Source organism: Haemorhous mexicanus, chromosome 15, assembly GCF_027477595.1.
Source record: "Haemorhous mexicanus isolate bHaeMex1 chromosome 15, bHaeMex1.pri, whole genome shotgun sequence".
NCBI classification, from domain to species: Eukaryota; Metazoa; Chordata; class Aves; order Passeriformes; family Fringillidae; genus Haemorhous; species Haemorhous mexicanus.
Window position 1 is genome coordinate 15,266,734 of NC_082355.1, and position 70,550 is coordinate 15,337,283.

The window sequence follows — 70,550 nt, forward strand, 5'->3', positions numbered from 1 at the left end:
CACCAAATGGATGGCAGAGAGACAGCAAAGGAAGGAGAGAGGTTGCTGTGTGCGTTTTTTTCCCATCAGGCAGGTTCTGAGCTCATGTCCCCTCCTGCAGCCACTACCATGGAGTTTCTCCAGGTCAAGGTCATAGCAGACCTCTTGGAGCAAAATTTGTCTAAGCTGGTGCAGGAGGAGGTTTGAAAAATTCAGCAGGAGCCATCAGGAGCCCACTGGGGTGGGTGACAGCAGATGTGGAGGTGGCACTGTCTCTCAGGGATTGTTGTAGGGTGCCCATGGAGTGAGGAAGCCCTGGGGATGGGTAAAACCCAGCCTGAGCCCTCAGCTGCAGGCTGGAGGCTGGTGCTGGACTGGGTAGGGAGCAGCCTCCTGGGTGGGTCAAGTGAGAATGTTGGCTTTTAGCAGGACCCCACCTGGGATCAGCATCCCTTGGAGAGCTCACACAACATTCAGGAGCTGCTGCTGCATCCCTGAGTGCTGCTGCCTGTCAGCTTTCTGTGCCACATCAAAGCCCAGCTGGGATGCTTGGTGCTCCCCAGGGCAGTTGGATCCTCACTGTGACCTCCCTGTCCCCCTGAGTCCCCTGCTGCAGCCAGCAGCACTGTGTGCATGAGCAGACCCATGGCCAGCATTGGGTCCTGTGGGGTGTCAGCTGCCCAGGGGCCCTGGGGCACAGGGGGTGTCGTGGGACCTGCTGCCCACCCCTGGCATCCTTGTGGTGTTGGCAGTGTGGGAGCTGTGTCCACTGCCACCCTGTGCCTGCTCTGCCTGGCACAGACCTCACACAGGATGTCAGGAGGCAATTCACCTTCCTCAGAGTCACCAGGAGCACTGGGCTGGAGGTGCCATGTCCTGAGAGCACCTCTGCCTCACAGAGAGCCACAGCACTGGCTGGATGGCAGTGATCCCCATTTCCCACACTGGGCAGGCTGCTGCCCTGGCACCCCACATGTGCTGCACTAACAGTGCTTGCATCAGTTCCTCTGCTCTGCACAGCCAGCTTGGGCCTTTGTGTGTGGAGCAAAGCTGCAGCCACCTCAGCAGGCTGCTGCTGCACCTGAGGGTGGTGGAGCTTGAGACAGGCAGGGCCAAAGATCCTCAATCCACTAAACTCAACCCGAACCAAACCATCCAGGCAGACCTTTTTTGCCTCCATGTGCTACTCTGTCAGCCAGAAGGTCAGTCCTGAGGGGACTGGGAATGGGGCAGCTGGCACTCTTGTCCCTGCATGATGCCTCCTGCAGACACCTCTGAGCTGTGAGTACCCAGGATTGCTCTTGGGGCTGGAGGTTTGGGCAAGGAGACCTTCCCACAGCCTGAGGGTGATTTTCCTGTGTTCCCAAACCCTCCAAAGCAGAGCTCACTTCCCTGTCTTGGCTGGATGGTGAATAAAGATCCAATATGACCTGGCTTGGCTGGGGCTGGAAAAGCTCTCCAGGCTGGTTTGGGGCTCAGTGGCAGCAGCAGGGGCTGCCAGCTGTGATACTCAGGAGTGGCAGAGCAGCTGTGGCTGCCCTGGGATGGGAGACACCAGCCAGGCTGGGGGAAGCACTGCTGTGATGCATGTCAGCCTTCTCATCCCACCGAGGGGAAACAGGCCAGGGGAGAAGAGTCTCTGGCAGGATGTTCAGCAATGGGGCAGCTGGAAATGCTCTCCATGGTTTCTGCCTGTCCTGCTACCCAGCTTTGCTACCCCAGAGGCCAGGTGACCCTCAGCTCCTCTGGACTGGAAGGAGTTTTCCATCCCAGCACCTAAGTGATGCTGCTGCTGGTGGTGGGGCTGGGGTGTGAGGGCTGGTGGCAGCACCCTGCACCCTCAGTGCCGTGGTACTGCCTGGCCTCGGTGCACCAGGAGCTGGAGAAGCAGCCCTCCCCTGGCACCAGCACCTGGCACATCTCTGGCTCCTGCAGCTCCTGATGTGGAGGAGCAGGAAGAGGTGGATCCACCGGGGAGGACAAAGCTCTTAGGTCCCCTCTGTTCCTTTCCCTCACAGCAGCAGCCACAGTGCTGGACCCTGAACAACACCCAGGCCACTTGCCAGCCCTGACTGGGGAGAGAAAACATCCTCACTGTCATGAGATGTTGGAGTGGGCCTCCTCTGACCCCCCTGCCCTCCTGGGAGCAAGGAGCCCTTTGCCCACCTGGGGGAAGAAGTAGCTGCTCCTGGTCCTGGCTGACACCTGTGCTGGACGCTGGCAGCAGACCCAGCCCCGTGCTGGGGAGGGGGATGGCTCTGGGACACCCTGCTGAGGGTTCAGGGACACATCCCACCCCCTGCCTGGCCCAGGGAGTGTCCCATGGCTCCGTTCAGGTCCCACGTGGGTGCCTGCTCTGCCCGTGAGGTGCCCAGCAGGGCTGGGCTCCGGGGGATGGGAAGGAGCCTCCCTTATCTCCTTCCCTTTGTGCAAACACACGAGCCCGCCTGGAGCCGCCGTGTGATGCCGCCAGCCGGAAAGCCGCAAAGGCGGGGAGGTTGCCCAGCTTCTGTCTCCTTCCCAGCAGGTGTGGCTGGCCCTGCCAGGCAGATGGCTCCGCGCCTGGCAGAGACGAGCGGCGGCGCCAGGAGCAGCTGGCTCCACCCGCACCCGGGCCAAGAGCGGAGCTGCTGAGCAGCGCGGGGAGCTCCGGGAGGCGGGCGGGGCTGTGACCTCCCGTGCCAGGCTCGGGCTGTGCCGGGCACCCCTGGGCTCTGTGCTTACGTGGGGTGTGCTGCCAGCTCCTGCATCCCACGGGGACCCAGGGAGAGGTGTTGGCAGGGATCTGCAGTGTCCTGCAGTGGACAGGTGTCTCTTGGGGACAACGATGTAGGATGCAAACGATGTAGGATGCAAAGTATGTAGGATGCAAAGGTGCAGGAACCTCCAGGACACTTTTGCTCCGGTGAGATTTGCCAGTCAGACAGTGGGGCCTCTCCTGCACCCTGGAGCAGGAGCTGAAGAGCTGGGGCTTGATGCTGAAGAACCCCAGGGTGGCCCCTGCTCTGAGCCATCAGCCCCCAACCCAGTTTTGTTTCTCACTGCCTGGGCTAATGATCTGCTGGGCAATCAACAGACGAGTTGGAAACCCTGTTAGAGCCTGGCCAGGCACTACCTTGTTATTTCTATCCAGCCAAGTGGGGGAAACAGCCCTTTTTCATCCACTGACAGTCACTGTGCTGTTGTGCAGCTCCTGGCACAGCAGGACAGGCTGAACCAACCCTCAAAAATCAGAATGGAGACAGGAAAATGCCGCTCCCCCCTCCAGGCTGTTCTTTACTGCAGAAGGGGAGCAGCCCATGGATTTTTTCATGATGGCAGCAATAAGGGGACTGCAGAGGCTCTTGTGCTGTGCTGGCCAGCCGTGCCCATGAGGGATCAGCCCAGCGGCCACACGCTGCACAGCGCAGCCTCATTTTCTGTGCAGTTATTAATTCCTCTGTTTGCCTGGCTCTGAGTGGAGGCAGAGAGCAGAAGCAAATGGAACCCACCAGGACTGATGGCCCAGGAGCTCAGTGCAGGTCCTGAGCCTGGCATTGAGGGCTGGGAGAAGCTGTTCCTGGGACCTGGCTTCCCAAGAGGCAGAGGAGAGATGGAGGGGGGATGGTCCATGGGAGCAAAGCCTCTGGGCAGGCTGCTCCCATCATCCAGGCTGCTCCATCCTCATCTTGCAGCCGGCGCTGGAAGTGGAAGTTTTGAAGTCATGCACGGAGCTGTTTGCTTGGTATTTCCTGCCCCCGAGAACAGGAAGCAGCAGCGAAGCCCAGGAGGGAGCTGCTCTTGGGAGAATTCCAGCCTGACACATTTTGCTCCCTGCCTACAGGAAAGGGGGAAAGCTCCACGCTCTTTCCCTCATCCCTGTGCCCAGTGCTGGGAGCTGATGGACCCAGGCTGAGGCCAGCTTGGTTGTGGACTGCACAGAAACGTGGCAGTTTGTGTGATTTTCCATTTCCCTCTCCCTTGTACCACTCTGACCTGGACCTTGTTTTCTTAGGCTCTAGGATGAGCTCAGAGAGGCTGGCTCATGAGCTGTAGTGTGAGAAATGTCTGCAGTGGTGGGTGTGTGTCCACCCAGCTGTCCCACGGCTGTCCTGCTCTCCAGGGACTGTCCTCTTGGCCCCATGAGCTGCAGGTCCACTCTTATCTCCCCTTCCCTGCCAGATCTGGAGCAGCAACTCATCATCCTCCCAGAACCCCTCCTGTTCTTGAGGTCTGGGTCTATGCTGGGAACCACCAGCCCTGCTCAGAGGCTCCCTCAGCCCACCAGGGTTCCAGTGCAAAGCCTGAGGTTGTCCCCTGCCCTGTGTCACCTGGATCAGTGAGGTCCCTGCCACAGGACCGTGTTCCCCTCTCCAGTGCTGCTGGCCATGGCCAGGGAAGGGCAGGTTGGGCTGGTGCTGGTGCCAGGGAGGGCTCTGTCACGGCAGGAGTTACTGCCACCAGGACTGCCAGCGTCTGTTGCTGGCAGATCATGGCAGCAGTCTCCCAGGAACGTGAACAGCACATTATTAACAATCTTTTAAAGAGCTGCCAGTGTGTCCCAGGTCCCTGTTTATTTCTGCATATGGTCTGTCCCCTGCTGAATGCAGCATTCATGGGAGGTGTCACCTCAGCTTAAGGGGGGCTATTACTTACCCCAATCAAACTCCTGCAGTAGGTGATTCCTCCTCTGGCCAAGGACAAAATCCCACAGGAGAGAGTTTATCCTCCCTTTAAATCATCCCTGCTTTTGTTTTCTTCCTCCTGTGGGATGCATTTTTGCAGAGTGGATGTTGGATCAGGGGTGTCCAAGCTGGAACACGCTGGTCTCTGGATCTGCTCCCAAATCACGACCTGCATGGATGCTGGGGCTGCTTCTGTGGCACTGCCCTGGCTGTGCCCTGCTGTGGAGAAATCTGGGGATGCACTGCTGGAGAGGACATGGCTGGGGAGCAGGGACATGCCCAGAGAGATGCCATTCAGGGACAAGGTGGCTGGCACAGAGGGAAGGTGAAGCTAGAGAAGCCTAGAGGAGAGGAGACTGAGCTCAGACCTCACCAGAGGCTGCTCCCATCTCTGCTCCCTGGGACCAGGGACAGGACCTGAGGGAACAGCTGGAGCTGTGCCAGGGGGATTTAGTCTGGATATCAGGAAAGGGTTCTCCCCCAGAGGGTGGTGGGGCACTGACCAGGCTCCCCGGGGAATGCTCCCAGCCCCAGGACTGCCAGAGCTAAAGAAGCATTTGAACAATGCTCTCAGGCACAGGGTGGGATTGTTGGGGTGTCTGTGTAGCACCAGCAGTTTGACTCGATGATCCTGATGGGTTTCTTCCAGCTCAGGATATCCCATGATTCTAAGTTTCCATCCTCAGCTTAGCACAGGTCCACCCCAGCGGCTGTGCCCACCTGCAAGGGCACTCCAGACCCTGCCTGAAGGATGTTGAGCTTGCTGTGCAAGAAGCAGTGATTCCATTCTGTGGTCACAGAGGCACCAGCTGGGAGCCAGACCAAGAGCTCAGGGTCTCCTTTCTCACTTTGCAATGTCAACACCAGCCATGGGACAAACAAACCAGCACAGAGCAGCCTTGCCTCAGCCAGAGGAGGCTGCAGGGTGTGTTTGGCAGATCCTCCAGTCTGGGCTGGGTGGGTGTTGAGTGTGTCAGGGGAGCTGGAGTCCCCATCCCAGAGGTTCCCCTTCCATGGGTCCTGCCCACAGGACACCAGGCTGTTTGTCTGGGCAGACACTGCCCAGCTGCTCCGTGGGGCTGCCCTGTGTCTGAACACAGCCAGGTGACATGGGACACACCGGGCTGGGCTGCTGGGAGAGCCAGCCCCAGTGATGTGTGACACACTGGGCTGGGATGTTGGGAGAGCCAGCTCCGGGGACACCTCCTTGGAGGATGCTGGAATGGATTTTCACAGGACCCTGAATCCTTCTGCTGCTCCTCCAGGATGTCTGCCCAGGAGTTTTCCTGCTTCCCTGTTCCTGCTACAGGAACCTGTGGCCAAGCAGCTGAAAACCACAGACCATCCAGCTCAGGGTCCAGCTGGAAAAACATGTCCTGGGTGAAGGACAGACCAACACCAAAGCACTGAGGAGTCCCTGGCTGCTCTGGGCAGCATCACACAGTGCCTGGCACAGACCCACTGCAGTGGAGGCAGCAGCACACACTAACCCTGATCCATCCATGGGAAGGGGGGGTCAGTGTTGCCCTGATTTTTTAAGATTTTCTAAGCCTTCTGATGTTTACATTCTTGTAACAAACTTTCTAACACACTTTCTCTAAATGTAACTTATTATTTTGCATTTTTTTTATGGAGGAGGAGAAATTTGATGGACTGTTGGTTTGTCCAGTATCATTGGAGAGGTGGCACTGTCACCCTCCAATCCACTGTCACTTTTGGAAGTCTGTAAATGTTAGACTCAGAAAACAAACGACCCTTTTTTACCTTGGGAACAACAGTGTGTGCACGTCGTGTTATTTCGTGTCCTACAGTGACAGGTCAGGATTGGCCCTGACTTGTTTTGGAAGTGGCAGATCCGGATCTGGGTTCTGGGCACCTGCACAGGCCGAGAGCTGGGGCAGGCGCTGGGGTCACTCCTCGGGGTGTGAGCAGAGGGGTCCGTGTGCTGCAGGCGGGGCCGGCCCGCCCGGGAGCGCGCACGGGGCGCGGACCCGGGGCCAGCCCAGCCCCGGCCATGCGGCTCCTCCTGGAGCAGTCGCCTGGGCAACTGTGAGCGCGGAGCCAGACGAGCCGTCAGGACAGGAGCCATTGTGCTCGTTCAGGGAATGATTCCCAGCCCTTTTCCCGGCTCAGGGCCCTCCCTGGGTCACCCCATTTCGCCAGCCCAGAGGAGGGCAGTGCATGGCCTCTCTTGGGATGCCCTGAGTGTTCCAAATCACCCCTCCAGGGTGGGATGATGAGACCACAACCCCCCCCAGCAAGGAAAATCTGTCAAATGCCATATGAACCGAGAGTCAGGGTGACAGCCCAAACTAGCACCAAGCACGGGGAATGAACCCAATTGCCAAACCCTACACAGAGAGCAGGCCAGGTTTCCCTCTGCACTACTACTTGTAGTAACCACGGCTGTGCGTGTGCACACAGGTGTGCATGTGCATGCCCTGAGCACCAAACGCTGCCCACCTCTCCCCATCTCGCTGCATTTCTGCCTCCTTGTCTCTGTTTTGCTGCTGTTGCTGCCTGCCTGACACCTGTGTGCCCTGGACGAGCTGCTGCCTTGCTAATGAGCTGCAGCATCTTGCTCAGGGTCCTGCTCACCCTCGGAGCACAGGGCGTCTCCAGGCTCTTGTGTTTAGCTCAGCCCCACGGTTTCAATTCCTGCCAAGAGAAATGGAAGAATCTGGTGCAGCCAGGCCTGGAAAAAACAGCAAGGACAGTCTGTGGTTAACCCTTCCCATGCTGCTCCTCTCTCCTGCCTTCCCACGCACAGGGAGCCCTCAGGCTTCAGAGCCCTCCTTCCCACAGCCTAGTCCATCCGTGTTTCCCTACCTCTGGGGAAAAAGCAGCTTTTCTCGTGAGATTGCCCAGAATACTCGGGGAGGGAGTATTCCCACGGCACTCGAATGCGTGCCCCCTTTGATCGAGGGAGGGCAAAGGGCAGAGATCTGGGAAAAGAAAAGAAAATCATTAAAAAAAAAAAAAAAAAAAAAAAAAAAGAAGGGAGAGAGAAAACAGAGGAAAAAAAAAATTAAAGCAATTCAGGCAGGAGCTTTCCTCAACCTCTATAAAATACAGTTCACGTTTCCTGCGAGCCTGGGGCGCAGATCACATTCGACGTGAGGTGCTTTACCCAGCCCCGGTGTAAATTCCGGAGCCTCGCATCTGCATGGCGTGATGGGAAAAAGCTTAAGAGGGGCCCGGGGAGCTGCAGAGGAGGCGGCTGAGCCTATCTGGCTACCGCAGGGGCTGTCGATGCACAGACATTCCAAGGCTATTTGTGAAGGTGAAATGGTCTGTAAAGATTCCAGGACACCATGTGGCAGGATGGTTAGCAGGGCTTCTCCTCCGGTGTTTGCACAGCGCTGCCGGGCTGGAGGGAGGCTGTGTGCGCAGAATGCCTCGCGGTGATTAGAGCATCTGCAAATTTCAGCTTAATACGCGGCATAATGAGACACGGAATATTATTAGCCTGCAGCCATCCCCCCGCCCCAGCGGCGAGCAGCAGCTCGGGCTGGTTTCACCTTCTCGGCGGAGGATGCTCACCCCGAGCCCGCGGGCAGCTCCCCGGCCACGCGGGACCGAGCTCCCGCGGCAGGCACGCAGCATTTGCACTTTGGCTTATGCAAAATGAGGCTGTGCCGTCCTCCCCCCTGGCTGTGCACGCCAGCCCCTGCTCCACGGGCTTCTTCTGCAGCACCCTAGCCACAGCCAGCCCACAGGGGGCTGCTTGCAGGGAGCAGCTTCAGCTCCCCGTCCCAAAGCTTGGGTCACCTCCCCAGGCTGTGAGAGACCATCTGGTGTGTGCCACCCACCAGGGAAAGAGGTGCTGGGAGGGCTCAGGTAGGGCCCAGGCTGCAGCAGGAGCCCTGGCAGTGCTGGGAACCAAGAGCTCGGTTTTGTTTGACAGGGAGTGTGGCACACACACGGGGTGAGCCTTGGTAAGAAGGGGTGTGTGGGGATGCTGACAGTGGGTGTGCACACAGATCCATGCCAGCTCTGAGCTCTCCCTTCCACCCCAGTCACCCCAGCTCACAAAGGTCCTGCTGCACTGCCTAATGCCTCTTGTTTTCTGGCAGCCAGGAATGTCCCAAATATTGCCAGCCTGAGATGGGGAGAGCTGCTGGGCAGGGGCAGGAGGTGCCTAGTGCAGTGGGGGCTGACGTGAGGGGGTTGGTGGGGTCCTGTGCTTGGTGTGAAGCTCAGGGAAATCCCTGGTGTGGGTCTGCATTCAGACAGGGGCAGCCCAGTGACTGCCCAGGGTCCTGGGGCAGCACCAGCCCTGACCTGGGGGGATGGTGGGAGGACTGGGGCTGTGGGGGGTGTGGGGAGCACAGGGTGGGCAACCCACGTGCCTGGTGAGTGCATGTGTGTGTTCACATGTCCGGAGGTGCACTGGATGTGTGTGTGCATGTGGAAGTTGTGTGCAGGTACCTTGTACCCTGGAATGGACACCCTGTGTGTGTGTGTGGGTTCACAGGCTGTGTGAATGTGCCTGTGGCAGGGACAGTGCACACACCTGTGCAGGCTGCAGGCAGGTGGGACAGGATATCTGTGGGGTCTGTGGGTGCTGAGGCTCCTACCACATGCAGACAGACAGACACCAGGTCCAACCCTTGCTCCATGGACTTGCTGGCACCAGGGACACGGTGAGGCACAGGAGGTCATGTCCCTGGAGCTGCTTCCTTTTTCCTGGCAGTGACAGCTCAGGACAGCGATGGCTCTGCCCCCAGGGCTTCCCCCAGCAGCCTCTCCCTCTGCCCTGTGCTCTCCCTCAAGGCTGTGTGACCTTGTCACTGCCACCGAGTGGAACCTTCCCAAGTTTTGCCTGGGCTGTTTTTCAGCAACATCAGCTCCCCTGCCTGCTTCAAAGCTGGCATTTGCTGCCATAAGTGTGACAGTGACAGCTACAGCCAGGAGCTTCCCCCTCCCTGAGATGCTTGGAACCACCTGAATCCCTGTCCCTCCCACTCTGCTTTTACCCTGCTGTGGGTAGATTTTTATAAAGCAAAGTCCAGGGAAGGCATCCCCACAGCAAAGCTGTTCTGGACACTGTTAAACTAACACTAACTGCCACCATGGTTAATCTGTACCAAGGTTAAAGTCACAAATTGACAGGTTAGCTTCAGTTCCAGACTGAAATTACATCATCAATTAATTAAATCATCACTTTGATACAGAAAGAAAACTGGAGAGGACCCAGTCCTCGTAAATCCCGCCGAAGCTTCAGGGAAAGTGGCTCTGTATTTTATTTGGAAGAACTTGAGTGAAGAAATTCAGATCCATAGTGTGATAGTGAGAACAACTTATCACCCAGTGCCTGAGCCATAACCCCCGAGCTGAGCTGGGCACTGCCATGTCCATGGTGTCCCCAGCAGAAGTTACAGATCAGCATTAACCTCTGCTTCCACAACCAGGGCTTTGAGGCTTCCCATATACCAGAACTGACTGATGACTATTTCAAGTTTCTTAGGACTTTGAAACCCAAACCCCACTTTAATTTTATGAGTAATTTTATGGGACAATCTTTAGGGCTGTGAAAGCTGGAAACTTCTCCTTCAGGTGCCTTGACCTTATGGCTGCTCATCCACCCATGCAGGAGCCCCTCTCCACTTTCACCTGATCACCCTCAAATTCAGAGCTATAAAAAGGATGGGCTGTCTCCCAGCTAATAAAAATAGGAAGAAAGGGAGAGGCAAAGCCAAAGATAAAGGTGTTGTGAGCCCTCCCCTCCTGGAGTCCTTGGAACGTCCTGGAGCAGGGACTGGTGCCTGAATCAGCAAGCAGATGGTGAAGTCCTTCAGCCCTGCTGGCTGCCCAGGGGCTGGGCTGGCATAGCCTGCTCCTCCCTGGTGGGATGGGATGCAGGGCTTGCAGGACGGGTGGTGCAGGGCTCCTGAGTCGGGGGGCAGCTTAATAGGGTCTTTATGTGGGCTAAAGGAAGACTGCACTCCTGGCCTGAGAACTCCTGAATTCCCAAGCTCCAGGTCTGCTGGGGGCTTGGGGCCTTCTCCCATGCAGTTAAGAGTGTGTGTCCATGTGTTTCTCCATGTACCTACGAGGAGAGGACACTGAACTGGGAGGAAATGCATGTATGCTGCAAATGGAAGCAGGACAAGCCTTGGCTCCAGCCACAAGGGAGGTTTAATCTGTTTAATCTGTTCTTCATCTTCTAGAACTGATGTCCACACACCAGGGTGACTCAATTCAGTGCCAGCTGCAGCATAACAGAATGGGGGCTTGTCCCCCTCTGCCTGTCATCAGGACCTGGCACAGGCACCTCTGGGTCTTGCTTGCTCCCAGATAATCAATTTCAGCATCATTTCCCCATCTCTGGCATCTGTGAGCAGACACAGACTGCATTCCTCAGTCTTTGCTCACCCTTCTCAGTTGACTCTGGCATTACATCCACTGACAAGTCACATCCACTGGCAACTTCTCCTCCACCTGCCCAGGAAGTAACCTAAAAATGCAAATGCTCCCTTCTCCCCAAACCTGCTCTCCACCGAGGGGCCCAGCAACATCTCTGACAACAACCAGCAACGTGTCATTTGTTTTTATTACTCTAGGAGGGCAAGCTGCTGTGCGTGACCAAGGAAACCGAGAGCGGGCTGCCCTTGTGAACTTGCTGAGTGCCTGATGGAGATCAGGAGGAGAAGAGAGCTGGGGGAGTAGGAAAAACATTGCTTCTCTCCTGCTTGTTGGCCGAGGCAAGATTGATTGGCTGCACTGGCGAGAGCACAGCACGTGTCAAGGTAGGCACAGAATTGTGGCGAGCTCTAGAAACCCATCAGCCCTGGGGATGGACTTAATGTGAGCCACATATGGGCTGGGTGCAGGTTTTGTGTTGAGCTGGGAGTGGTGTGGCTCCCTGGGGCAGGGAGGGGAGAGGAGATGAGTCTGACATGGAGCACAGAGGCTGGTCACTTGATAGAGCAGGGCTGGCCTCATTCTGCCTCCCTTTTGATGTCTCCAGCAGTTACAGCCAGTGCTAGGATGCAATTCACCTCTTCAAATCAGTCAAGAGGTGTGTCCAGAGGTTACTTCACAGTGAGAGGCTTCCTCCCTTGCCAGCTGAAGCCCCTGCCCAGAAGATGAGATGCTCCCAGGCAAAGGGCAGGCCTAGGAATGGACCTGAAGAACGGGGGGGGGCTGGGAGGCACATTAGGGATGGTGATGGGAAATGGGGAAACACCACGGCCCTGGCTCAAAGCCTGGGCAAGTGGCTGGGGGTGGCTGTGGTCACATGGTGCCATGCACAGGCCAGCTGGAGGGATGGCAGAGGAAGAATCAAGGTGAAGAGAAGAGGAGCTGGAGGTGTTTTATGGTAACAGAATGTCGGTTTGGTACCAACAGCTCAGTTTTGCGTGACGGTGATGGCTCCAGTGCTCTTTCCCACTGACAGATACTCAAACCAGAGTCATTTCCATAAAGAACATGGAAACTATTTTTTGGATCATTTTTCTTCTTTAGAAAGCCTCAGAAACCTGCCTTGCAATTTACCCAAATTTGATGCTTTCAGCCTTCAATTTCCTAAACCGAGGGGGGAAAAACATTCAGTTTAAGGGGGAAGGTTAATACAGCAGCATTTCCCTGCTGCTGACCTCCACCATCTGAATTCCACCACATCCGAGAGCGAGCGCACAGTGAGGAAGGAGCCGGGGTGTTACGGAGGCCAGGGGAGTCTGGGTGGTGGAGGCCGGTCCGGGAGCTCCGTGCCGGGGCGGGGAGCGCCGTGAGCGGGGCCGGGACCCGCGCGGCACAGCCGGTCCCTCCGCCTGCCTGCGCGCTGCTGGCCCCGCAGCTTCCTCTGGCAACGCCTTGCGCAGGCTATTTTTATGCTGTGTGAAAAAGCGAGTCCTTCTGCGAGCTGAGGGAATGCGGCGTGGAGAGGGAAAGTGAATTAGTGAAGGTCACAGGCGGAATGTCGCTCTGCGAGCGGCTGGGGCAGAGCGCGGGGAGCTGGACGGGGATGGCGGGCTGGGCTGGGTGGAAAATGGTTGTGGAGCAGCTCCACGTTCCACCCCTGCCTTCCCGGGGAACATCCCGGCGCCGGGGCCCTGCCAGCACGGGGGAGAGAGCTGGCTGAGCGCTCCTGCTCCTGCTGCTCGCGGGTGTTGGTGGAGCATCAGCCGCTCCACGGGCTGGAACCGGGCTTTACACACGGCATAAAAAGTAATGATCGCACTCGCCCGCTAAATCACACACAGCCAGGCTGGAGGGGGAAGCCGCTCTTGTCCTCAGCAGCAAAAGGCCCGCACAAGGGAGAGCACCCACAGCTCCTGAAGGCGAAGAGCAGCCTTTTTCCCCTGCTGGAATCATGAGGGAATCACGAGGGGAGCAGTGCTCAGCACAACGGCCCCAGAACATGGCCAGAACCCACAGCCATTTCTGCGGCATCCCTCTGCCCACGCTCTCCCCGCTCCCTCCAGAGCAGCGGTTTTCCCGAGAGCAGCAGGGAAAGGTGAACGCGGAAGATGCCCTGCCTGCACATCCCTGCCGGCAAATGGGAATTCAGGATCTGGACCGCGCTTGGGCTTCCCTCGCTTGGTTCAGCCAAGTGTAAAGTTGGCCATGGTGCTCCTCCCCTTCGCGCGGGGCTTGGAGCAGGGATGGGAGCCCAGCGAAGGGGAAGTGCAGGGCTTGGAGCAGGGATGGGAGTCCAGCAAAGGGGAAGTGCAGAGGGATGGGAGCCCAAGGGAAGGGGAGGTGCGGATATCCCGCTGCTCCCGCTGCCGCGCCGCCAGCGGCTCCGTCCCGCAGCGCATCGCGTCAGGGTACCGCGGGGAGCCGGCCTGCTCCCGGCTGCCTCCCGCTTCTGGGGGACGCTGGAGGCACCGTTCCCATCACTTTCCCATCTCGGAGCAGATTTATGAGCCTCCCAAAAGCTCTCCTGCAGCCCTCCAGGAAGGCTGGGGCTGGGGGCTGGCGGGGGGGGCTGTTTGCGGGGAATTGTGAATCTACTTTCTTACACGGCTGCGTACCACTGTGCAACGGTAATCCCCTGAGCAGGGTGAAACGGAGGCCTAGCTACCATGACCTCCTCTGTAGGTTTCCATGGATACCATGTACTATAAATAAAAAAAGGAATTTCAAACCAGTTTTCAATCCTGCTTAGTGGGAATAGGAAACCTCTTTTGAATTTAGTTTCCTATCTCACCTTACGGGGGTTATTTTGCAGCCTGTTTGAAACAAATAATTACCCCTTCAGCCAGGAAATTACCACCAATCTTACCTATTTACTTCCAAACACTCGGCTAATTAGCACATTGGGGAGAGCTGCCTATTTGCACGCTGGAGATGGGAGGCTTAGTGTCTTTATTTTGGTGGTGCTGGGAGAAAGGACGCGGGGCCAAGGGTCAGCGAGGGGCGTCAGAGCCCTCCGAAAAAAAAAATAATAAAGAGAGCAGGAGAGCTGTAAAACTCGAACCGCCGAGATGCCGTGTGAATTAGCGTGCGAGAAGCCCCGGCAAAAAAGGGAATATTACATCTGCATCCTTTTGCAATGAATCAGAGTCATGCTGCAGATTTTGTCTGGCATACTGGGTCTCTGGAGGATAGAAAATAATTTGGTCGCAGCAGTGGGAGGTGTGTGTGCGTGGAGAAGGGAGTTGCTTTCCAACAGCCTGCTGTGGTGAGAACATGCCTGACACTTCATTCCTTTCCAGTTAATGCAGCGAGGCCGGGAGGAAACTTAACCCTCTAATTGCTAAAGTGTACCGGGGACTCGGGAAAGTCCTTGGAAAGCACCCGGGGCTCCCGGGGTTGGTGTCCCCTGGCAGACAGCTGAGGGATTTGCCCAAATGGCGGTGGTGGGGGCAGGGGAAATGCTAATTCGAACCAGGCGCTGGCGAGCGGGGCCGGAGGACACAGAGGTTGTGTTTGTCAGACCTCGGGGCTGGCAGTGGGCCGGCCACGTCCAGCCCATCACAATGCTGGGTCTGAGCCAGCTGGACACGTGGTGCCTCATGGAGGGGTCTCACGCTCTGCAGTTCCCAAATGGTTCCGTGCCCGAGCTCAGCGTTGTCGCTCCCTGATCCCAGCACTGAAAAACCCAATGGTTTCCATTTTCTTCCCATCACCACACCCATGTTATGTCCCCCCGGCTCCCCACAGGGCTCCTGCTGCTGTGGCCACTCAGCACAGCCCTCACGGCCTGGTCCTGGCCGGGGTGACCCACAGCTCCCACCAGACACGGGAGGGAGGGCAGGTGAAGGATCCCTGAGCACAGGCTGGGCAGCCCCATCTGCTGCAGCCCCGTCCATCTGAGCGTGCCGGGGCTCTGCTCCTCGCTGCTGTCCCCCCGTGCTCTCTGGGAGCCTGTTCCCAGCAGGGACAGCTACCAGCAGTGCCCTGTCCCTTCACCTCACTCACCCCTGCAAGGGCTTCCCACAAAGCACAGGACTGGGCCTGAGAGAGCATCAGCTCTCCACAGCTGGAAAGGAGGAGGCAGAGGAGGAAGAGGAAGAAGAGGAGGAGGGATGCACAAAGCACCTGGAGCTCAGCCAGAGCCTCGTGGGCAGTACGGGCAAGCTCTGCTCAAAGCTTGTCCCCAGTGTTTAATAGCACAGGGTGATCATGGGCATCTGACTTGGAGCCTGTTCTCTGCTGCCCTCCTAGAGCTCCTCATTAGCATTTCCAGGACATTGATGTTGTGCTGGGATATACGGGAAGGCGCTCATAACTTACAGAGCTGCAATACATCAACCTTAGAGAAGGGCCCATTTAAGCTTAGTATCAGAGGCTGGCTTTTCCTGGAGTCAGGTGTCTCGTTCCCATTGAAATTCAACAGGAGTTGGAGTCTGCTCCCAGGGCTTCTCTGAAAGTCCCAGACTTAATTAGTATTTATCTTAATTAGGGGGATGTTACCTGCTCTGGGAACCTCATGCTATCTGCTGCATTCATCCCCACAGCATCCTGGGAAAGGGCTCCCAGCCCTTTTTGCAGTGGGGGACTGAGACTCGTGGTGGCTCTGCTGCCAGCCTGCCACTCAGCAGGGAGCAGAGAACATCTTCTGGGGGGCTGAGAGGGTCACAGCACTGCCCCCCTCCCCTCCTGGGTCGTGTTCTCTGGGGACACCAGGTGAGAACACACAGGAGACCAGAGGGGTGGGGTGCAGCAGGAGGATGCTGAGCCCCCTTTGCCTGCCTGGGCCTCAGGGAGCATTTTCAGGGGACCTGGGTGGACACAGAGGTGGCCTGGCCCTGGCAGTGCTCTGGAGCACCGCTGCTCGTTCACCATCTTCAGGCCAGGCCACAAATCACAGGGTGGAGGATGGGAGGGTGGGGAAAGGAGAAAATCAGTGCTGTTTTTTTTTTTTTTTTAAAAAGGAAAAAAACCCCGAAGTTACCGGCTTGGGAAGAGCTTAGAAACCTGATCTGGTCCGAGCCATAAAGAGCCAAGAAGGACAAGCCATGGGGCTCTCTTGGCAAGCAGAATCTCACCCACACCCTCCTGCAGAGGCGGGGAGAGGCAAATGAGTCCAAACGGCTCCGAGGTCCTCTTGGCATGGCCTTTCCAAGGGCAGAGAAGCTGAAATCCGAGCCCCTGCTGCCGGCCCTCGGCCCCTGCTGCTCCGCCAAGGATGGGGTTCCCCACCACGGTATCCCTGTCCTCCCCTCCTGCCTGGCATGAGGGATGGGCTAGGATTCCCAGCTGGGCTGGCAGCTTCAGGGAAAGGCTTTGGAACAGGAACAAGCCAGCTGTCCCCTGGCAGAGCCATCAAACACAGTGACCTCCCCCGTGCTGCTGCAGCGGGTGGGATGCGAGGCCTCGGGGGCTGGCAGTGCTGTGCAATGGGGACCTCTGGGGCACCGTGGGGACCTCCAGGGGCGTCCTGGGGATGCCCAGGGGAGGCAGCTGCAGCATGACCCAGGGATTAGGGCAGTGGGTGCCGACATGAAGAAAGAAAGGATGAACATCTCCCTCCTCCCCCTGGGAGAGCTGCCTCCAGGCAGGCTGTGCTGGCAGATATCTCCAGGGGATCAGTCTAGCCCACAGGGCTTTGGGCCAAGGGCTCTGTGGAGGAGATGGGGAAAGGCAGCAGGAAGCTCAGGGCTGGCCCACAGAGCTGCTGGGCATGGCACAGGCAGTGCTGATGCCTGGACAGAGGCAGGAGAAAAGGGACAGGCTGGGATGAGCCATCTGCAAACATCCACCAACAGTGGCACAAGGAGCAGGGACAGCAGGAGGCTGAGCTGCCACATCTGCTGCCAAGTGCCAGGGGGGTCAGCCTGTAGCTGACCTGAGGGACAGGTTTGGTGGTCTGGTGACCAGTGACTCTTCCATGGCTCAGGGAAGATGTCTGAGCTGGGCCTGACTGCCATGGTGCTGAGCATCCAGCTGCTCACCAGGAGCTCGGGGAAGGGACAGGAGGGGACATCTGCTCCCCTAGTGGACCTGTGGCCAGGTCTTTCTCCAGCTCTCCTCCACTAACTGCACATCCTGGAGAGCAGGAATGGTTTTCCAGATTTGCTTGTGAGCTGTAGGGCTGGAGTTTGATAAGGGGTTGGGGTGGAAGGGTCTCTTGAAGGGAACAAATGTGGCTTCATGATGAAGAGAAAGGAGGCGTTGGTCACTGGGGGTGAATAGTACCAAAATGCAAAATATTGCAGAAATTCCTTCATTGACCAATTCGTTCAAGACTTTGAATGGTCATATCTCCCTTCTCCACTCTGTTTTTTTTTTTTTTCACTCACCCTGGGAGAAAAATGGCAAAAGTTTCACAAGGGAAGGGAAGGGAAGCTCTCAGAAGCTAAGGGCTGATGCTGAATGGCCTGATGAAAATTCCTGGAAATGTCAACATAGCAGAGCTGCAATTAGGAGCCATATCCTCACAAATAACATGGAAAGCTGTCTAAAGAGCATTCCCTCCAGGTCCTGGGGACACAGCAACACAACAGGTGGCACTGAATTTAATACTGCCATTAAACAAGCTCTTTTATTCAGCCAGGAGAAATGTGGTGGCTGGAAAGATGGACTCTGCATGATTTCATTCTGCTTCGTGCAGAGCTTCCATCACCTGGCTCGGTATTTCATGGAGGGCTGGCCAGGCTCAGCCTGTGGGCTTCGAAACCATCGACAGTGTGCTAATGTGAAGTTGCCTGAGCTTATGGAAGATTTTGAAGGCCTGGATTCCATGTGTTGAGACTGGCACCATATCAGAGGAACAGCTGAGTATATGGAGCAGGGAAGCTACGTGTAAGTTATCCAGCGAGGAGAGAATCCGCCTGGGGCTGCAATCCTGGGTGCTGGGATGGGGAGGGGAGGCAGCAGGCCCTTCCTCTCCCTGCAGACAGGCTGGGCTTTGCTCCACAAGAGCAAGATTTTCCCGTGGTGGGACACTGTCCTGGGCAGCTTTGTCCTGTTTATGTGCAGGCCAGGCCAAAGCTGGGGCTGTGTGAGGCTGGGGTGGGATGAGCTGTGGTGGGAGGCAGGATCGTGTGTCTTCCCTGTGCTGTGGGACTTTGCTCTGGCTGCCATCACAAGTGGCTCTGGGGCCACGGGGTGAGGGACAGGATATTTAGAAAATCTAATTTAAGCTTGGCAAGCACGTCCCTCTCAAGAAGGTCATCCCTTCTCTAGGGTGGCCAGGAGAGAGAAGCTCCTGCCTGGAGGAGCTGCCTGCCCTGCTCAGAGGGAAAGACACGGGGCCAATGCCTTCAGCCACCACCTGGAAACCCCTTGGAGGCTGGGCTAAAGGGATGAAATTTCCTTACATGGGCTGCTCTGACAAATATTCCAGGAATTACCGGGTCTGCAGAGAGGTCCTGCCCCACCACCAGAAATTTCATTCACCCATGTGGAGCAGAAATCATTGCCCTGGCTAGTGAGCTGAGCTACCCAGGCTCAATGCCTGCCCCATTGCAGGAGGCACTACAGCAGGAACAGCCAGGGCAGAGCCCAAAACAGCTGGATGGATCTTGGTGGTGTCTGGAAGGCTTGGAACAACCCAGGCTCCCATCACAGGTGGTGCTGGCTCACCTGGATAGGCAAGGAGCTCACTAGGGTAGGCAAGGAGCTCACCTGGATAGGCAAGGAGCTCACCTGGATAGGCAAGGAGCTCACCTGGATGGGCAAGGAGCTGACCAGGATGGGCAAGGAGCTGACCAGGATAGGCAAGGAGCTGACCAGGATGGGCAAGGAGCTCACCTGGATAGGCAAGGAGCTCACCAGGGTAGGCAAGGAGCTCACCTGGATAGGAAAAGGAGCTCACCTGGATAGGCAAGGAGCTCACCTGGATGGCAAGGAGCTGACCAGGATGGGCAAGGAGCTCACCAGGATAGGCAAGGAGCTCACCTGGATAGGAAAAGGAGCTCACCTGGATAGGAAAAGGAGCTCACCTGGATAGGCAAGGAGCTGACCAGCATGGGCAAGGAGCTCACCTGGATGGGCAAGGAGCTGACCAGCATGGGCAAGGAGCTCACCTGGATGGGCAAGGAGCTCACCAGGGTAGGCAAGGCACTGTTTCTGAAGCCACATATGAAGCATTGGTGGCTGGAGGGTGCCTGGGAAGGGAGGAGTGGGTCTGCAGGCAGAGGGACAAGCTTTTGTGACAATGAGTTTTGAATTCTTGCAAACACCACAAGCCTAGCTGAACTGGTTTTCCCAGGACCTCTGTAGGACTGCACAGCATCCTGGCACCATGACCAGCACGATGCTGCTGCTGGGGACAAACTGAAGCCTTTGTCCTTCCTGGGTGGGTGAACAAGCTGAAGACTTTAGGTACAGCCACCAGCATCCTTCCTTCTGGAGCAGGTCACCCCTGGCCACCAAGCCAGGCTGCTCCATCCCCAGAGCAGTTTGGGGAATGAATTTTCACACTGGCCCAACTCAATGGGGCTAAAAGAGCTGCCTCCCTCATCTGAGCTCTTTGGTAAGGCTCTAGGGCTGGGGCTTTTGCTGTCCTTAGAAGGGGCCACCAGGATGTGTGAGTGGAAGTGAGAAATGAGATTTCCCAGGAATAATCCTCCTACATGAAGCTCAGTGGCATCTGTGAAAAGGCTCGTGGGCACCCAGAGGATCCACGTGAGGGAGTGCAGGGAGGTGTCTGGAGTGAGACCATGCCCTGGTAATTGGCTCAGAACCTGTGAGGGTCAGGTTCAGTGGGGTGTCCAGGCTGATCAGAGAGGCACTGCGGGCCTGGATCACACAGCTGAGCTCAGCACAGGGCAGAGGTGTCACAAACAGAGGCAGAGCCCACCCCGAGCACTGAGAGCTCCCGAATTGGCTGACCCCTCCCAGGAATTGGGTTATTTTGTGACAAGCCAATGAGGACCTCTGCTAAAGAGCCCAGCAGTGACCAGAAAGGTGACTAAAAATAAGAGACTTGCAGGGAGAGGCTGCAGAGAAGGATGGCAGGAGCCTCGGGGAGGCGTTAGGCAGGCGGGGGCGTTACCGTGACCTCGCCTGGAGCGCTGTGGGCAGGGCTGCACATCCCACCTCCCGAATGACAGTCACAGGCACGGATCTGGAGGAGGCCTGGGAAAATAGCTCCAAGGCTGGCACACCCTGGGGCTTTTCTATGCACCAGCTTGGGCCCATTTGGCTTCCAAAGCTCTGGAAGTCCTAACTCCAGCTGGTTGTTTCTGGGGTGACTGGAGCCAAAGGCTTGCTCCAGGGGTTGGGGAAGTCAGCTGGACTTTGTTTGTCTGAATGTTCTGACCTGCAGAGACATGGGCTGGTTGAAACCTGACAAGAGATGCTCTGAAGTAGGAAACTCCTGCCTACATCAGGCCAGGAAGGTGTTTCCAGCTCCATGCTGTGGGTCAGCATTGTGCTGTCTGTATTTCCTGAGGCATCTGTTAACAAGCCACTGCTAAATGGTGATGATAATCCTCCTGCTGCAAAAGCCCAGCTCTGAGTGTTTGCTGCAGCAGGATGTCCCCAGCTAGAGAGTGTGCTTGGAGCCCATGCAATGGCTCACTTAAATCCATGTGAGACTCGAGGGGTCTTGGCAAAGGAGCAACCTAAATGAGATTAGGAAGGCAAGGGGGTGTTCCCAGTGGGGCCACTGCCTCGGAGGGAGCCCACAGGAGCTGAAACAATGGTGTCTCCTTTGCCATGGAACAGTAGAAACAGGTAATCCAGAGTAGTTGCTAAGTGCCTCCAGGAGGTAGGATGAGTGAAAGGAAGAGTCTGCAGCACTCAGAATCTCACCAGCAGAAGAGTATGGCCATGAAGGTGCTTTTGCAAGTGTCTGTCTGGTCTTTGAGGGCAAATCATGGGAATGGCCATGAGAAACTCTCCAAGGGCCACAGGAGCAATGCTCCAATGTGTACAGGAGATGTCTGTGAGTCTGCACCACCTTGGCTCTCACTCCAAGCACCATGATTAAAGCAGTGAGCTTACTAATTTTGGTGTTGTTTTGGCATAAAGCATTTGCTGCGTCAGTAGATGTTTGAGTTCACACAGACAACATGAGCAATACATCGGTATTTCCTATGTCACGTTTGTTTTTGCTTCAGAGAACTGGGCAGAAATGGAAATTTCTGTTTGAAGACGTTTGAATTCCCAGTTATTTGGGTTCTACATAAGTCAGAAATTCTGATGAGCTTTCAGAGGCAAAGCTTCTGCCCTTCATGGGAGCAGACTGGTTCTGCACAACAGCAGTGCTCAGCAGCTCAGGGCTCCTGTTTTGACTCCATCCTTGGTTTAAATTGGTATCTGACCATACCTTGTTCCTCTTCTCTCCCTGAGGCTTCTTTCCTGCCTGCTCATCTGGAGAGCTCATTGAGACTGGGTGGTGCCAGACCCAAAAGAAGCACCAGCTAAGCCCTGATCCTGGGGTGAACATGGCATCCACTGTTGAAAACGCCCCCTGGGCATGGGGAGCAGCATTAGAGACAGGATCTGTGCTCTTTTCTCCAAAATCACAAAGCTCTGGAACATTGATCTGCTTGTACTGAAATCATTGTTGCTTTTGAAGTAGCTCTACTGGAGGCAATGTTTGTGCCGCCAGGACCTCAAAAAAATAGAGGAGGCAGCAAAAAAATCAATGGGGGTTTGGTGGAGAAGGTTTCTGAGCTGCCTTTCCCAGTGCTCTTGGCTGTTGACAGGAGTGTTTGGGGTGCCAAGTGCCCTGGTGAGGTGTGGGCACCTTGCCTCCATCGAAGGTGGTGAGAAACACCTGCAGTACAGGGCTTGGGGAGCAGAAAGAGAGGCCACAAGGTGTGAGGGTCAGTCTTCCCTGCCAGGAAGGAGGTGAAGAGTCTGACTCCCGACTCCTTTAGGCAGAATAACCAAAAGGAGTGGGGGTCACTGCAGGTCAGCAGTGTTTGGGTGGGAGCTGTGTGTCTTGGGGAACTGAGCAAATGGGGCAACCTCAGAATCAGGTGTCTTTGTTTGAAGATGCAGGTGTTTGAGCAATTCACCCACCCAGTGCTGCACAGAGATCAGCCCCTGTCCTAATGCCCCTCCTTGCTGGCATCAAGTGCTCAGGGATTGCAAAGTGCTGGTGCAGCCCTTTCCAGAGGGATGAGCTGCTGCAGGATCCTCTCACACATCCCTTCCCTGCCCCTTCCCTCCAGGCACAGCAGTGGTGGAGCCCCAGGGCCTGATGGAGAAGCAGAGCATGTGCAAACCTGCTCTGTGTCCTTCCCAGCCAGCAGGATTTGGACTGGGACCTAACCCCAGCCCTCATCTCTGCCTGGGATGAAGGGAGTTCGTTTCTGCCTGAGCTCATTGCAGTATCTCCTGCTGGCAGACTTTCCAATTAGGGAGCCAAGTGGGAGTCAGGAGAGACCCCAGGGTGGATTTCACACTCACTCTGTATTTATATGTAAACCTGGATGCAGGGCTGAGCTGCTGAGAGTGGGAGCAGGAGCACGGAGGGGGAGAGGCCAGCCTGGAGAGCAGAGGTCTTTGCAGCTCTCATTTGCAGTGTGTGGGGGACAGAGCTGACAGAGAGGCGAAGTCTGGCTTGTCTCTCCCACTGCTGCAGCTCATGGGCTCTTCCCAGACCCTGCTGGTGTCTCCCAGAATGGCACTCGAGCATCTTTAAATGACAGAGATGGCAAGTTCTGCCCTGGTGACAGATTGGAGCATCCCTATGTGCCCCAGCAGCCTCCTGGAGCACACACAGCCTGGCCTGGCTCAGGTGGGGTCTGGGGCTGGCCCTGCTGCTTCCACCCTTGTCTCTGGCATTCCAGTGTCCCAGAGCTGAGCCCCCAGTGTCCCTGCTGTACCCCAGCACTGATGGTATCCAAGTATCTCTGCTGTACCCCAGCACTGATGTCTCAGGACTCCAGCTGCTCACAGTGACCCCGAGATGTGTTAGAAAGTCTCTTTTCCCAGCCCAGCGGTTGAAGAAGGAGTCAGAGCTCTTCAGTTCTCATTCTCAAGGTTGTTTATTGGTCCTTATCTATAAAATTCTTTCTCCTGGCCTGCCAAGGTCCTCTCAGCAGGACAGTCAGAGGCACTCTGCCTGCCCCCGGGGTGGTGTTATCTTTATATACTAAAAACTACATGTACAATATTCACAATTACTTCCCAATACCTATCACCTGTGTTAGACAGTGAGCTTCTGCTCTAAACCAATCTAAAAGTGCCACCATCACAGCAGAAGATGGAGGCAGAGAAGAAGAAGGAGAAAGGCAGGACATGCCCAGTTCCCTCCATCTTGCCCCCTGAACTCCCATTCTGAAAACTCCAAGATCTCCTTTTTCACCCTGTGATAAATTCACTATCATTCTATTTAAACTGTCGTGGCTTGCTGATCTTCATCTAAGGTTGGTAACTTGCTCCACGGGTCATGATCAAAACCACAGGTGTCTTGGGCTGTGTGCCAGGGTCTCTGAGCCCCCTGGCAGGGGTCCTGGCACTCCAGGACAGCCAGAGGGGTGTCCTGGGTTCCGACATTGATGGTGCCCAAGTGTTCCTGCTGTACCCCAGCACTGATGGAGCTTCTGGCCCACAGAGGGGTCAGCAGAAGATGCCCAGCAAGGGAAGCAAGGGGAACACGGGGAGGAGAAGAGGCACAGCTGGAGGGCACATGGACCACAGGCATAGGGCAGGGAGAGGCAAGGCTGGGACACTTTCCCTCCCAGCCTTCCCCATTCTCTGCTGCCTTCCGTTTCCATTGGGTGGGACCCTTTGAAACTGCCAAAAACCACTGGCCTTCCTCTCCATTAAAAAAAAAAAAAAAAAAAATATATATATATATATTTAATGAAGGCAAACAGCTGTGAAGTTAAAACCTGGAGGGAGCAATTCTTCCCTGGCCAAAAAGGATCAAAGTGTTGCCCCTGTGGGCAGCCTGTGTGAGCACCCACCCTTCAGGGGGTGTGTGAGTGCCCCCCAAAAGGGGGTTCCACGTTGAACCATTCTGGTCACCAGGGCCTCTTTGCCAGGCTCACACAAGGGCTGTGTTCCAGGTGCTGCTGCCGTGCTTTCAGGTGTGATTATGGCTGCACAAACAGTTCCATTGGCTCAGCTGCTCCCTCCCCTCCTTCCCTTTGTCTGGGAAAAGCAATGTCTCTCCAGCGAGTTTTTACTGGCATCTGAGCTGGATGGCAACTCCTGAAGATCAAAACACAGCCTTGGTGGGTTGGTCACTGTAAGAACAAGATTTTGGTCAGCTGGCTGGGTGCTGAGTTAAGCCAGGTGCTTTGTTAAGCTTGGTTTAGCTGGTTTGCTAAGAAAAGCACCTCTGGGGTGGGAACAAGGACATGCAGGCTCAGCACCTGCTTTCCAGCTCCTTGTTTTGCATCAGGGGAGTGTTTGCTACCTGGCCATGCTGTTCCTCACTGGAATAGGGGTAACAGGATTTCTTAGCTTGGCAGGTGTGCTGGAAAGATAAATTCAGCAATATTTGGAGGGTATCACAGGACTCCAGCTTTACTGCGAGCCACAGCATTTCTCATGCACATGGCTGAACTGCAGCTACCTCTCATGAACAGAGCAGGAAGAGACACCTGGGGGTGCCTGAGAAATCCAGGAAAAGATGAGCAGCACAGGGAATGTGAGCTGGGATTGCTCATTCTCCCTCGCAGCTGAGAAGCAGGGGCATGAGGCAAAGGCAGTGACTTGAAGCAGATGGATGGAAGCAATTTTTCAAGGAACGTGCTGTGGAAGTCCTTAATAAAGGGCATCAAAGCATTAGTGTGGATGCACGATCATGGAAAAGGAGCCCGTGGAAAAGCAGGCACGCTGCAGGCAGCATGTGGATCAGGAAGATCCAGGGAGAGACTGGGAAAGTGCTGTGGGAACCACTGTGTGTTTTTCTTCTTCTTATATCCCGGGGAAGGGTGTGTAGGAGAGATTCCTCCCCTCCAGCTGCTGCTGGAGACATGGCCAGGGCAGGGCAGGCCTTTGGCAGAGCCACCATTCTCATGGAAGGCAGATTTCAGACCCTGAGGTACAACACCACCTAGAAAGAAGTGGAATCCCACGTGTCACCATCATCCTGGGTCCTGCAGGGTGACACCCACTCCAGGAAGGGCTGTTGGTGTTTACTGGATGGGCAGGTGTGGACTGCAAACCTGTGGGGTGCAAAAAGTGCTTCCAGCCAGGCCTCTGCCTTCATTTTGGGGTGTTGCAGGTCAACAGATCGTAGAACAGTTTGGGTTGGAGGGGATCTTAAAAACCATCTCATTTCAACCTGCTGCCATGGGCAGGGACACCTTCCACCATCCCAGGCTGCTCCAAGCCCCATCCAAATGTGCCTTGGACACTTCCAGGGATCCAGGGGCAGCCACAGCTTCTCTGGGCAAGGGTGATGAAGGGAGGCCTGGAAACAGCTGCTCAGATGGATCCCTGCCATGTTCAGGTGAAGTGGGGCAGCTTTGGGGGTGGACAGCACCTCATTGAGATGTTACCTGGGGTTGTAAGATGAGGTAAATAAAAGTGATGGTCAGAATAGGATTCACATACATTTGGGTGCAGACCTGTCCCTTAAATCTTTGTACCTAAAATGGCCTCAAAACAAGGGGGATCTGTGAGCCCATTGCTGATTGTCAGAGCCAAATCAAAGTCCTGGGGAGTCAGCAGGCATCCAGAAAGCAAGCTGAGTCAGAAAGCACCTTTGGAGCGAGCCAAAACCCCAGGACCTGAAAGGAGACGTTGCCATCTCCTGCAGCCTGAAGTGGCGCCCAGCTGAGCCACTCTGTCCCCTCCCGAGGAGCAGCAGAGCCAGCGAGCAGCCCCTGCATTATTGAAGGGCCCGGGTGCAATTAGCGCGGCTCTGGAGAGCAGCCAGCAGGGGCTGCAGGTGTCGGTGCCTCCCCGGGGCACGGACACTGGGAACAGCTGGGCTCCACCTTCCTGCCTTGCAACTCTCAAGGGCGCTCCCAAAAATAGGCTGCTGCAATCACCTTGGCCAGAGACCCTGCTGACACAAATCACCCTGGCAGAGGTGGCAGGAAGAAAACATTGTGATTTGCACAGAGACGGGAGCAGAGCCGACAGAAGGGTGATGATGGTGACAACCTGCCTCTGCACAGACCCAGTCTGTCTGCAGGCGTAGTTCTGGATCAGTGCATGGTGGATTGAATACTCCTGAACCCACCGGTGTGTCTTATTCCTTCCTGGTGACACCAACTTTCCCCCCACCGCTCCTGGCCCTCCTGGATCCTGTTTTGCTGCCCTGTCTCGCCACCAACAGAACCTGTTTTGTCACACAGCCCCTGGCAGGAGCATGGAGCTGCCAGCAGCAGGTGCTGAATGTTGCTTTCCCACTGTAATTAGCAGGCTGAGCTGCTCTCCTCGGCTCTCTGATCTCTGTTTTCATTGCTCTCTGCAGCTCAGGGGAAACGTGATAGGCAGTATCCAGGGTCTCGTGTCAGCAGCAGGCATTGCTAAGCTGGGCACCTTAGCAACAGGGACAGGATGAGGGGGGACACTGCGGGCAGAGACACCTCTGGGTGGGCACCTCGCTGAAGAGACACCTCAGTTCCAGCTGCTGCAGAAGTTCCAGGAGCATTAATGACTCTGTGGAAGAAAGGGAAGGGTGTTTGGGCTGCTCTTGCGAGAACCACTGGCTGTATCTGTGGCAGGCATTTCCCAAGGAGCAGCGTGGTGAGGCTGGCTCAGGTGAGCCTGCCTCCTCCACAGCCACTAAAGCTGTCCCACAAGACACTGCATCACTGTTTTTCTGCAGCAGGCACAGCCTGACTCATCTTTGGGAGGCATCCTCCAAAATGTCACTGCGAGCAAACCTGCTTGGTTTCTGTCACTACCTGCTGGGGACTCGGCTGAGGGAGGAGAGAGGCAGGCTGCAGGGCAGGCTTCCAGGCTAGCTGCCATCCCCACTGCTCTCCCAGCATGTCCCTGAGTGCCTCCAGGGAGCTGGTTGCCCTCCCAGCGTTGCCTTGCCTCATGCCCTGATGCTTCCCTGTGTGTGCCCTAAGGCTCTCCTGTGCCTGGAAGGGGAATTCTTTAGTTGTGACCAAAATCCACTTGATCTGACCACGCCTGGGGGACTGGTAGGGATGGGGGACACCTTTCTTTGTGCTTCATGTGGAGGATTTTGAAGGCCTGGACCTTCTAAACACAGAGGCAGAAGATAAGACATTGAGAAAGGCTTTGTTCTCTCAAGAGCTCAAAACTGTCACTTTTAGTGTCCCCATTCACACAGGTCCCACAGCTGACCTTTGGGGCCCAGAAGCCACCAAAGAGGCCCAGAAGCCACCAGGACACTTGGCAGATGGCTGTTAGAGTGATGTCTTTTCCCATCTTTCCTTGGAGATATCCCTACCAGGACACCCTTTCCCTGGTCCATCATCACATCTCTGAGCTCACTGCTACTCAGTAAATACCTTCAAAACTCATAGGTCAAAACAGCTTGGATTGTGTTCAAAAACAAGTCAGGAGAGCTCTTTTCACAGCTGAAGTCTGTGGTAAAGACAATGAATGATCAGTTCTTATGTGAGCACCACAAAAGCCAGGACAGAGGCACCCCCCAACCCCTCTCAGGACATTTTGGGAGAGATGTGCTGGACACACTGTGCTTCCAAAGGATAAGAGATCCAGGGGGTCACTGGACAGAAGATTCTGGGACTGGAGGCAGCAGCAATGACACCAGAGAGAGCCTCTCTCTCCATGAGGAGAGGGAAGGAGAGCCAGGCTGGCTCCAGATGAGGACAGGGAGGATGTGCCAGGAGCGCTGGATGTGAATCCCTGAGCAGGAGGGGCAGGACCCCACAGGAACCAGTGGCCCACCTGGCACTCAGGGTTGGGTGGACAGAGCCATTTGGGGGTGAAGGCTTTGCCTTTCTAAGCCTCCCAAGCCAGGCCCATCATAACCCAGACGGGGAGGGGGCTGGCTGTGCACACCTGTGTGACCCATGGGAAGGCTGGTCAGTGTGTGCTGGTCTGGGGAGCACAGCTGGAGAGCTGGGTGAGCCAGCCAGCCTGCTCCAAACAGTTCCCCCTGAGCTGGGCTTAGAGCCCAGGCTGGTGAGAGCCTGGCTGGAAGCCAGTCAGGTCCATCTGAGCCAGGGGCAGGTCCCAGGCTGGGCTGCAGAGCTGTGAGAGGAGAGGCAGGAGTGGGCTGGGGCTGGTGGTGGACACCCCAGCTGGAGCATCTTTCACATGGCTGTGCTTTGAGGTGTCTCAGTGCAGACTCTGCCTCCACACACTGGGCACATCCAGGGAGCAAAGTCCCTCAGATCCCAGGGAGGCCTCAGGAATATTGCACACAGTTCCCAGCTGGGGACTGAGCAAGGCCAGGGAGTGAGTCCCTGCATGCCTGGGTCTTCCCAGCGAGCCAGAAATGGTGCTCTGTGTGCAGTGCTCCCTCAGGAGCACCCAGCCCTCGTCTGCTGAGCTTCCCCGTGGGGGGACGGGCAGCAGGAGGAGGAATTTGCTGGGTGTGAGGAAGTGACTTGAGCTGTGGCACAAAAACTCTCTGGGTGGGTGTCATGAGCACACGCTGGGGAGTATCCCGTGGGCCTGAGCTCAGAGCTGCATATGCTGCTCCTGTGCCAGCACCAAACATGGCACCTGGCATCTGCTCAGCTCAGACCCCATTGGTACAAACATTGGTAGGTGGAAAGTCCAAGCCCACAGCACAGCCCATAAAGGTCGTGGTTTATTCTGGCTGATCTCCTTCGCTTGCCTCATCTCCTGGAGGAAAATGAAGTGATAAACAGCCAGCAGCACAGTTTTGTTAAAAACAAACCAGGGCAAACAAACAAGGGATAATTCTCTCTCTGGTTGGTGTGGGGAATTCAGCTGAGTGGAGAGTGGCTCTGAGGACAGACGTCACTCCAAGTCCTGCATGGCCAACAGACAGTGGCCAACTCCTTGCTGGGACAACTTGCTGGGCTCAGGGTCTTGCTTCCTGGCCGGTGTCCTGGGGAACCTAAACAGTTTTTCTACTTCTGCAGGATTCATATTCCTGCATTCCTGCATTTCCAGGCTCCCATTGAGTGGTCCCCAATCCCAGGATTTGCTGAGCCTGACTGGGGACTGTGCCCAGAACAAGGGGCTCTCCCCAGCTGAAGAAAGCTGAAGGACAAAAGGAAGGAGCTGGGGACAGTCTGCCTGAGCCCTTGCAGGGATGGCTGCAGCATTCTGGGCCTTGGAGAGAAGGAAAACATGTCAGGGAGAGCAGAGAAAGGGGTCCTGGGAGGTGAAGATGTGCAGAGCGATCACACACACTTGACAGTGTGCAGACAGGAGGGGAAAGGACAGTGCTGGGCTGGGAGGTGGTGGAGGGGTCTGGGAGCCAGTTCCTCCTCCTGTTTTAATTCCTACCTTCCTCCCCCAAGTTCCAGGATCTCCGAATCTTTTACAGGGCTTTACCATGCCAGGACCTGGCAAACCGAGGCACTGAGAAGTTAAGTGAGGCCACCAGAGAAGATGAGAAGGGATTGTGTTACTCTTTTTTCCCCCTGAAACAAAGCAGAGCTGTCAGTTGACACTTCCCGCGCTGCCCCAGCTCCAGAGGGCTGCTGGGGCCGCTTCCAGCAGACAAGAGACGTCAGGGGAGAGACGGGAGCCGTGGGGCGAGGCGTGGGAGTCCTGCAGCGCGGGGTCCTGTGCAAAGCCGTGCCTGGAGTCCGTGTCCTCCCACCCGAGCAGGGAGAGGCTGCTCTGCTGCCCGTGCCTCCCGGGAAGCTGCGAGCCCTGGCAGCCTGCAGGCGTCCTGGGAACCTGGCTCCGGAGGCTGCCTGTTAGGCACAGGGTTAGGAAATCGGGCTGGCTGCCGCCAAAAGTCTGCCCAGCTTTTGGCAAAAGTCTGCCTGAACGATACAGCTCCCTGAAACATTTCAGCTTTGACAAATGTGTGGTTTTTTGCTCTGTGTGTGCGTGTGTGTATTTTTTTTTTTAATGAAAACCCAACTCTGCTGCATTGAAAACTTGCCCGACTGGTCGGAGGATGGGTCAGCCAGTCCGCAGGGGAGCGGGGCAGCAGGGCCTTCTCCTGCACACAGGATGCCTATTGTTGTTCTCTGGGCACAGCAAGAGGGTGGCTGGCATTAACCACAGGACTGGGCAGGAGCGCCTGGGTCATCACAGCTGGAACACCACCTGCATGGGCAGACCCCTAGCCTGTCTGCTTCAGCTGGGTCTGGCCAACCTCCACACCTCCATGCTGCAGGAAGGCTGCCCAATTCCTGGAGCAGACCCAGACAGGCAGGAAAAGGCTGAATCTGCCTGCATGACCCATTGGCTGGCACTGCAGCACCCGCAGGATTTTGCTGTCCCTTACCCATCCTTGGGGGAATGGCTGTGAACTGACAGAGGGCAGGGTTAGGTGAGATCTTGGGAAGAAATTCTTCCCTGTGAGGCTGGTGATGCTGTGGCTGCTCCATCCCTGGAAGTGCTCAAGGCCAGGCTGGATGAGGCTTGGAGGAACCTCGGATAGGGGAAGGTGTCCCTGCCCGTGGCAGGGGTGGAATTACATGAGCTTTAAGGTCCCTGCCCACCCAACCCATTCTGTGGTTCTCTGGTTCTCACTTCCCTCTCTGTGTCTCGCACCGAGGACTGTCCCCGTGCGGTGACACGGAGGACACCGAGCCCTCCTTGCTGGAGTCACATATGGTCCGTAACGGCTCCGGGCACCACAGCGAGCAGGAGGGGCCGGGGGGAGCTGCCAAGCTGGCCGTGCCTGGCTGCAAATCCCACTGCTGAGCACCGCAGCAGCCCCAGAGTCCCCAGCGCTGTCAGCTCGGCCGCACCAGGCTCCCCCAGCCCGGCGCTGTCCTCCGCTCTTCTCATCTGCTTGTTATTCATGGCAGGGGGCAAGGAGGCTCCCCCCGCCCCCCATTCACCGTGCGGACCATCCCCACAGCCCCAGAAGGTTGAATTTAATGCTGGGGGATTTGCAAGTCAAGAATTCCTGCGCCCACACAATGCGCAGCTGGGCTTTGAAAAGGCGTCAGGATTAAAATGCAACCGCAAACTTGACAAACCGGCGCAAGGGCCGCAGACAATGGGCTGCAGCTCGCTGTTATCATTCACGGCGTGTGAAGGACCAGCTCGGCGGGTTACAAGTCATGCGCTGGAGATGCTGCTGGCCTGGACACCAGCAGGGAGGGCTCCTTTGTGCGGCTCTCGCAGTGGGGAGCGGCCCGAAAGGCAGGCTGAGCCGAGAGACATCTCCGCTCGCAGCCGGGGGTAAGGAGGGCAGCGTGACAGGGACCCTCCGCCACCGCCTGCGGCTCGCAGCTCCTGCCTGGCCGGGATTCAGCCGCCCCGGGGGGCTCCACATTCACCGGGCTTTGCTGGATGGAAATTAAGGAGCTTTTCTTTGATTCCCTCCTGAAACTGTAACTTGGTTTCTACAGGAGTAAAAAAAGCAGGGGGACTCGGGGCGAACGGGGATGCCAGGATGGGCCAGAGGGTTTCAGATGATGACGGATTAGATACAGGTCAACCGTGTAATAGTGAGGGACAATGCCACCTGGGGCTGGAATAATTAACACTCCGGAGTAAAGCCGGCAAAACAAGCGGCTGGATCTCCCCGTGGGCAGCAGCGAGACACCTTCCCCAGCCCCCCGAGGCAGCCCAGCCTGCCCCCCATCCCGGGGCACTCGGGGCACGGCTCTGCCATGGCCCCGGGGGAGCTCAGGGCAAGGGAAGGTCTGGCAAAAAGAGATTTGGGCCTGGCCAGAGCGCCGGGAAGGAAGGAGCCACCCAGGAGGTGATGTGACAAGCACGGGGTCCTTGTGTGACTGTCATGGCTAGGATCAATTATTTTAATGAGCCCACGGACAAAGGTCAGGGAGGAATGTAATGTGTAATGTCCTCATGCTGGGTACGGGCTGGCTACTGCCATGGCATTCCCATTCTGAGGCAGCAGCCATCCCAGCCTCTCTGTCTGGAGGTCTGCAGGACATGGGCTGGGTCTTCATGTGTGTAAAACTGGATCAGGTGTTCAGCCCCTTCCCAGCTGCTTTCCCACCATCCTCCTGCGAGCACTTTCTGCACAGGAGTGTGCACAGAACGTCAGAACCTGGGGAGCATCAGAGGCTGATCCTGGAGAGGATTTTCCTCTCCTTGGGTGTGGGCGTAACCTTTCCCCCCTTCCAGCAGATGGAAGGATGGGTGAGCAAACTCCATCCTGGGAGACTGGGCTGTGCATGAGCTACACCAACCTCCCAGCACCTCTCAAGGAGCACTGTCCATGTGGTGGGCCAGGTCTGAAGGGACCAAAAAAGCCCAGAGCAGTCCTCAACACCAAATGGCACTGTGCCATTTAGGCTCTGCAGGAGGGTTTGGTTTGGTTTCAATTCTTCACCCAAAAAACTTGGTCCTTCCCTCAAAAAGGACCTTTCAAAAATGATGCAGAACTGACACTGCTGGAATTTCAGGGAGTTTGCTGCACAGCAAGAAGCTGTAAAAATATTATTGGATGGAGGATTGACGTTTTTCCTATTCTGAAGAGGAGTTTTGTAGCCATTTTGAGGCTAGTTTAGATAGCTGTGCTGAGGAGCAGAACACATCTGGTTTTTGAGCTACCTCAGAGTCACAGGGAGACTGAGGCTTTTACCTGGCTTTGCCCAAATCTTACAAGTCAGGACATGAGCTTTAGCAGAGTGGCCTTGGCCTGACAGGGAAATCAGAGCTGTGGCATGGGATCTGTCTTAGCACAGTTCTCTGTGTCACACAGACTGAGCTTTTTAACCACCCGGAGAAAAAGCCCATTAGCAAATTCTTCTTGTACCTACCCCCTGGGTCAGCACCAGCAGCTTTTCCCTGGTGGTGACTCTGTGCCCAGCTCTGAACTGCAATTTGAAAAGTGACATTAATGACCAAACACCGTTGCTGCCTGCAGCAGTGCCCTGCAGAAGGGTTTCTTGCCAATCTAGCAATCTCCTCTCTGCCCCATGGAAGGGCTGGTGTTTGATGTGGTGTCCACCCTGCAGGCCAGGGGTGCTGGTGCCCACTGCTGATGGCCACAACAGAGCCAGCCTGACGGGCAGAGGCTGCCCTGGAACGAGGGAGTGCTGGAGCAGAAGGGCAGTAACTCATGGGGTTGAAGGAAGAAATGATGCTGGGATGCTGGGGAGCTGCTGGGGCAGACTGGACCTGCCTGGAGAGTCCCCACAGCAGGCTGGGCACCCACCCAGGCTCTCTCTGGGGCTGCATTTTGAAATTAAAACAGCAACAGAGCAGCAAGAACTACAACTAAAGAAGACCCTTGTAATGGTAGGCAGTGTCTGGTCGCCAGGAATCAGGTCCTAACATGCTGCTTCTGTGTGAAAACTGCTGCTTCATTCTCCCAGCTCACATGGATGGCCAAGTGGCACCCACACACCCTCCCCAAGGGACAAATTCCGCCAGGCCACCTCCCTCCTGCCCAACCCCAGCTTGTCTATGCATTGCATAGCTGCCAGCTTGCCTTCCCTTGGGTGGGAGGTGTGCCCTGCAGGGAATCTGGGTGGGTGCCCTATGGCACTCCCCCTGGAGCAGGAGCCCTCCTGGGGAAGGTCACTGGGGAGGGGGTCAGCCCATGTACAGGCCAGGCTGCTGGGGAGGGTGTGCTGGGGATGCCCGCAGTGCCCGGGGGGCAGATGCGTGCCAGCAGCTAAATTTGGAAGGTGCCATTTGGTTCCCTCCCCGGACGCTGCAGCAAGCTGTCCCCCGAGCTGGCCCTGTGCAGCTCCCCAGCACCAGCATCCCCCTCCCCGGCCCCACAGCACACTCTGCTCCTTTTTTCCCCCCCTGCTTTTCTTTCCTGCGGGCTGTGAAAAGGTGCAGTCTGCCTGTGACCGTTTCTCCTCCCTCCCTTCCCCCTTCCTGCTGGTCAAAACCGCCATCCTGGAACAGCCCGGCGGATTAGTGAAGGGATACCTTTGAAACCGATGCCAGGAAAGCTCCGTGGATCAGTTAACAGGAGAGTATAAAAAGCCGTGCCTGTGTCCCCCCACGCTCCCCCCATCTCTCTTCCTCCATGTCACTGGCCCTGGCTGCTGGCTCGCCCCTGGCTGGGGGCCTGCGATCCCAAACGTGCTCTCCAGGCTGCCTTGCCTCATTAATTAAAGAAGACAGATTTTTAGCTCCTCTTTCCCTCCCTCCCTCTTTCTCTCTTCCTTTTTTTTCCTTGGGCTCCTGCTGGGGAAAGTGGAGCCAGTCTTGTGGGGGCAGGAGGAGGATGAGGATGGGCGCCAGGGATTAGAGGGGCTGATGTGCTCTGCTCCTGGGGCCTGCTCGGTGCCAGCCCAGGGGACACGAGCAGAGGGCACTCAGCTCCCACACCCACAGTCCTGGGAGTTGCAGCAGCATTTGCATCCCCTCCAGGAACATTCCCTCACGGCTGGCTTCCATGAGCATCCTGCCTGTCCTCAGCACCCCGGCCCTGCTGGTCCTGCAGGACCCCGGCACAGCAGGGGCTGTGGGGGCAGCCGTGCATGGGCTGGTGCAGGAAGCAGCATGTGGGTGTGCAGGGAGTGTGGTGCAGCTATGCAGGGAGTGTGATAGAGCCATGCAGGGAGTGTGACAGCCATGCAGGGAGTGTGGTACAGCTGTGCAGGGAGTGTGACAGAGCTGTGCAGGGTGCATGGTACAGGTGAGCAATGAGGGTGGTACACCTCTGCAGTGAGTGATGTGCGTGTACAGGTGTGCAGTGAGTGTGCCACAGCTGTGCAGGGTGTGTGTACAGCCAAGCAGAGTGTGTGGCTCAGGTGTGCAGTGAGTGTTGCACAGCCATGCAGGGTGTGCAGCACACCTCTGCAGTGGGTGATGCGTGTGCACAGCCATGCAGGGTGTGCAGCACACCTCTGCAGTGGGTGATGCGTGTGCACAGCCATGCAGGGTGTGCAGCACACCTCTGCAGTGAGTGAGGCGTGGGCACAGCCATGCAAGGTGTGCAGCACACCTCTTCAGTGGGTGATGCGTGTGCACAGCCGTGCAGGGTGTGCAGCACACCTCTTCAGTGGGTGATGCGTGTGCACAGCCGTGCAGGGTGTGCAGCACACCTCTTCAGTGGGTGATGCGTGTGCACAGCCATGCAGGGTGAATCCACACGTGCTGCTCATGCTCCAGGGGTGGTGGCTCTCACCACCAAAGCACTGTTACAATTCACTCCACCTGTGCCTGTGTTGGGGTAGCAGAGCTCAGAGCCTGTCCCCAGCACAGGCACAGCCCTCGACGTGAGCTCAGCCACCCTGGCACATGGTGCACGAGGACAGGAGAGAGAAGTAGGGACAACAGGAGCTCCAGGAGGGACCTGAGGGCTGTGCTGTGCTGAGAGCTGGCCCCTGACTCTTCCTGGCCGTGTTGCTCCTCCCCGAGGAGAAGGCCTAGCTGGTTCTTCTGGCTGAGTCATCCCCAGGTCTATCAGCCAGGCTGCAAAATTAAATTCAAGGCTCGTCTTTTGAACAGGAAGATCACTTACATCCAGCTGCACGAGCCGCGGCCCCTTTAGGATTTAATAATAAAATGAATGCCCATGACCTGGCTGTTTGCTCACGCCTGGATCCTCCTTGATGGATGAACAGAAATTGCTCCCTGGCTCGGGTCACCCGCAGTAAAAATCGCCAGTCGATTGCTGGGCCCTCCCTGAGCTCCTGGGTGTTCAGGGCTCGCTGCCTTCGTTTGGGACCGGCTGGGAAGGGATGATCAATAATCATCAGGCTCGAGCTGCGCCGGCACCTTTGATCCGCGCATCTCGGAGCACTTTGCAGCGGATAATGAACGGAGCCCCTCGGTGAGGCAGGCAGGAGGGGCTGCATTTTATGGGGGGGGGGGGGGTCACAGCCCGAGGATGGGCTGACCCTGCCGCTCCCCAGCTCCGTCCTGCTCCGCATCCCGCATGCGGATGGCTCAGCCGCTTTAACGTGAGAGAGCTGCCTGAAAAAGGGAACTGCTCGGTGCCAAAGCTCTGCGTGGCTCATCCCCTGGTAGCTTGTGGGTCTGCTTCCTTCACGAGACAGCCTGGATTGCCCTGTTGGCAAAGATATTTTTGGAGAAGTCGTGCTGGTTAAAGGCTCAGCGCAGCAGGGATCAGAGCAGCCTCGGGTGAGGTGTGTTCCCCCAGGGACAAGGGATCTCAGGGCTCCCCGTGATGGGCTGCAGCACCTCTGTGGCACTGAGCAGGGTCCAGAGCTGGGGCTGAGGCTGGGGAATGTCACTCCCAAGCTAAAACCATTCCCAGGCCTATGAAAATATGCTGGCACCAAGCAGAGCTGTGAGGTCCTGTGTCCAGCCATCCTGGGGAGTGCTGTCACAGCCTGGGCTCTGTTTGCTTTCAGGGATGGCTTGCACAGTCTGAGCCCAGTGACGCCAGCCCTGCTGCTGCACACCAGCCACCCCAGTGCCCCACATTGCCCCCAGGATGGCAGCCTGGAGGCTGGCAGCAGGGGCCACCTGCACAGCGAAGAGTGCAGGGCTGGTGGCACAGACCCTGGCTAGGGCAGCGGGCTCTGCCTGAGGAGTGCTGTGTCCCACTCGGGTGGGCAGGGAGGGCGACAAGGGACCCAGCTCTGGGCATGCCGCCCCCATGTCCCCAGCCTGCACCCCTCAGCCAGGGTGACATTGGAAGGGCTGTGTCCCCAACAGCTGGGCAGGGGGAACAGAGGGCATCCAACTCTGGGAGTGCCACCCTTGTGTCCTCAGCCTGCACCCCTCGGCCAAGATCCTGCCCTTGGAAAAGCATGTGCCCCCGTGGCCGGCCGGTGGAGGGCGGGGAGGGGCGGCTTTGGGGTTGTCACCCCAGCCCGCACCCCACCAGGACAGGCTGCTCTGCTGGTGTCGCAGCGCCACCCCTTGCCTCCCGGGGAAAGTGCCCGCTGGCTTCATCTGCACTCTCCAGCAATTAAGCGACTAATATATTAATTGTTTCTAATCTGCGCATCTCCAAGGTCACCTATAAGACCGGGAAAGGGAAACAAACCTCCCCCGGCGATCCCTGTCACACACCCGAGGGATGACACTGCAGCTCAGGGACTGCCCTGTGGACCCCCAGCCCCAAATCCTCCCTGGGAGCGTGGCCATGGGGAGCAGCCCCGCGGGATGGAGGCGGGATGCTGCCTGGGGATGCCGGGGCTGGCCTCCAGCGGGAAGCACACCCCGTGCTGGCGACGGGCTGAAAACCGAGTCAGCGGCTGTCCGTGGGTCCATCCAGCCCGTGCTCCCACCGCCAGCCTCCGCCTCTGCCTTTGTCTGCGGCGCTCAGCCGCGCCTCCAGTCTTCAAAGTGTTAAAACTTTTCAGTGTGTGCTGCAGATCCCTTGCCTGCAGCCTCCTGCCCTGAGTCAAATTAATCATGTACTGGGAAACACAGCAGGCATGTACTAGCCCTGGGCATGGTGTATCACGTACTTTCTGGAATCTGTCACATGGGGAGCTTTCTGTTTTAGGCTCAATTGATCCTTTCTCGGTTTGATACTGTGTTTAATTGTGAGATGGGGCTGTGTGTTTTTGCTTCAGCCGAACTTAAAGGGCCGCTCTTCCCAGCCTTGTTTTCAGATGTCCGCAAGAACAGACCGCCGCTGTCTCCTCACCCAAACAAAAAGTCTTTCTCTCCCCACACACAATATCCCCTCTGTATTGTCCACAACAAAGAGCAGGGCTAAATTAATTTTAGGTCCGGCTCTTTTAATGTAGAGCTGGGAAGGGGAGGTGCTTTCATTGCTGCAGCTGACGGCTCAAACAGGAGAGGCGAGAGGTGGCCTGGGCCACGGGCACTCCCGGGGCAGCGGGGATGGGGATGGGCAGGGGGGATGCCCCTGGCCCCCAGGACCCCCCCAGCCCCCTCAGCTGCAGTGCCCCGTGCAAGGTGAGGTGAGCTGGAGCACAGCTCAACCATGTTTCCCACTGCAACATCACCCCAGGTGGGTGGGAGCCTTCCTGGGCTCTCCCTCCACCCCCAAGGAGGGCTTTCCACCTGCCCTGCGCTGGGAAGAGTGGTCCAAGGAGGCTAGGTGGGAGAGAAGGTCCCAGAACTCCAAAAGTGATGTCCTCTGGAGGCTGGCATCTCCCTCTGGCTGGCCAGATAGCCATAGCAGGGCGATTTCTCATTCTGCCTCCACACAAAAGATTCCAAGAGACAAACAAAAAAAAACAAAAAAATCAAAAAAAAAAAAAAAAAAAAAAAAAAAGCAGAGGATCCCTTTGAAACTGGTTAAAAAAGGAAAAACACCCACATTTTTTCCATGTGCTTTTCCTTCTGAAAAAGGCTTATCTGGAGCAGTTGCTGTGGGCTGCGGTGCACAGCAGTGGGAAATGGAGCTGCAGGGGGCTGGGACAGGCTCTCCTCAGGGTGTCCTTCCTGCCCTGGTGGGGACAGTCCTCTGGTGGGGCAGTGCCACCCACCCCCACCAGTGCTTTGTGTGGCTCAGCTGCCACAGGGACACGGCAGGAGGAGGGAAGGGCCGTGCAGCCAGCAGGTCCTGGCATCTCTGGGATGTGGGGTGAGCAGAAAGGTGGGAAGGAGTCCTGGGAAATCCTCAAAACTGAGATGAGGAGAGCTGAGGAGAGCAGGGTTTGGGGAAGGGAGGTGTCTGGTCAGGGAAGTGGGGAGAGGAAGGGTTGCTGAGGGGAGCAGAGGATGGGGACAAGGGACGCTCGTTAGGAGAGTCAGGCTTTGGGAAAGGCTATGGCAGCACAGGGCTGTTTGGAGGGATGGCAGGAGGGGGGAGGGAGGTCGGCTCGTGGAGCTGGTGTGGTTTTCCACACATTTAGGCAGAGATGTAAGATCGAAAGGGGAGGGAAAGGTGTTGCAGACAGCTCAACTCTGGATCCTCCCTGTTCTCCTCTTCCTCCCCTTCCCAGGCGGGTGGACAGGGCAGGTCCCACTGCCTGGGGCGTGGGCAGGGTCCTGGCCCGGCCAGCGCGGCGAGCCAGGGGCCGTGTGCTGCTCCCTGCCCTGCAGCCCCCGGCTTCTCGGTGCATGGGCAGGAACTTGCTCCCGGGTTTATAAATATTCAGCGCCAGCAGAGCCCATTAATGTTGCATTAGGGCTGTGAATCGGAAAGCCCCAAAGCCAGGCAGCTCCTGCTGCAGCTGCAGCGATCCCGGTCCCGCCCATCCCGCTCCAGCCGGGGCTGCCCGGACAGCACATGGCCTCAGCAACGCCAACGTGCTCTTGAAGGGCATCGCCTCAGCCCCCTCCCTCCAGCACACCTGGCACAGGTAGCATGGGCTGCTGGAGGAAAACAAGGGCGGGGTGTGGAGCTCTCAGTGCCCCAATCTCCCATCCCAGGAAATGACAGGAATGGAGGTTGAGGGCTGGGTGGATTTTTGAGCGGGATGTGCTGTGAGCCCCTGGGGTTGAGATCTCCAAATCTGGGGAACTTTTTGGGAGAACAATGGGAAGCCCCTTGGCTGCAGAGTGAAGCTGCCTGGGTGTCTTGGGCTGCTCCCTCCATCCTGCACTGAGCTGCATCTCCAGGAATAGGCAGGAACGAGCGTATTAAAACAGAAGCTGGAGAAAGGAGTTACATCTGTGCAAAGCAGCGATCCAAGTGTTACTATCGGGACCAAATTTTCTCACTTGCAGGAGAGCAGCTCTGAATGTGACAGTCTGCAGACTTGGGCATCAGTTCAGCCAGCTTCCTCATCTCAGCGCATCTCGCAGATCCACCCAGCAGCCGTGTCCCCTGCACCCCAGCAGCGTGCCAGGGAGCCCGAGGGGATGGCAGGAGCAGGAGCAGGGTGGGAAAGGGGGCACACAGAGGGAGGAGAAGGGGTAAAGCTTTGGGGCGTGGAGCGGGCAGGGTGGAGAGAGGGGCTGGGGAGCGGTCAGGGAATCACTGCCATGGAGGGCACGGTGAGCTCCTGGAGGTTCAGCCCAGCTCCTGGGAAGGGAAGGCCCTTACTGCTCCTGCCACTGCTGGTGTGTGCAGGGTTCCTGGATTCCCAAAGCTCCGGGATGAAGTGGAGGGAGCAGCCGTGCCAGGGAGCTGCCAGCTCCCGCTCCGGAGGCGGCTGGGGGCGCCCAGACCGGACAGGGGACAGAGCCACTGCCGCTCCTGGTGACACCCTCCTCCCTCCCTCCCTCCTCGCTGCTGCTCTGCCTCTTCCCACAAGCCGTCCCTGCTCCTCCCTGCAGAGCCTGGAGAGCCGCAGGGGAGCACACCCCTGCCTGGCATGCAGAGAGCCCGGGTCAGGATATAAATGCAAAGCATGTCGAGGGCTGAGTCCCTCTGGGCTGGAGCAAGGTTCAGTGGCTCTTCAGGATGCCTGCAACCTCCCTCCCTGAGGGCTGGGCAGTGCAGGAAACTGTCTTTGAGCTCCTGGAGGAGAAAAGGACTGAGACAAGAAACTGCTCAAATTAATTTCTCTAGCTCACCTGAAATACTGACCTGAGAATAGCAAAAAATATTAAAAAAAGGATGAGAAAAGGGGAGGTGTATTTCATCAGAGATAAGAAATTTCACATCAACAAATGTTAGAGACATTGAGAAGTCACCTGTCCCATATAGTTTAGAGGGAATCATGGCAAGATAGGGAAAGGTCATTTAGAAAAGCAGCAGAGAATAGAGGCTTTGCCTGTTGAGAAATAAATTCTGGGAGGAGCATGTTTCCCCAGATTTAGAGATGGGGAAAATTGAGGATTTGAGGACTGGAGCCTCTGTGGGTGGGCACTGGGGTCTTGGTGCTTCACGGCCAAGCAGGTAACTCTGTGTGGAAGGAACTGGACTGCCAGTCTTTAGATAAAACTTTGAAAACAGAAAAATTGCAAGAAACTCACAAGGAAGAAGAAAGCCCAAAGCTGCCCTTTCCTCAGCTGAGCTGGGGTGGCACTTTGGGGTGAGTCACACTGCAATCTGCCTTGTTTTCTTGGCTGCTACCCCAGCCAGAAGAGAAGAGTTTAAAACATCCCAAGGTCCATCCCTGCTGATTGTGAAAAATTCCAATTTGTGACTGGGTATAATGACACCACTGGTGTGTTCTGTGACACGCTGAGCCTTGGTGCCACTGGTGCTAAATTGCCTCAGCTTTGACCCAAGGGTGCTCCCCCTTCCTCCTGCAACTCCTGCCCGACATCAGGGATGGGAGGATGCACATCAGAGGGTGCAACTGCCTTGAGCTGAGAGTTCACAGCACCACAGGAGAGTTTGATTCCACAGAGTCCTGTGGGCATCTGGAGCACTCTGAGCTGTGACCTTCACCAGCAGAACGTGGTCAGTGCCTGGGCCAGCCTGGGCTGTCACTGGCAGGGATGCTCCCTGCTTTCCTGTGAAGCTGGCATTCCATCTCTCAGAAATGGCTTTTTGGTGAGGGGGGTGGAGGGGAGAGGAGAATCACTTTTTGGAAATTATTCCATTGAATCATAGAAGTATTTGTGGGTTGGGAAAGACCTCAGCAGGGCCCAGCACAGGGGGACAATCACTGCCCTGGTCCTGCTGGACACACTATTCCTGGTACAGGCCAGGTGCCCTTGGCCTTCTTGGCCACTCAGAGGAGCTCACTTGGTACCAGTGCTGACACAGCAAGTCCTTCACTGTGGGACCCAGCATCAGCAGCAACCAAATCTGCATTGGGAGGCTCCTGCCTGGCCTGCACAGCAGGTGGCATCCAGGAATTTGGGGGTCTGCATTTGTGGTGGGGAAGAACTTCAAGAGGACACAGCCCCAGGGTTCACCAGGGGAGGTTCAGGCTGGACATCAGGAAGAATTTCTTCTCTGGAAGGGTGGGCAGGCACTGGAAGGGGCTGTCCAGGACAGTGGTGGAGCTCCCATCTCTGGAGGTGCTCAAGGAATGACTGGAGGAGGCACTCAGTGCTCTGGGCTGTGGACAGGATGCTGATCAGCCAGAGGTTGTTCTTGATGACCTTGGAGTTCTCTTCCAAAGCCATCTTCTTGGAAGACATTTCTGGAACGCTTCCAGGGATGGTGACTCCACCAGCTCTCTGGGCAGCCTGTTCCAATGCCTGGCCACCCTTCCAGTGAGGAAATTCTTCCTGATGTCCCACCTGAACCTCCCCTGGTGCCACCTGAGGCCTTTTTCTCTTCCTGTCCCTGTTCCCTGGAGCAGAGCCTGACCCCCCCTGGCTGTCCCCTCCTGCCAGGAGTTGTGCAGAGCCACAAGGGCCCCCCTGAGCCTCCTTTGCTCCAGGCTGAGCCCCTTCCCAGCTCCCTCAGCTGCTCCTGGGGCTCCAGTCCCATCCCCAGCTCCATTCCTTCCCTGGACACGCTCCAGCCTCTCGGTGCCTTTCTTGAAGTGAGAGGACAAGATGCAGGAAACAGCACAACCCAAGGGAGAGGCCTCCAGAGGCTGAAGGAACCACCTCCAAACCCCAAGAAATCCCCTTGGGAACAACCCAGGGACCCAGGAATAAGCTGATCATCTGTGGGGGCAGGGAAGGAATTTGTCACCATCTGCCTCTTGTCTCTCTGCTGTGGGGAGTAATAAGCAAGTAGGGAAGGGAGGATTCAGCAGTGTTATTAGGTGGAGAACAGCATTATTCCCCCTGTCTGCACCGTATAAATGAGTGTGTATTTTTCATAATGGGGGAATACATGCAGGGAGAGAGAAAAAATGTTTTAAAAAAGAAAGAAGGAAAGGGGGGAGGGGGGAAATGAATCGATATAACAGAAGCATTAGGGCACTCAGGGGAGTGTTTTACTGGGGCCATTAATATACTTCTCAGGTGGTAAAAGCCACTTAGCCTTTAAAAATGATAATGAAATGTTAACTACCCAAAGCATTATTGCTGAGTCACAGAGAGCCAGGCAGCCCTTCAGCTCCCATCTGACCCAGGGGTGCTGGCAGGGCTCCCACCAGCCATGATCCAGCACATCCCCCTCCCTGGGCACACGGGAGCCCAGCTCCAGGCACCTTGCCCTGCTGCCATGGCTGTGCCAGCGTGGGCACCCCTCCCTGCCCACCGTGCCCCTCACCCACCTGGCTCTGGATCGCCCATCCAGCCCCAGGGTTGCACAGGGGGACTCCACCCCTGGGAGGCACAGAGGAGTGAGGAGGATCAGACACAAATGCTGCAGCCACGCTGCTTCCAAGCCTAAGGGAGCAGCATGGGAATGGGAAGGCCACAACCACTGACAAAGATCCATGCACTAGGATGTTTTGAAAGCTGCAGATGGCATGGTCTGGTCTGGCTGTAGAGGGTCCATGGGGGCAGCTCAGGATGATGAGTACCATGGGTGTCCTGCTACTGCTGAGCCAGTGCAGGGATGAGATGTGCAAGGGCATGAGATTCCCTCTTGGCTCTCAGGAGATGGCACAAAACAACACAAACTCCTCATGGAGTTTTAGTGTCCAAACCCTTGGTGACTGCAGGTACCTGGCTGGTAACACCCCAAACCAGCATAAGACCCTGGAGACCTCTTGATGTTGATGGAGACCCCTGTGTTGATGAAATGTGCAGAGTTTTGGAGGCACCGGGCACCCCCAAATTACTGACCAGCTCTGAAAACCATGGGGGTCAAATTCTGGCTGTGTTTCTGTCAATGGGACAAGAGAGGGTTCACCCTGCAAGGGGGCAAGAATTCTCATTTCTCATCTTTAATGTATCTCTGACTCTTATTTGATTGTGAAGGGCCCAAACAGCCCCCCATGGTGTCACACGAGGAAATTCAACAGGCTGGCATGGTCCAGCGAGCTGCAGTGTGAGATGAAGGTCTTCTCCTAGGACGATTCAGTGCCCAAGCAGAAAATTAATTTCCTTCCATCCATCTGTATATGACCCAAAACCTTCCCTAGTCAGGGAGATTATGAAGTTTTTTCACGAATGTGGATTGAAAGTCAGAGGTAGCTGTGAAGGATGCTGGAGGAGGACAGAGTCTCTGGGGGGACAGGGCAGCTTGGCTCCTGGAGGCACACCATCACTCTCATCCACTGCACCCGCTTCAGGCACTGTTGGAGACCTATTTCTGGGGAATTTTTTTACTTGGGTGAGTTTTCACCTGTGTTAGGAACTGGCAACAACTAAAGCAAGCCAACACTTCTCTTTACCTCTTTTACCCCACACAGAAGTCTCTGCATTTTTGCAGTGATGTGTTTGGGAATGCTGGCTGTGGCACAGATCTGGTAACTGCAGTGCACAGGGCAGAGTTAAGGACGTCACAAAAGCAGGTCTGGGACCCTTGCACACCACTGAGCAGGCTGTGAGTGCCCCCAGCCATCCTGGCTTGTCCCAGGCTGCATCTCCCCAGTAGCTTGTGGGAGAGGGTCCTGTTCTCCAGCATCTCTCTGGGAATGCAGCCCCAAGGTCAGTGTGCCCTGCACATGATGCCGGTGCTCCTGGAGCCCGGGGAGGGGCAGGGCGGTGCCAGCTGGTGCTGCATGCCCAGCTCCCTACCTGCGAGGGGGAGATGAAGGAATAGGCACAATTCCCACCTCCCCTCGCTGCCTCACCCCGGGATTCATCCTCCCCCAGGGGAGCAGTCAGCAGGAGGCAGCTCTGACCTCTGCAGGGACCCGCACGGCAGAGCCCGGGTGTGCCCGATGGAGGCAGGGTCACCTCCCTGGAGCCCCCAGCCCGGCGAGCAGGAGCTGCTGCACAGCCCCGCATTCCTGCCCTGCAGCTGGGGCTGTGCCCTACCCCTAACCCAGAGAGAAGCCGGGTTCCTCTGTGCTCTGCAGAGAGCCCGCAGAGGGCATCTCAGGGACACCTCAGGGGCATCTCCAGGGCATCTCCTTCCAGCGTGGCGCTCCTGGAGCCGAAGGACACCGAGGGCTTGAGCTCCTGCTGAGAGAAGCGCTTCTCAAACTCGGCTCACGCCGTGCCTGAACTCGTCGGGGGGCTCTAAATGGGTCACGCTGCTGTGCTCCTCGGCAGAGCCGGGCCATGGGGTGCGGCTGGAGCGGCCCTGGGGCTCCCAGCCCCGTCCCACGGAGCGGCCCCGCACCGCCAGCCCCGCCGGTGAGAGCCACGCAGCCGCCGGAGCGCTTCATCCCCGGCGCCCGCTGTGAGCAAAATTGCCTGGGATCAGGTGGTGCGAGCCAATTTTTCTCGCAGCGGGGGCTGCAGGTAAAGCACCTCGGTGGAGAGGAGCTTGTGCTGCTCTGAACTTTCCTGTTGCCCGCCTGAACTCGGGGAAGAGGAGAGGGGATATTGTGTGCACTCAAGCAGAAGCAGAGAAGATGCCAAGAGAGGAGAGAAGCAGATGGAAAAGACAGGGAAAGCTCAAGATGAGGAGAGAGCAGGAAGGAAGGAGCAGAGGAAGGATAAAGCAAGAGGGAGGTGAGAAAAGAGCTGGAGCTGGGATGCCACAAAGCAGTGGCCAAGGCAGCAAGAGAGCTGCATCTTCTCTTTCTTGTCCTACAAACCAGACACAGACGTGGCAGCAGCTAATCTTCCTGGCTCGTGAACAAAAGGATTCTTTTCATGCCAGTAATCCAAGAGCTGCCATGCCACGGCTCTCCCAGCTCATCTGCTGTGAATGCACTTCTGTGGCGTCCAACTGAACGGGTTAGCAAAATAAAGACAGATGGCAATGGATTAGCTCTAACACTTCTTCTGTATCACAATGCAATCACTGCAGTCTTCTCCAGGGCCTCCTCTCAGGACACTTTGCTTGTGCTGCAGCTGTGCAGCCACCCCCAGTCACACACAAGTGTCCCAGAGCCACAACCCTGCAGGCAGGAAAGGTTGGCCATGGTTGTTGTCTTTGCTTCTTGGTAAACCCATCCTAGGGAGAGGCTGTGGTCAGAGAGAAGGGCCAAGGCAGCCAGCTCTCCACTGAAATGGGGTTTCTTCATGTGTGGTAATGAAGGAGATGCCTTGATGAGAAGAATATTTAATATCTAGACCTTCATCCCTAAGAGTGGGGTGTGTGGTCCATTAAACAATAAGGCAAATATATCAAGAAACAGAAAGGAGTGCTGATGCCTCCTCTTCACAAGTCAACAAGAAGACTTTTCTTCTTCATTTAACCCACTTTGCCCAAGTCAGGCTGGCTGCAGATGTAGAGCTTACAGTGAGCCCAGGCCCTGGGGATGTGGCAGGCCCATGTGACAGGAATAGTCATTTCTGCTGGACACAAAGTGCTCTGGAGACAGCCTGGCTTTGTTCAAACTGGGACACTTTTCCTGTGGTTTTCCAGCCAGAAGGTATGTGGGAATTCCAGCATCGAGTCTCATAAAGAGCTGATCTTTCCAACTTTGTTGGTAACTGTCCTTTCCAACTGCACGAGATGTTTGGGCTGAGCTGTCTCCTGCAGCAAGGGAAACTTCACCCTAACATCTCAGTGGAGCCTGTCCAAGCTCAGCTTTCCTGGCTTTGGCATCTCTGGTGCTCCTGCTGACTTCAGGGGTACCCAGGTTCCTCAGGGTGGTCACGTTCCTGTGCTGCTGAAGGAGCCTCCTGATCTCATTCTCTCAGTTCATGGGATGTCCTCACCTCTGGCCCTGTGATTTGGCAAACCATCCCTTCTGAATCTTCACCAAGATCACCACGTGAGCCAGCAGTCCCATTTTGTCAAGCAGATGCATTTTGCCGTGAAACTGAATAATTCTTAGAAGTCCTGCCAGGTACAATTCAACCAATTTTTCTGTCACTGGTCAACTGGAGCTCATACAAACAAAAATGACCAAGAAACTTGAAGCTCTTGCTCCCTGAAAAACACTGAGACTGAGTTAATGCTCTTGACAAGAAGATATCTTGTCTCTGCACTGTCTTTGGAATTGTCCAGTTTATTTACAACCCATAAGAAAGATAAGGCCTGATTTAGTCTTTAAATTAGCCCTGCTTTGAGCTGGAGGATGGAGCAGATGACTGCCCAAGGTCCTTTTTCAGCTCCCTGTCTGTGAGTGGAGGGTCCCACTGGGATGCTCTAACCTTGCAGCTGAGTCCAGCAGCTCAGAGCTGAACCTGCCTGAGGGATGTTCTGAGTGTCCAGTCCTACCTGGCAGCCTGCTGAACCAAACTGTGCTCCTCAGTGTGCCCAGGGACAGCCTTATGGATGTCCTTTGCTATTTTCTCTGGATATTTGATCAGAAGCACCTCCTGATCATCTTACACCTAAAAATATATTTTTTTTTCCAGGATGCACTGGAATCATGTACTGGGTTCAGTTCTGGGCCCCTTAAGATTCCCAGATCTCCCAGAATGACTAGGTTGGAAGAGACCTTCAAGATCACTGAGTCCAACCCATGCCCTGACACCTCAACATGATACACATGGAGGTGCTGGATCATGTCCAGGGAAGGGAATGGGGATGGGAAGGGCTCTGGAGCACAGTTCTGGTGAGGAGTGCCTGAGGAAGCTGGGGGGCTCAGATCCCAGAGCAGTGATGGAATGAGGTATGAGGGAGCACCTCTGCCACAGAGGACAATCCTGAGTGAACAGCAAGCTGGGAGATCGTGGGGGATGTGAGGTGAAAGCAGGATGCTTTGGGAAAGCTAAGTGACCCCTGAAATGAGCTCTGCCAAAATCCTGGTGCCCTCTGCACTCAGCTGTGTCCATCCAAGATGAGAGGGAAGGAGGCTGGTTGGAGCTTGGCCCTTGCTGGAGTTGCACATCCTGACAGGCTGAGTTGCTCTGCAGGACTGGCTGCTTGTAGCAGGGCTGTCTGCAGTGCCCTGCACCCCTCCCTCTGGGAAAGGCACTGGCAGAGCAGAGGCAAAGGGGGGTGCAAGCAGAGCTGTCAGTGCTCATTGTCACAGGGAGCTTCAGTGCAGCACCAGGGAACAGCCCACGTTGCCAGGCAGGGGCAGTGCAGGCTGAGATCTTCACTGGATACCTGCTGATGCTGATATTTTTATCTCAAGGAGCCCAGAAATCAGAATTATGCATCTCAGAGCCCAGCCCAGAAAGGACAAACACTTCCATCACCACCACAGCATCAGGAGCTTGCCCTGAGCAGGGCCAGGACACCCACTGGAGATGCTGGGGAAGCAAAACATCAAACAACCTTCCACAGCCTGAACTTTTCCAACACAGAGCAAGGCATGTTTCCCCTCATCAAATGTAAGACGTGTTCCTTTCCTGCTGGCATCCTGAGCTCTGCCAAGGCCAGGCTGAGCGGGCAGCCTGGATTTTGACACTTCCTGTCTTCAGGGCGCCTGAATTTTTTGCAACCTCCTCTTTGTGTTTGCTTTTTCTTGTGCAAGGTGGAATTGGCCAGGCAGCCAAGCAGCAGGCACCGAGCTCGTGCTGATGACAGCCTGCCAGGGTGTCCCAGGCTCCTCCAGGATGCTGACAACAGACAAGCCATTATCACCCCTCCCATGCTTAGGCAGGGCCTTGCCAGGGGTGATTGCAGTCCCAGCCCTCAGCACAGCTTTCCCTGCAAAGCACACTCGGCTTTTAGGGATGTGTTTTGACTGTGTGGGAACCAGCAACTGCTCCTTTTGCCACCTGACCTGCTCAGAGGTGCTTCCAGCTGCTCTGTCCCACCTTTCTGCTCCAGAATTATGCCCTTCCTTACTTTGCTGCACTTCTGCCACTATTGCCAAGGGCTCCAGGTGACCCAGCCAGGAGGACCCATAATTATACATGTTCTAATTGAGGAGTCATCAAAAATCATTGTGATTTTTCCCTTGTAGATTATCTGTTCCCAAGTTATGTAAAATTCTGGTACTTAAGTCTAGTAATTTTGATACAGCAGACTGATTATTCTTTAACAGAAAAATCACTTTATTTAGTAGATTGCCATTACTCTGAGCTCTGAGCTGCATTTTTGCCAATGTATTGATTAGAGGAGCAGGCTGAATTAGATAGGGACTGGCTTCTGATTGGCATTGTCCAAAGCCTGGCACTCAGGACAGGTCTGTGCTCCTTGGGAGCAGTGTCCCAGTTTGCCTGGCTCTGCTCTGCAGCTCCCTCCCCTCACACCCCAAAACAAAAGGGAGCTGCTGCTGCTGATGCTGCAGGTGGTGCTTCAGCCCCTGCCCTGCCAGGGCCTCCCTGGACACCAACACCTGGATCCTGCAAGTGAAACTGAGCCTGCAGCACACGGCTCTGCTCCTGGTAATTGCTCATTGGTTTGTAATCAGCTGGGGAGGAGGTGGGGTGAGGGGAAAAAAAGGGGCATTGAGATGGACAGAAATCTTGAAAGGTTCATCCACAGCAAAGCTATGGAGCTGCAGCCAGCACAGGATCAGCTCCTTCCTAAGCCTCCTAAGGCAGTGCTGCAATTTGCATCTGGATGGTTTCATTCCCCATCAATGTCCATTAGCAGCTGCCCAGCACTAAGCTGCCTGCTTGGGAATAATTAGTCTCTTTCTCTGAAAGTCATGACAGTGCTAACATCATAACTTACCTTTCTTTGGACATGCAGACAGGTGGATGCTGTGAGCATCCTAAGAAGTGCTCCTGGAGAGGTACCCAGAGCACACACAGGCAGTGGGGCAGCACACACAGCCAGCTTGCTGCTGCTGGGCTTTATTTTTACAGCAAATATCAAAGTTGCATTACAATTTTGCTGCTTGAGCTGGAGACAGCAAAGGTCTGGAACAGTGGGGGAAGAACGGGATAAACCTGAGAGGCAGTGTTCTGTTTGAGATTTTGCTCCTATTGTAAGCTCAGGGCTCTTCATTCAGTCATTCACAGACAGAACAGTGGCTCCAGGACTGGGTTGTAGGTGCCTGGGTCACCATAACTCTTCCCTGCCCTCGAGCCTGTGGGTTTGAGCACTGAAAAGTAATTTTCAGTGACTCATGAGTCAGTGTTAGCCAGCCAAGGGAGCCCCAGGGGCTGCCTCAGCTTTGAAAAGACTCTTCAGAGAACAGCCTGTGCAAATGGGGCAGGGAGCTGCTGCCCCACAGCAGAGTGGCCTCCCTGCTGGGGCTTGTGGCCAGCTTGGGGAGGCTGCTGTTCAGCCTCCCACGGGACAGGAATGCTCAACTTCCAGCTGTGGATCCCCCACTTCCACCCGTGGGCACAGAACCCCAGAGCTGCAGCTGCTCCCCGGGCTGTCTGAGCTGCCTGGGGGCTGTGCCCGTGGTCAGGAGCACAGGGCAGCTGGCAGGGTGGGTGTGTGGCAGCTCCTCTGGGGGCTGGGACACTGCTCAGGGCAGCTGGCAGGGTGGGTGTGTGGCAGCTCCTCTGGGGCTGGGACACTGCTCAGGGCAGCTGGCAGGGTGGGTGTGTGGCAGCTCCTCTGGGGCTGGGACACTGCTCAGCTCAGGGCAGTTTGCACCCAACGTGCCTGGCAGCCCCTGGTGCCAGGCCACAGCAGACACCTCTGTAGGACACGAGCTTTGCCAGCTCTGCCAGGAGGCTCTGGCTGCCCTTGAGAGTTCCTGGGCTGCAGTGTCTCCTCTCTGACTTGTGGCCATCCCTCCTGGCTCCTCCTGCCCTGCCTGCTGTGGTTGTTCCCTGTCTCCCGGAGGGCATCAGGTGAGCAGAGCAGGATGAGATTCTGGCTGACAAGGGCTGTAGCAATGTGACTTTGGGCACATCTCTGACTTCATCAGGGCACTCTGCTCTGTTCTCCATGAATTTCAAACAAATGATCTTCAGGACATGCTGCAAGGTGCATTAGTCCTCCTTCAGGACAGGGTGCTGCTTCCATGGCCAAACCCAGCCCGATTTGATCAAGAAGAATTCCCAGCACAGACAAGAGCCAGTATCCAGCTCTGGGGCCCAGCACAGGCAGGAGCTGGAGCTGCTGGAGCCAGGCCAGAGGAGGCTCCAGGATGAGCAGAGGGATGGAGCAGCTCTGCTGGGAGGGAAGGCTGGGTGAGCTGGGAATGTTCACCTGGGGAGGAGAAGCTTTGGGGAGGACCTCATTGTGGTTTCTAGTACCCAGAGGGAGCCTGCAAGGAAGATGGAAATACATTTACAAGGGCCTGGAGTGACTGGACAGGGAGAAACAGCTTCCCACTGGGAGACAGTGGGTTTAGAATAAATATTTGGAAGAAATTCTTTCCTGTGAGGGTGGTGAGTTCCTGGCACAGGTTGCCCAAGAGGTTGTGGATGCCCCATCCCTAGAAGTGTCCAAGGCCAGGCTGGACAGGGCTTGGAGAAACCCAGGACAGTGGAAGGTGTCTCTGCCCATGGCAGGGGGGGGAACAAGATGATCTTTAAGGTCCCTTCCCACCCAAACCATTCCATGGTTGTATGAATATGGCCTTTGTGTAAATATGACACAGGAAGTCTTTGTTACACTGGAGTAACCTGCTTTTTAATATTTCAATAAGGGAATAAAGTGTAACCTGGAGCCATTTTAAACTGCCAGGCACACTCATAGCTGTTTTACTTGATTGAATCCATGCAGAGACAGGTCCTTATTGAATAGACAAGAGGTACTCTATCTATTAAAACCTTGCATGAAGGTGCAGCATGTTTTGGTGTCTCTGCAGAAGGCTGCATGCTCTGGTGAGACAGGGGCTGGCTGTGTTTGGTGTTTTATGCAGCACCTAGGAAGGCTGGAGTATAAAACCCAGCAGCTGCACTCATGGTGTGGGATGCCAGTGCAGGCACAGCATCGTGTGTCAGTGCAGCTGTGGGTCACTGGGGGATCACTTGATGATGAGAGACTTGCATAGGAAATGAGAGAAAATAATCAGGCATTGAGTGCTGGCTGCTCCTTCCAGCCCTGCTCTGACCCCAGGGCACTGCTGGCAGCTGAAGCTCTGGGGGCTGTTTGGGAGCTCTGATCCAGCTCTGGCTGTGCAGGCACTGTGGGCTGGTTTCTGTTTGCTTTATTCAGGTGCTGTGATGGGTACCAAGGACACCCAGCAGCCACAGGATGCTCTGGGCTGGGCAGCTCCTCCCTTTTCTGTGCGTGGGGTCAGGTGTCCAGCACTGCATCCTGTGTTCTCCTGGGGAGTGGCATCATCTCTGAAGTGTCTGCTGGACACCTTTGAGTTGATCACTGACTAAAACTCCTGCTGTTGCTGGGGTGCTCTGCATCCAGCAGATCTGGCCCCCAAGAAAGACACTGAGGTGCTGGAATGAGTCCAGAGAAGGGCAGTGGAGCTGGTGAAGGGTCTGTGACTGTGCTACAGCTGGACATTTCTTGTTCTTCATGCCCAGAGGCAGCTGTGCAGATCTTCCTGTGCCCCCTTAGGCTAGAAACAGCCCACTCCTCACTCTCCAGCCCTCCTGCACGTCTCAGGCCTTCCCCTGTCACAGTTGCCCAGCTCAGGCACTCAGGATCACAGCTCCAGGTTGGGTTGGAGAATTGTAGGGAAGTGCTGAGGGTGCTGGGCTGGCAGGGATTTCATCAATCCATGAATGGCTTTTAAAGAAAGGCTATTTCCTGTGGTTCCCCACATAAGAACCAGTGGAACAGGACAGAACATCTCAATCCTCTCAATTCCATGTGCCACTGAGCCCCACGGAGAAAAACCCTCATGCAACCTTCTCCCAGCCAGCTTTCCATGTTCACTCATTTCTTCCATTTCCCCTTCTTCTGAGGACTTGCTTTGTCCCTGTAGGTTGTGTTTGTGTGCTGGGTCTTGGAATTTCAACCAACTTCTGGTTCTCAGGACAGACTCCCTACAGTAAAAGCAGTTCAAAGCTCTCAGACCCATGCTCTCTTCTGTACACAGAAATAAAATTAAAATTAAATAGGCCCAAAATTTTGTTGCAAACTCATTCAACTCATTCTGCTTGTCCCCAGTCCCTCCCATCCTGACCTCAGTGTCTCTTGGGTCCTTGCTATCCCCAGGTCCTTCCTTCACAAGAAAACACACTGGAGCAACAAATTCCTTCCTACATATTTAAACACCACTTGGCCATGACCAACTCATGGCAGCATTGACTTAAAAAGATTTATTTAAACTCACTGAAGGGTGAAGGCAGTGCCCACCAACCTGATAGCAGAGTTAGATTTTCATGGGTGTGGGATCTGGGATTTAATAGGTTTTCCAGGCACCGTGGTGCAACAGTTCTCCTTCAAATGCAACAGGACTGGGGAACTGACCTCTCCTCTGTGCCTCTGAAAGCTTCCCTCAGCTCCTCTGCTGGTGATACAGAGCCTGAATATTTCACCATTATTGGAAGATAGTTTAATCCTCTTTGTAACTTGGCAGAGCAGATTAGAGTTTCTTCTATATTAAATTAGAGGCTTCTCTAAAGCATCCTGAAAAGAGCTCATTTCATTAGCATGCTGTTGATTTATTATTTATAATGACTGTTTACAAAACAGCCTGTGAAGATGACGAGGCCCCAGTCAGGTGACTGCATATTTCTACAGGCACATCCAGCCCTCCAGAGCAACCTGCATGCCTGGGCTCTGCAAAAAAAATAAAAAAAAATAGCTGCTGATTAGATGTGATTTGCAAGGAGAGTTTCAATGTGCTAATCCAGCCCTGGCTGGAGGAATGTTGTTGTGATGAAGCTCACTGGGGACCTTAACTGGGGGCTTTAGTGATGTTTGCCATGGGCTGTCCACGTTTGGTTCCATCTCAGGAGCAAGGAATCCCAGAATGGGCTGGGTTGGAAGGATCTTAAAGCTCCTTCAATTTCACCCCCTGCCATGGCAGGGACACCTCCCACTGTCCCAGGGTGCTCCAAGCCCTGTCCAACCTGGCTTTGAACACTTCCAGGGATGGGGCAGCCACAGCTGCTCTGGGCACTCTGTGTCAGAGCCTGCCCACCCTCCCAGGGAAGAATTTCCTCCTGATGACATTGGTGAGGCAAGAATTGGGGCAGTCCCTTACTGCCCCTTGCTGTCCCTTCCTCTGAGCACCATCCATCCATTCAGTCCCAGAAGCTGTGTCACCAGATCCTGACTCTCCCCAGAGACTTGTGACATTTGAGCATCTTCAGCCTAAACTGGAGTCCTTGAGCCCTCTGGGGCTTGAAAGGAGCCTGGGGCAGTGTTGTCCCTTCTCTCCCCTCCAGTGCTGGAGGGGTCTCTCCAAGCCCACTTTTTACACGATTTGCATAGTTGAGCTGATTAGCAGAAGCCTGATGAGAGCTGGGCTTGGTTCTCAGGGTTTGAGTGGTTCCTTTACCCCACACAGCAGCAGGAGGGGAGAGCTGAGTGCTGCACAGAGTCAGCATCCCTTCCTCCAGCACCAGCCACAGAACCACCACGCAGAGCAGTGCTTCCTGAGCCTGCAGGTGCTGCAGGAATGCCTGGGGATGTCTGGCTGTGCCGAGGCAGAAGGGAGGAGATGGATTGCTCTGCTGCTGGAGCTCTGCTGCACTGACACAGCCTGAGAGCTCCGGGCAGCAATGCCAACACCAAGTGCTTGGCTGATGGTGCAGGTGCTTTTCTCTAAAGGAATCAGGCTGGGCTGGGCTCCTTTTTTGGGAGTGACTTTCTCTTCTCTCTGTTCTGCACCTCTGGTAGCTTCTGTTACAGACAGTTACTCAAAAAGTCACACCCAGATAGCATCTCTTGGTCTTCAGGAGGAAAACACCCTTCCCAATCCTACACACGAAGGCAGAAATCTGACAGAGAGAAGCCAGAGATCTCTCCTGAAGGCAGAAGGTCCTTGCCCCTCCAGGAGGACTGTGCAATCTCTGCAGGGCTCACAAAGCCACATCAGCTGCTAAGTGGCGGTAAAACAAGAAGTTGTGGCTGCTGCTAAGTCACAAATACTCCATGCAGTACTGAGAAAATGCCTCCAAATGAGTATGGTTTGTTGTTGGTTTTGTTGGGGTTTTATGTTGTTTCTTTGTTTTTTAGAGAACATGATTTTCCAGTCAGGCAATACAGGAATGGAACCAACACTGCTTTAAGGCAATATTCTTCTCTGCATCATTTTTGCTCCAGAGGAAGCACTAAGGGAAATCTTCAGACTGCATCCAGGTCACAGCACAAGAAGGACATGGACCAGCAGGAGTGGGGGTAGAGGAGGCCAGGGAGATGCTCCCAGGGCTGGAGCCCCTCTGTTCTGGAGTCAGGCTGGGAGAGCTGGGGGTGCTCACCTGGAGAGGAGAGGGTCCAAGGAGACCTTAGAGCCCTTTCCAGTGCTCTGAGGATCAGAGGGCTCACTACCCCTGCCCCCTGCACCTCTCTGTCCTGTGCTCTCTTGGGGCAGCTTGTCAAACGATTCCATGCAGCTGGAGAAAGTTCCAGCTCATTTAATCAACCTGCCTGCTGAAATCCCAGGTGGTTCCCAAAAAAGCAGCTGGATCCAGTCCTTTTTCCTGAAATGTGATGTCTGAATTCATCTTATTGGATGGATCTGCTCCATCTTGGACCTCAAGTCCCTGTCTCTGAGCTGGGCTAGAAGACAATCTCTGCTGCCTTCAAACACACCTCCAGAACTGGCTGAAACTCCAGGATCAGCATGTCCTTGCTTTGGTCTCTTCTGAAATGACAGTCTTAGCACATTCAGTGGCATGTAACTGAGCCATGAAGCACTTGGATGGGAAATCCAGGGCAGCACTTTCCACACAGCTACCTACGGCTCCGTGCGCTTCAGACAGAGCAGGGACTCAGGGCTCTTTGTGTCAGACAGATTCACATTCCCAAGCCAACAGCCCCTCTCCTACACTGAGAGGCTTCACTTGGTTTTCACACGGCCCTGGGGAAGGCACTGGGCTCTCCCACTGCTGCCTTTCAGATGTGCTAGGTCACACTGGGCTCAGCTCTCCACAGCCACGGCACCGTCACTGTGACGCCGCTCTCGCTGTGACACGGACCTGGGACACCACCTGCCATGGCACTGCTGGCACTTCCCACCCTGGGAAAGACTCCTGTCAGCCTAGGGATGGGTAAGATATCAGCAGCTGGGGATGTACACTCCAGGAGTTTTGCCTCCTCTTTTTGAGTCACAAATTGCTTGTGAGCAGGTCCAGGCCTTTTTGCCCTCATCCTTTCAAAGTTTTTCCTCCATCCTTCCAACCATCCCTTTGTATTTCCTCATGTTCTGTGCCCCCTGTTTTCTGTAGGGTACAGCACCACCACTCAAACACCCTGTGTCTGCATCTAATAAATTCTCATGAGTCACATCTGTTCTGTCCTTCCCTGCTGGACTGACAGGAGCCCAGATTTGCCTCCAAGTATCAACTTTGTCACTTCTGAGTTACCCAGAAATATTCACTGTCATCAACACATGGGTGATGCAGCCCTGTTCTTCCTGAAGATGTTCTCCCCTAGAAGTGCTGGTACATTTTTACAGGAGGGAAATCCCAAGCTGCACAAACACACAAAAAGTTATTTTGTGTCTCTTTTTATTTGTAGTTGATGCTACTGTTGTTTTTCCAAACCTGAAGGATGAGTGGTGCATCAGAACGGGAGGAAATGACCACATTGAATGGCAATAACTGGATTAAGAGATTCAGCAGCAGACTCTCACCTGTGCTGTTTATAATGCAGATTAACTATTTAATCCATCTGTTTCTCCAGCTTCAATTCTCTATTCCTCTTGTCTTGCTTTCCCCTGATGTCCTCCCCCACCCCTCCAGTCCCTTGCTGCTCTGTGGCCTCGTGGCTGGATCCCTCCCATGGTTTCCTCCTGGGGCTGTGAGTTTGGCCCATCCCAGAGCTGGTTCTGCTCAGTTACCCCGTGGAAATCTCCAGAGTGAGGGCTGTGTGCTGCTGTGCCTGGCCAATGAGCCCTGCCATGGCTCGGTCTCCAGAACTGCTGTAATGACCCTGGTGGCGGGGATGATTAATCAGGAAATGGTAAAGAAAATGCTCATAATGAAGCACTCGAATCTCTGACTTTACTGGGGGGTGCAAACTCACAAACAAGGTCATGGAAAAGAAAACCACTGAGGAATTGAGGTTGACTAAATACAAGGACTTTCACTCTGGGTCAGGAAGTCTCTAAAGCACAAACTATTGCAGGCTGGAAGGAGATCATGGGGGAGTGTTTGACCATGATCATGCTGTCCTATGGACTGGTCAGTGTTGTGGACAAGTGCTGAGCCTTTGGACCACGTGTCACCACAGCCATGACATCATTTATCAGATTTTGATGGTGGAGTCAGAGAGTGGCCCTTGCCATGTACCACGAGACAGGGAGTGGAACACCAGGCTCAGTGTGTGTGTCACCCACCCCTCCTCTCTGCTTGCACTGGACGTGTCCTGTGGGAGCTGCCCTTGGAGAAGACAACAGAAACATCTCCAAACCTGGACTCCCCCTTCCTGCTCAACCACAGTGCAAAAGCAGGGCCCAGCCTGTCCTAGTTGAGACAGAGACAATACAGAGCAACACTCCATTTTCAGAAGGCTTCAGACCTGCTTTTATGATAGCATGCATGCTTTTTATACATTCTTACAAAACTCATAAGTTTACACTTCACTCATTGGTCAGGAGACAAACAAAGTGCTCATTGGAACAGGCAGTTGCAGGTTTCTCTTATTTCTCCTTTTTTCTTTCTTGGTTTCTATGTCAACGACCTTGGTAGAAAATTCTTTCAGGGCTAAACATGGATCCTCTTATCAAACTTCTCTCTGGCTCACAGAAGTCATTGTAAAACCTCTTCCACACCAGCCCACACTTCTCTGTCTTCTGTGGAGAGTCTTATCCAGCATTTAAAATTCCTCTGCCAGCTTGGTGTGGGACCAAGCAGGACACCCTGGGTGCCAGACTCAACCTGAAAACATAAAGTGGAGTGAGGTTGGCCTAAAGTCCCAAGGGTGTGGGGGATCCTGCTCTCTCCACTGACAGTGCAGGCTTCACATCCTCTTCCCACTAGAATTTTTCACATTCCTTTTTTTTTTGTCTGTGTTACTGAATCCACATAGATTATATGAATGGGAAGGTATGTTTGTTAAAAACCCCAAGTACGTCCCTGAGATGCAAAGACTGTTTTCAAATCATGGGTTTTAAAGGGGCAGCTGCCACAAAGGGCTGAGGGTGGCTAATACAGCTGGCTGAGAGGAATAAGCAGCATTGCTGATAAGCTCATTTGATAAAGCCTTTGCTGGGCACTGCAGATGCAGGCTAAGTCCAGCCTTTAATATCTGTCCCAGTCCCACAGGCAGCACTCTCAGACAGGGCTGCCAGGAAATGTTGTAACCCTGTCCACCTCTCATGCAGCTTTCAGTGAGTCCTGACAAGTCCCCACTGTGTGGTCTTACATGTCACAGCTGTCACTGACCTGGCCAGAGATCACCAGCTGATACCCAAGCAAAGGCAAGTTGGCACCAAGGTTTCACAGGCAGCACAGACCCTTTTTGCAGCTCTGTGGGGTCATGGTGTCCTGCATGGCTGAAGCAATGATTAAATCCCATGTAATCCTCGACCACAGAAGATCTTTTCTGTTGGAAGCTGCTGATGTTGCCCCATGAGATTGGATGTTGGGGCTGGGTTATAACAGCCTTTACCTGCATAAGCTTGTCCCATCACCAGGGATAAGGGATGGGAAGGAGCTGTTCAAGGGGAGGAAAACAGGGTGTGTGTGTGTGTGTGTGTGGCCGTCACAGTTGAGATGGCCACAATACAGAGAGTGTCCCCATACAATTTCAAAAAGCTTCAACCTATACAGAGTGACACCATAATACCTCAGAAGGCTTCAGGTGTCTGCCCTTCTTGTTCTTCAGCCCAGCCTTTTATCCCCTCATGCTGATGCACTGCCCCTGTGTGCCCTCTGCTCCCTTTGGTGGCTGCTCAGTGCCCTGGGCACTCCAGGGCTCATTGCTCTCAGTGCTGCTCACAGCTGTGCCCACTGGGGATGGGGATGGGCCAGCCCCACTCCAGTCACCACAAACTGTGAGCCTCATCTGTCTGCTAGAGAAGGCACAGGATTGCTCTGTCCCCTGTCCTCGCACTGCAGAGGACTGGGTCCCCGTGGAATCCCACTGGGCTCGGGTGCTGCTGGCTGCCAGGCTGCACTAACCCAGCTCACAGCTGATGTCTCACCAGCTCTCATGGCATCCTGTCAGTTGAGGGATTGGGAAGGGAGGATCTGGGCTCAGGGTGTTTTCAGGACATGCAAGACATGTGCCACTTGAAATGTGGCTCATCTCCCTCCTGAGCAGAGATGAGTTGAAGTCTGGGATCTGCACTGGGTTGGATCCCAGAGCCCGTGATTTGAAACCCAGGGCTCAGGGCTCCTTTTATGTGCTGCTCTGGAGGGAGGGTGGTTGTGAAAGTTACACACCTCAAGGGTCACCCCTGGGTTTATGGAGATGGCCTCAAACCAAGGCAAGGAGCTCCTAGTGACTTCTCCTTGTCACACCAGTTAACGCACAGTTTTCCAGTCTACCCTGAGGCTGGGTTGAAAGATCCTGAAGAAAAAAAAAATTGCTTTTGGGTTCTGCATGACTTGGATTCAACAGGAATATTGGAGTGTCTGGTATTACACGTGGACACCAGGCTGTGTCTGAAGGAGCACAGGGGCATTCCCCAGCCCTTCCATCGTGGTCCCTGCACGATCAGCACTTTCCTCCACTGCTGACCTGGAGGTGGCACAACCTCGGGGCTCCCCTAAATGTGCTGCTGATCCAGAGGACATTAAACTGTTATCTCTGTGTCTCACTCCATCAACATTTTTTCAATCTGTATTAAAAATCCTACTATGGTTTTTTAGCACAAAAGGGGAAAGAAGAGAACCTTCTATGTTCAGGACATTTGGGACATCACTAGAATTTCATCCATCTGTGATTGGCCCTCAGACCGTCATACTCAATTTATTTCTCAGCCAAAGTTTTTCAGCCATCTGCTCAAGTGGAACAGCTTCCAGCATTTATTCCCAATAGTGCTCCTCTGAGGGAGCACATGGATTTTCTCCAGTAAGACAGCATCACTATTTTCCAAAAAAACCCTCAGCCCGCGCCCGCAGTGACTGGCGGGGAGCCCTCCCTGCTCTGCACCCCGACCTTGAATTTTAAGCAATTGATCAAGAAAACACAGAACAGTTTCTGTTGCACTCAGGACCACCGTGACTGATGTTTTTTAAAGGGCTCCTCTGCAGAGATGTTAATGAGGTCGCCTTGGATACTCAGCTTAAAACGGTGTCGCTTCAGCTTCTTTTATGTCAGCAATCAACAACAACCACAAAAAACACACAACAACCCATCAGTGGATCTGCTCGAGGAGGGGTGGGGGATTCCTGGCAGGTGACTGGAGCAGATAGTGATTCACAGTCCACCTGCTGCCAGCAGTTTGGTGCTGAGCCTCTCTGATTGTCTACTGGAGCATCAACACAATGATCTCCATAATTATTATCTCCTTAAATTGAAAAAAAAAAAAAAAAAAAGACAGATTAGAAAAGCCTGATTTTTCCAGCCATCCTATTGAAAGTGCCCCAGGAAAGGACTTCAAATTGGGAGTAATAAGAGGTTCAGGGACAGTCAGGGAAATAAAAAGCAGTTTCTCTGTGTGAGCAGAGGAGAGGCTGTGTGTTCTTAGGGAATTGTTTCCAGGGCTGAGACCCACTTGCATTACTCCTGCTTAATGAGTTGCCATCCATCAGCTGAGCTGTGAGAGTGCACCATGTCCAGGTTTAAAAATCGGGGGAAAAAACCACCTGAGGCAGGAGCACCAGGCAGGTGCATTCAGTGTTTTGATGATCTACATAACACAGTGCTCACCACGACTCCAAACAAGTTGCTTGGCTTCTCTGAACCTCAGTTTCCTGCCTGGTGAGCAGGGGTAAATTCATCTCACAGGCTTCACTGGAGCTCTAAAGGAAAATGTGGAACCACAGATGGAAAGGTATGAGCAAGTTCAAAGGAGTACCTTTGGCAAGCACACCTTTACATATGAAATGAGATCCGACTGATTCCTCAATTAGCAGTTGGATTAATCACTCTAGAAATGTTTATTATTACTTTTATATGTTTACTACTCCACTAATCCAGTTTATAGGAATATGGAGAACTCACTTCTCTAACCCTCAGCAGCAATGCCCAAACATGATGACAGAGAGCATCCTCAAACCCTCCTGTAGATTGGCATCGTGGTGTGAGCACCCCTTTCCTGGGAGGAACTGCAGGGGAGCCTGGCACTGTTGGTGGTCTCCAAGCCCAGACTTAGGCCACAGAAGAACCCAGGCTGGCTTTGCACCTCCAGGAGTTCTGTCTTTTCTGTCCCTTCCTTCAGGGAGATGCAGAAAGCAGTTTGATCTTCCTCCTACTCTCCTCCAGGGTGAACAAACCCACCTGGTTCTGCCTCTCCTTGTACGTCAGCCATCCACCGGTGGCCTCTGCTGGACCTGCTTCAATCTGTCAATGCTGGTTTTGTCCTAGGAAGCCCCAAACTGGACCCAGTGTTTCCAAAACAATCTCAGGAGGGCCAAACCAAGGGGATTCTCACTCCCCTGATGTGCTGCCTGCCTCCTTGCTCGCACAGCTGAGGGTGTAGCTCACCTCTGCTGTAACCCAGCAATGACCCCTGTTCAATTCCTGACTCACCAGCAATTCCACCTCCCTTTCCACAAAGCTGCTTCCTCTCAAGCTGCTTCCCAGCCCAGCTGTCCCCTGGCCTGTCCTGTTCCCTTCTGAGGTTATTCCATCAGGACTGTGCACTTGGCTGCCCACTTCTCCACTCCTTCTGAACAGCAGCTGCTGCCTCTTGGGTGTCAAGTGCTTCCCTCCCCACTGCTTCCTTTGGTGGCTTCTGAAAACTTCCTGAGAGTGTGCCCAATTATCCAGGCCATCAGTACCAGTCCCCCTGGGATCTCAACAGCAACGAGTTGCCAAGTGGGCTCTGTAACTCTGATCATCACCCTCTGAGTGCAGCAGCCCAGCCTATCCTCCAGCTTCCTTCTTTCCTATTTATTGGGCCCACATCTCCCCTGGCTCTAGGGAGAGTGAGCATTGAAAGCTTTACTACAGGCACAGGAAACCACTCAATATTCCCTTATTCACCACTCACCCTGTATCCTCACAGCCAGTTTTCTTGCTTCCTAGGTAGTCAGGTCCATCAGGTGTGATGTGACTTTGTTTTTCTGGGTTCAAACCAACCCATCCCTGGTAGACATTCTCCTACCCAGATCAACAGCTTTACAACTGCACCAGTGCTACTTCTGTGAAAGAGTCACAGAATCACAGAATTACAACATCCTTCAGGCTGGAAAAAACCTCTGAGATTGCTGGGTCCAGCCTGTGGCTGAAAGCCACCTTGTCAGCTAGACCAGTGTGCAATCCTTTCTTGAGCACTCCCAGGGATGGTGACAACCCAGTGCTTGACAACCCTTTCTCTGAAGAAATTCCTCCTGATGTCCAACTTAACCTCCCTGGCACAGCTTGAGGCTACATTTCATCTACAGGCTGTGTTGACCCTGCAGTAGGCATGGTCTGTGCATACAATCAGAGCTGCTCCTTCATCCAGAGACTCTAGAGCTCCTTGTCCAAATAGGCAGGGTGGTAGGAAGACAAAGACACGTGAGACCACCGGGGATCATTAGTCTGAAGTTGGATGTTGTGCTGGTTTAGTTAAACTGCACTCTTAGGATAGTTGTGTGGACAGTCCTACTCACTAGGAGTTTCTGAGTTTCTTTTCTTCTTGCTTATTGTGGACATGAGGTAAGCCAGGATGAGTGGAGGCTACTTGAATTCTGAACAGGAATGTCCACATAGACAGTTTAATGAAGTTTAGCTAATCCAATTTGCAAAGGTTAATTCAGATTCATTTTCCTGGTTGTCTCTGTGTAGATAAGGCCAAGGTCACTTCCCCAAGGTGACTGGCTGAGCCAGGCACAAGATCCACACTTTCTTTCACCATTACTTTCCCAGGCTGGTTTGTCCCTATCCAGGTACCCCCTGCACAGAACACAGTTTCTCACATTTTCCCCCATCAGCATCACTGCTCAAGGTCACTACAGACCCTTGTCCTGGGAGAAGTGGGACAGGCCCTGCTGTTCCTGGGGCCACAGCTCACACTGCAGCTCGGGGGTGAATCACAGCACACAAACAGGAATTGGTGATGCTGAAATCCCTCCCAGGAATCCAGAACAGCCCCAGGATCTTGCTCATAGAGGTGGGCACTTCCAAGCACTCCAGCTGGCTGACAGTGCAGATCTCCTAAATCACCCTGATACTGTTTTTTCTGCCTCTTCTGGGCTCTCATGTATGTAACTGCAGTTATCCAGAATTCCCAGCAAAAGCAGTAGAGACAGTTTAGGAAGTGAACCTCCCCTTTGCAGCCCTGCCAGGTGCAGGCTGTGATGGGACCTGATGTGTGGGGACATCTGTCCCACAGCTCTTCCAGCAGGGTTCTCACCTCTGCCTTCAGCAGCTGCTGCTGGCCCCTGCAGTGCCCCAACTGCTCGTAAGGGATTGAGATCCAAGGATATTTTAGAGCATTTAAAAAGACATATATAATCTAACCAAAACTGAAGAGCTGCCTTAGCCTTAGCTGAAAACTTTCCCAAAGGAGTTACAACCCTAGAACAAGGAGCTTACATCTCCTAGTACATGATGAATGGGTGCAGGAGCTATTCTGAACAGCAGGCAATAGTGAATGGTTACATTTCCTTGGCCAAGATGAGGAAGCTTTAAGTAACTAATTAAAAAAAAAAATCAATAGAAAGCCTTTTCCCACGATCTTTTGCCATGAGTCCTTGGCAATAATTTCAGTGCTCACTTCAAAGAATTGAGGTCTCTTTTCTGGGCCTCTTTCTGCCGTGGCAAAGGAGTTTACAAAGAGAAGTTGCTGGAGCCCAGTAGCTGGCTGTTAGCTGGCTGCTCTGTTTTAGGGAGAACTTGCAGTCCCCAAGTCCTTGTGACCAGGGGTCCCTGCATGGGCTGTCCTGTAACCATAACATGTGTCCACATCTCTGGTCTGTTGCCATCCTTAGAAGATAATTACATTTCCTCTGGACTTCCTCAAGTGATCATTTCTGATGTTTCCATGTGTGGCTGTCCAGCTCCTCATCCTCTCCCCCACCACTGCAGCCTCTCTCTCAGACCTGAAGTGCCCTGAGCTGTGCAGGGCTCGGTCCCTGCTGCAAGGACTTCAGTTGGGAAGTGAAGAACAAGACAAGGATCAGAGGGGACAGAGGGCTGGGAGTGTGCAGGAAGCAAGGATTGGTTTTCTGCCAGTGTCACTGTCATATTTTCTGAAAAATCCCTTCGCCAGGATTTCTTCTCCTGGGAAGCTGAGAAGCCTCAGAGAAAAATAATAATTATCTGAGTCTGTTTGCTGCTTTGGAATGTGGTTTGGACATTGCTTACCAACAGGTGCAGGTTTGATTGGTTTCCTGTGAATTGTTTTTACTTAATGACCAATCACCATCAGCTGTGTTGGACTCTGAGGAGTCAGTCACCAGTTGTTATTATTCATTCTTGTTAAACCTTCTGTCTGTATCCTTTCTCTTTCTTTAGTATAGTTTTAGTATAGCATTCTTTTAATATAATATAATAAAATAATAAATCAGCCTTCTGGGAACACGGAGTCAGATTCTCATCTCTCACTTCATCCTGGGAACCCTCACAAACTCAACATGCCAGCAGTGGTGAGAAGTGCTCTCCATCTTGCACTGTCACTGCAGCCTTCCCCTCCACAGCCCAGCTGGGACATCACCCAGTCAAACACAATCTTTACTTCCCACATCTGCAAAGCAGATTCAAGAGATCTGTCAAAAAGAGTGCTGAAGGTGTGGTGTCCTCTCTGTCCAGGAGAATCTGCCCATACCTTGCTACTGCATCTAATTCACTGAAGATTTTGCCCCATTTCTGCAAAATTGTAATTCCTCTTGGGCAAGTGGGAATGTTCCTTCTTCTTGGTCTGGTTCAGCTGCTCCAAGTTAAGGCAAAGCCCAAATCTACCCTAAGAAAGGACCTGGCTACTGCCTCTCCCCTTCCATCTCTGATCTGCTCCTACATTTTGCTGCTCTCTGCCTTTTCAGGAAGAAATTTAGTGGAGGCACCTGGGCAGCAGAGCAGGTGTGCTGTGGGGTCTGTGCTGCACATATCATGGAGGGACACATCTTGCCAGGTGGGAAAGGCCAGCTTGCACAGCCAGTTCCCTCTATCCCTGCCTCATCTTCCCAGCCTGACAGCTTGGTAACAAGTCTGAAACAGCCTGAGCTCATACTGCACTATCTGCAGGAAAATCATCACCACAATTCCTCTCACTGGCCCAAGAAACCTTAAAGGCAACCTCCAGCTCTTCTTTTCCCTCCCTCCCAGCAGTATATTCCTTTTAGTGTGTAGCCAGAACAAAAACCACAAAAAAGGGATTATACTACTTTCTAATATTTTTACTATTTCTACTACTCCTCTTTCCAAAATCTTTTTGAGACAAAAGAGGCAATTGGGAATCAGATCCTCAAGGAGGTGAACTTACCTTGGCTGTGGAAAGATGGCTTTGAGCCACATCAGACCATTTCTGCTTGGTGAAGAGAGAGCCAGTCACACTGCCCTAACTAAGTCATGTAGGATTTGTAGATCATATTCTGGTCTGAGTTTCTCATGTTACCCCAACACCAAGCAGGGGTAACTTGATTCCTTCTTGGAGCCCTAAAAGGCTGCCACCAGGCAGTGGGGCTCTTCTGCAGCTGCAGAGCATGTATAGCAGCGTTCATATAGCAAATAAGTGTAATTTTTTAACTTAATACAGGCTAAAGAGCAGCTCCAAAGACAACCCTTCATTAGTGTCTGAACTGTTGGTCCTTTCTGTTTTGAACTGAAGCATCAGATAATATTTAGGTTTCTAAAAGATTTTTTTTTTTTAATGGCAGGGAAAGAGATTAATATCTGGGTCTATTGGGTCAATCAATTTTATTATGGCTAATAGAAGATCCTGTTTCTTGAGTACAGACTCAAAACCCAGGATGCAGTTTAGGACCCAGTCTAGGTGCTCAGTGCTTCCCAGAACCTGTCCCATGTGTTCAGTCCTCTTCCCAATGCCTGTTACTTTCAGCTCCTTCCCATGGCCACGAGAGACTGCCTCATTTGCAGGTTTTTCTTGGCCATTGCATTGACAGTTTTCCCTGACTCAAGGTGATAATCTCGTGTTTGCTGCTGAGTTCCCTGGGTGGGTTCCCACAGTGCTGTCAGCCCTGAGTGGGGGGCTCTGATGCCTTCTCCTGTTGCTGCACAAAGATGCTCCTTCCATTCACCTGGGATGGTTCAGGGAGGGACTGTAAATTGAAGCCTAGAAATAAATAACATGTTCTCTGATAAAAATATCCCCTTCCAGGAGATCCCATGCAATGGGGAATATCAATTCTTTGACTCCCATCGGGACAGGAACACTGTTCAAAGGTTTGTGAGGGGTGAGCATCACTTCCCGTTACCTAAAGGAGTGGGAGGTTTGTGCTGAAATGTTGAATGAGCAGCCTGAAGGTCTGGGGTCTATTCTAGACCAAATGTGGCCTTTAAGAGGGCTGGGATTTTTCAAGATTGCTCATCACTGCTCCAGTTCTGGGCATGAAACCGCCTCTGCTCATAACCAAGGAACCACCCTGTGTGCTTCTGATTGCCACCTTTAAAATGGATCAGACTCTTCTGACCTGCTTCACAGTCTGTGCTATCCATCAGCATCAATCAGCCCCTCTGAAAAGCCCAGGAAGGAGCAGGACCTGCAGCAGTGCCTGATCTGGGAGCTGGCTGGAGATCTCCTGGCTCTGAGTTCCTGTGCTTTGGAGATGCTGCAGCCAAGGGCAGCTACTTCCCAGTACAGGGCCCTTGATTCACAGTTAAACAGTGTTAAGGCCAAGAAGTGGGGGTTTCTCCCACCCGAAGGAGGCCCTCAGGCTCACAGGTTCTGGGGATTTTTTCCATTGTAGGATCAAGAATATCTGGGATGTCACCAGGGATCTCCTGTACCAGGGAGCTCTCTGGTTTCAGGGACTGGACACCCTCTCAAGGAAACTCAGGGCTCCCCAGGCTGAGGTTGCTGAGCCCAGTTTTCAGTCATCTTGCCAGTGCCAGAGCTGAGAGATGTTCACCCTCCCAGGACACCTGAAACAGCTCCCTGGACTTGCCCTGTGTGGGCTGAGCTGGGCTCCGTTCCACAGGAGAATTTGGATTTTTCCAGTTGCTCACTGCTGTTCTCCCCTGGCAAAAGGATTGGGCCTGCTTGCTGCAGAACATTTGTGTGCTCTGCTCTCCTGCTGCATTGTCCTGCCCCGGAGCTGCAGGCAGTTCAGGGAGACAGAGCTCTCCCAGTGCCAGCTGCAGCCCTCAGCCCGTGCACGCAGCAGGCCCTGCCAGACTGCACTGAGAGTACAAAGGAGAAGAAAGAAACTGGCTCCTTGGCTGCTGTTTGTGTCGTTTACAAAGCCTCTTTTGCAGGGTTTCTGATCCCACTTGCCAGGGCTGCTGGGCTGTGCTGCAGAGCAGAGCAGAGCAGAGGGAGGGTGAGCAGGATCCCTCCTTGAGAGGGGGCTGGCAGGGAATGGGGACACTGGCACCTCAGCACCCTCACCAGGGAGTTCCTGTGCTGGAATCTGGCTGTCCAGCCAGGGATGAGTCTTTGCTGGCCCACTGGAGAGCCCTGTGTCCCACCAGGGCCAGGGGGATGTGCCATGCTCTGTCCCTGTCATGGGTGTAAAAGCTGAGGGAGCATCCCCTTCAAGTCTTGCAGTGTGGACCCCAGGCTGTCCCCTGCACCCCACAGCCCCCTGGGCATGGCCACAGCCACCCCTGCAGATGCCAGCCTGCCTGGCAGCTCTCAGAGGAGGGACACAGCTGGGTCACAGGGAGCAATGGCTGTGGCTGTGCACACACCTCAGGCTGCTGGTGCACCAGTGTCTTTATTCCTCAGTTCTGGTTTTGGTCACCAGTGATGCAAAAGATGGTTTCCATCACATTTTTGGGGTGCTGCAGTTGAACAGTATTTGGCTTTGGACTGCCATGGCTCATGGCTCATCTTCTGCCTGGCCCTTGTCTAGGGGAGAGGCTGTGAGCTCGTGGACATGGGGACAGACCCGTGAGGGGTGGTGCTGTCACACCACCCCCATCCAGGGCATTGTGCTTGTGTAAATGATGAGGATCATGTAGATCCTGGTGGGCTTTGAATTTTGACCTTGTTTGCTGTGGGGAGGGGACTGCTGGACTTCATAGCGTAGATATCCCCTCACAAGTGAAAGCTGTTGGTCCCCAAGGGAAGAACAAAGCAAAATCCTTCTGATTTCAGGGGGAAAGGCCAGTGTTATTTATTTTACAGCTCTGAGGAGGTAAAAAGGGTGCCAGAGTCCAGGACAATTAAAATATTGACTGAGAAAGGATGACATCTCAGAGATGGGTCTTTTTTAGTTTTAAAGCCTGCAGGCAGGGAAACAAGCTGACATCATGTGAGATTTTAGAAATACAGCTGAGGAGAGGCCTCCCACATGGTGGCTCCTGTACAAACCAAGGCAGGGCTGCCCAGTTTGGTCTCATGGCTGCTGAGGATGGTTGGCTTCCCTGCCAGAGGCTTGTGCTGTGCCCCCCAGCAAGCTGCTCAAGTAGAAATGCACAGCCTGCTTCTGTCTTCTGAGGCTGCCCTGACACACAGCCCAGGATCTCTGCACCCCCTCCTCACTGGATACCCCGGGAATACACAGGGTCTGAAGGGAGGGGGGCTCACCCCCCACAGGCTGCATGCTGAACCTCATCCTCTGTCCTTCCTTGGGTTAAATATGAACCCCATCCTCTGTCCTTCCTTGGGTTAAATATGAGCCCCATCCTCTGTCCTTCCTTGGGTTAAATATGAACCCCATCCTCTGTCCTTCCTTGGGTAAATTCTGTTGTTGATGCACTTTGGAATCACCAGGGGATGTACTGCGGGTTTCAGCATCAGGCTGTGCTCCTAGAGGGGCGCTGGCCCTGTCAATGGGACAGGGGATGTGACAGTGGAGACCCTGGCAGTGGGGTGGGGACAGCATTACTGCAGACTTTGGGGCTCCGTGTCCCTCCTGCCGCCGAGGAACGCGGGGCACGAAGCCTGCCAGGCTGCTGTCTGCAGAAACAGGAGCAGGAGGGGCAACGGGGCCGATGATTCCAGCTGCTGGCAGCGCTCTGGGTCCTGGGAGGGATCCCGGTGCGAGCCCCAGGAGCCCCCGCCGGCCGCTGCCGTGGGTGGGAGCGCTGCGCCGGCCGCCCGGGAGGGGACCCACCTCGGGGACGGATCTGCGGAGGGAGGAGAAGCCCCGGCACAGCGCCGACAGGGCGAAGCTGCCGGCAGGCTGCTGTCTCCAGGGCGGCTGCAGCACTGCAGCATCAATTAACCTTTGGGGAACTTCTGCCAGCGGCGCTCAGGCGTGGCCGCGGCTCCGCCGTGCCGAGCGCTGGGGCGCGGAGCCGGCGCGGTGCAGAGCTGCAGCCAGACTACAAAAGGCCGAGCAGGAGCCAGGCACCTGAGCCGGAGCGCTGTGCCTCGCTCGCCAGCCCGCGCTAAGTGCTTTTATCTCCTCTCCTTGTGTTTCCGAGGGTGGCTTTCTCCCCCTCGCCGTGGCCGTGCCGCGGAATGCCAATGGAGAGCGAGCGGCGGCTGCCCTCCGCAGTTCTTGGCCGGCAATTTCTTCGGGGTCAGCCTCCCGACCCCGCTGGCCCTGCGGGGACAGTGTGACCCCATCCCGCAGCCCTGCCCGGAGCCCTCGGCAGCTCCGTGCCCGCCCTGGCACCCGCCCGGCTCCAGACAGCGCCAGAATGGTCATTGCGGGCCAGCCAGAGGGACCCGGTGACAGCCGAGTGTCGGAACCCAGGAAATTCCTCCGGCTGCCCTGGGGGCTCAGAGACCTTGGCACAGAGCCCAAGACCCCTGGGGCTTTGAATTAGCCCTTGGAAAAAACAATTACCAACCTTAGATGAAGAATTACAAGCCACGACAGTTTAAGTAGATTGATAGTGAATTTATCACAGGGTGAAAAATAGATTTTTGGGGTTTTTAGAATGGGGGTTCAGGGGGTAAGATGGAGGAATCTGGGCATGTCCAGCCATTCTCCTTCTTCTTCTTGGCCTCCATCTTCTGGGTGATGTTGGCACTTTTAGATTGGTTTAGAGCAGAAGCTCACTGTCTAACACAGGTGACAGGTATTGGAAAGTAATTGTAAATATTGTACATGTAGTTCTTAGTATAAAAAGATAACACTGCCCCGGGGGCAGGCAGAGTGCCTCTGACTGTCCTGCTGAGAGGACCTCGGCCGGCCAGGAGAAAGAATTTTATAGATAAGGACCAATAAACAACCTTGAGACCGAGAACTGAAGAGCTCTGACTCCTTCTTTGACCACCAGGCTGGAAAAAGAGACTTTCTGACACATCTTGGGGTCACTGTGAGCAGCTGGAGTCCCAGAGCCGAGCCCTGCTGGCTCTGTGGCACAGATATTCCTGCTCTGCAGCCTGCCAGGGCCAGTGGGGAGGCCGAGGGGGCTCTCAGCACGGGGTGCTGGCCCCCAGGCAGCAGTGAGCTCATGGCTCCTGCAACTCCCTCCTGATCACGGCTCCTGCAGCTCCATCCCATGAGAGCTGTGCTTGGTGTGTTCCTCAGGCACCTCTGGCCGTCTGAGAAGTCCAGACTGGGAGGTGAGTGGGCAAAACGAGAGGGGAAAAACCAGAAAATAACAGCAAGGTTTTAGAGGGAGCAGCAGTACCAGGGAGGTGTCCTACAGGGAGGAGTCTGCTCAAGCTTGTCCATAAATCATGTATGGTCCTGCACACGACCTCTTCTTGGCCACTGAGCTCTGCTCTTCAGAGAGCAACACACTCCTTGGCCAAAGCCCTCAGAGGCAGCGAGGCATCAAATTCCTGCAGACGTGGGCTAAAAACATCCCCTTCATCCCAGCCTGATGTGGGGACTGTGTCAGTCCTTGGGGCACAAAGGAGCAGCTGGGGTAGCCCAGGCCCCTCTGACACATGCCAATGTCACTTTGGAAGGTGTGGC